General features: G+C 41.4%; 5 protein-coding genes across 6 annotated transcripts; 2 read left to right on the top strand and 3 right to left on the bottom strand.

Annotated features, from left to right (window-relative positions):
- Positions 1-24,762: 24,762 nt before the first annotated feature.
- rspo3 (R-spondin 3) lies at positions 24,763-40,522 on the top strand (the record flags this gene model as incomplete). The annotated part of the gene is made up of 6 exons (XM_083897514.1): positions 24,763-24,862; positions 29,218-29,412; positions 29,849-29,992; positions 30,216-30,362; positions 30,533-30,718; positions 40,299-40,522. The coding sequence occupies 6 exons, from the start codon at positions 24,763-24,765 to the stop codon at positions 40,520-40,522; spliced, it is 996 nt and encodes a 331-aa protein (XP_083753640.1).
- A 1,304-nt stretch (positions 40,523-41,826) lies between these two features.
- Positions 41,827-43,329, bottom strand: mdh2 (malate dehydrogenase 2, NAD (mitochondrial)). Its single transcript, XM_083886882.1, has one exon. The coding sequence runs from the start codon at positions 43,207-43,209 to the stop codon at positions 42,196-42,198; it is 1,014 nt and encodes a 337-aa protein (XP_083743008.1). The 5' UTR covers positions 43,210-43,329; the 3' UTR covers positions 41,827-42,195.
- Positions 43,330-45,011: 1,682 nt separating this feature from the next.
- Positions 45,012-49,230, top strand: LOC310928106 (E3 ubiquitin-protein ligase rnf146-like). Its single transcript, XM_083890591.1, has 3 exons — positions 45,012-45,127; positions 45,766-45,824; positions 46,354-49,230. Exon 3 carries the CDS (start codon positions 46,366-46,368, stop codon positions 47,530-47,532), a length of 1,167 nt encoding a protein of 388 aa, XP_083746717.1. The 5' UTR covers positions 45,012-45,127; positions 45,766-45,824; positions 46,354-46,365; the 3' UTR covers positions 47,533-49,230.
- Positions 49,231-50,285: 1,055 nt separating this feature from the next.
- Positions 50,286-52,795, bottom strand: echdc1 (enoyl CoA hydratase domain containing 1). The gene is made up of 6 exons (XM_083900585.1): positions 52,716-52,795; positions 52,200-52,375; positions 51,934-52,076; positions 51,237-51,289; positions 50,827-50,907; positions 50,286-50,723 (listed from the first exon to the last, which is right to left on the bottom strand). Exons 1-6 carry the CDS (start codon positions 52,778-52,780, stop codon positions 50,306-50,308), a joined length of 936 nt encoding a protein of 311 aa, XP_083756711.1. The 5' UTR covers positions 52,781-52,795; the 3' UTR covers positions 50,286-50,305.
- A 5,019-nt stretch (positions 52,796-57,814) lies between these two features.
- Positions 57,815-69,882, bottom strand: mtcl3a (MTCL family member 3a). Of its 2 annotated transcripts, XM_083890315.1 has the most exons (8): positions 69,045-69,882; positions 68,528-68,695; positions 63,927-64,229; positions 62,303-62,845; positions 62,034-62,113; positions 60,122-61,862; positions 59,265-59,300; positions 59,042-59,182 (listed from the first exon to the last, which is right to left on the bottom strand). In XM_083890315.1, the coding sequence occupies exons 1-7, from the start codon at positions 69,465-69,467 to the stop codon at positions 59,271-59,273; spliced, it is 3,288 nt and encodes a 1,095-aa protein (XP_083746441.1). In that variant the 5' UTR covers positions 69,468-69,882; the 3' UTR covers positions 59,042-59,182; positions 59,265-59,270. The 2 variants fall into 2 exon arrangements, with proteins under 2 accessions (XP_083746440.1, XP_083746441.1); XM_083890314.1 differs by lacking the exon at positions 59,265-59,300 and having other exon boundaries at positions 57,815-59,182.
- Positions 69,883-72,089: the final 2,207 nt, after the last annotated feature.

Below are 72,089 nucleotides of genomic sequence, written 5' to 3'. Positions count from 1 at the left end.
TTCATAATTATTTTTACATTTATTTTTTTTGTTTTCTTGTGTTTTTGTTTCAGCTTTAGAATAAAAAAAAATCCATCACTTTAACAGATACAGATAAAGATCACAATATATAGGATATATATGTACAACTATTTATTATCATAGGCTGATAACTGCTCTTTGTGATGAGTAACGTTCCCCTTTATGAACAGTTTCAATCTAAAAAACCTATTATAGCAGCCAGAGATTTAGAATGCACAGTGGGTTACACAGAATGTGTTGTATCCCCACACTTCAGATTAGAACTAAAACTCACACACTTCATTTTGTTGCATCAAGATCTGCCTGAGTTACAGTACATTCAGTAGCTTTATGATTGTATGTCACACGGAGCAGCTATATAGCACTATAATGTTAGTTTTCAGGATACTTACTTGTGGTTTTATACAGTTTATACAGGTTTTATACGACTGTGTCAGTACGGTGCTGGCTAGAAGATCAATGGCCCATTAAAACCAAATTCACATTTTTGGAGACATGGGGTAATACTTCAGGAAGACAATTTAACTCAAAGGAAATGAGCTGGACAGAGCTGCACATTACTTGTCTCTTAGGCTCAACGTGCTCAGCAATTCATCAAAGATTTGCGCCACTCAGTTCATCCCAACATCAGTTTTTCAACAAAAGATGACATTTGGGCCTGATGCTAAGACACACAAGCCTCCCAATGGCCTTGCCTGTGAAACGCAGTTTTAGTCAGAACAACATTTAATGGAAGAGATGAATGAGAAGCCCTAACCTCTTAAATACCATTTAATCACTTGACGCAGCAGCAGTAACCATGCAATCCAGCACTTAGTTTCCCCCAGCCCCTGTTGTTTATCTCATCATAATAATTGAGGAGAAGACTGATAGATACGTTTAATAGCTGGAGAGAAGACGACCACTTACACGGACCATCAATCTCTAATCTGCTATGGGTGAAAAAGAAGAGAGCCTTCTCCATATCCAAGGGATTTGGCTGCACCTTTTAGGGAGCTTTGCTCTGCTGCATCAAGACAAATTGAGTCTTTTTGTTTGAGACAAAAAGGACAAAGAATAAGAGTGACTAGAAGAAAGAGGACAGAGGTTGGATGAATGAGGGACAATAAGATGAATATGGAGAAATGTGAATTTAAAAAGGCAAGGCTTCGCTGAATTTCTCCAGAGCAGGACCACTTTTGTTTTGAAAGGAAGCATAACACACATTTCTTGACTACAAGTTCAGGGGTATAGTTGCGGGGGAAAAGGGGGGAATGGGAGGCAGACATGAAGAAAGGGGATCAAGGTGGAAGAAAGAAGACTCATGTTTCCTAAAAATCTCAGTCTTGTTCCAGTTCAGTAAGACTGAACTGGAACTGGTGTAACACCATAGACACAAAACAAGAAGGAAGCCAGAGCCCTGGCACATGCTGCCTACCTTTTATTTTGTTTACAGCACAAAGCATTTCCAATCAGGCTCAGTAAAGTGATATGTTTTTCTTCTGTCATGGTTTAACACTCACACATGTCAAATTAATCTATTTCTGGCTCGATATATAGGGAGTCATGAATTTAATTGTTAAAAGATTTATATGGAAAAAAAAACCAATAGGTGAAACAGTGGAAAATGTGAAAGTCTTAGGTTTATTCCAAGGTTTACACAGGCAGGTAGAGTAGTGGAAATAATAAATTGTGAAACCCAAACACAGTAGCTTTTTTGTTTTGCTTTTAGTCATTCAAGACTAATTACTGTATATGCATTTTAAAATATACAAATATCAATGTTGTTTCCTTACAGTTTAAAAGTAGAAATAAGTGATAATAAAACAAGTTCAAGTGAATTTACTGTTTGGTTTTGCAGCTACAGTATTTTTGGTTTTGGTTAACCTGGGGGATTAGCTATTTATTTAACAAACTTAAAATTGCAACAACAAAAAAGTATGATTATTTTTTTCTTGTGTTCATCTGCCATCTGGTTTCTCTTTTTAAACAAAACATAGTCCATAAACAGTGTGGATTTACTTGCCTTTTACAATCCGTTGACAAAATATGTTCATGTGTTTACTAATAATGTTGTCATTATGAAGGAATATTTCCAACCACGTACTTGAGGACACATAGAACATCTTTATCCGAGTTCAAATTTTAAAATAAACACTGAAATGCTTTCCTCACTTGCAACAGAAATGAGCTGTATCCTTGTCTGGCTGGCCATCAATTTGTTCTGTCCATAGCTTCCCTCCCCTGCTTCGCTTAGTTAGGAAAAAAATATGATTGTAATGACATTGTGGTGAAGTGTCAGATATGGAAATGGTGATCATAATGTAATTTCCCACCTGTGCATGCTCAGGTCAACATATTGATGGTAACTTTGGTTGTCAAAATGCATTTAAACCGTTGAGGTTATCGCACATTGTGAACTAATGTTACTCTTCTACACGCATGAAGGGGGAGGCCTGTGGAGGGAGGTTATAAGGGTAGCAGGAAGAGAGAAAAGCCAGGGTGAACACCTGCTTGCAATTTTATTGAAGAGAGGAAAAAAAAATATTCAATCTGGGCTTGGATGGCTGACTGGCTGGCATAAGAACACGGCCTCGTTTTTCAGATCAATCCGATATTAAGCCTACTATTAACGCCAACTTCTCTAGACAACAAGCCAAGTACTGACATTTTTGACACATGGCCAGAAGCACATGAAGGTAGGGTGACTATTAAGCAGGAGAATTTTGATAAATGTATTGTACCACTTTAGCACTTCTGGAAATCCAGCTTGTCTATATATACACAATACATTCCAGGATAAGCTTGGTGTCCTAAAATATCAAAAGAAGATGAGCTTTCTGTGTGACTGTTCTGTTCTTCAACAGTGTAATGGGATTCAAAATTGGTCAGGGTGACTTTTTGGAGGACCTCTATGTAACCCAGGTCTCGTGTAATTAGATATAACTAGAGTGGTAAATACGATGAGACTGGGCTCTAATTGATCTGTACTTCTAATAGTCTTAATAATGACCACCACAACAGTACTTTAAATGCAATAATCCTCACAAGTAATTATTTGCATAAAATAAATTTAATTCAAAAGGAAGTAATTTCCAAAGTATAAAAAATTGCTCAAAGTTGTTGGAAAATTGAATAAAGACATTTCAAAATAAAATTCACTGTGTCAAGGAAAAAAACAATAAACAAATAATAATAATAATGAAAAACACCTTTTGTTTAGACACCTTACAATGCGATATTATCAGTACTCTCTTAACGCCTTTGTTACTGGCACACAATTTTATGGTACTCAAAACGGTGGGCCCTAAAACTGAAATGGCCACTTCACCCAGAATTGAGCCATAAATAAAACAAAAAGCATGTGCACCAGTGTTAGTACTCACGAATCCCAGAGTTGATTAGTGGGGGTAAGTGGAAAAACGATAGTAGTCTCGAGGGCATTGGCAATGGCAGTCACTCAAACACACAGGGGCGCACACAGCAGCGAAGTCCAATGAAGAAAAAAACAGAAAGACCGTCAGTTGGAAACCCACCTCTCTCCTTCTCCAACGTCCATCTAGTTAAAGAATATTATCCCAATTGAGCCAAAAGAGTACACACTATTTCTTGTTGAATTAGCATTAGCTCCATTTGCTACCGCTAGCTAGCATGTCACTAACCACACATCCAGTCTCTTAACACTATAACAGATAGATATAGCACAAAAATGCATATCATATTTACCACTTGCAGGTCACAGAAGTGATCTGCCAGTCATGTTACACATTATTATTATTATTATTATTATTATGATTATTATTATTAATGATGATAATAATAATAATAATAACGATAATCTTTGTATTTGTATTTACCCAGTCATCCTGAATGTAATTCGGCAAATTTCTTCACCTAATGTTTTTTTAGCAACTCAACTAAAACCAAATCGGCAGCATATTTCTTTTACATTCCCACATTTATTTACCAACTGTCTCCTTCATCAAAATCTGAAAACTTTACTCAAGCATTTCTTCAGCTGCCTATGGTTGAGAGCTTGTTTATATATATATGTGGATATTATGATGCTTGTGGGTACATTCATGTGTCCATGTATGTATTGTGTTGTATGTGTGCATGTATCTGTTTATTTGGACATTCAGAGCCTTTGGATTTGAAGACTTGAAGCATCACAAACCACAGCGATGTGAACTTCACTCTGCACTGCCTCTAGTTCTCAGACTGCATATCCGACTTTCTGGCAATGTCAAGAGAGAAGATATCAAAGGACAACCATCTGGTTCTCTTAAGTCTTCCTCCCTCTGTGACTAAGTCTTTGTGTTTTTCACTTCTTCTGTCTCTATTTCCCCACGTGTAGTAAAAAGTAATACAATTCAATGATTCTTTAAGGCTTGTGGGGAGCAATAATTTTTTGATGTGTCAAACAAATGTTCCCAAGTAAGTCCCAGGCAAGACAGAAATAAATGTCACATACCATGTGAGACACACTAATGTAAAGAACTTAATCTTAAAAAAAGAATGGCATTTTACTTACGTTCCATTTCAAAACAAGAACTTTCACATTGAAATTCTGTGAAATATAATCATGAATATCTTTATTGCGACATCATGATGGAATATCGTGATATAATTTTTAGCTCATATTTCCCACCCGCTTCCGAACAGTTGTGTTTTCCCACTTTTTTCTCCAGACTGGCCCACTCAGATTAGATGCTCATTGGGCCCCCAGGTCATTTGAGTTTGACACCCCTGCTGTAAACAATTCATAGACCATTACATACAAAACTCATAATATTGAGCATCATGAGAAAACATGAATATCTTGATGTAGGTGTTGTACCTAAATGCTGACATCTGTGTTAATCCAGCCCTTCTCTTTATCCTATACACTACTGGTACACAAACATATGATGCGCATGTGCATGCACACACATACACAAACACTAATACAGCAGACAGACAAAAATACACACAGAGATTTCATCTCCACCTGGAAGCAGATCATCCAGCATTCACGTAGTGAACTTTGCGCAAAACTTTCACAGTGACTGCACTTAGTGTACATTTTTCTGGAGCTGGACCGCGACCTGCAGCAGGGCTGCTGTCTGCCGCAGCTCTGCAGTTTAGCCCATCCTCAACTGATAAGAGGAATCTTCCAAAACAATGCACCCAACTGTGTGCAAAAGGGACTGAGGGGTGAGTGAGGAGCCATACAGATAGGCACACATCCAGTCTTATGGAACTATGAAAACAAACTCTTTTTGGGTTTTTTGGTTTATTTATATAGTACTTTTGATGGAGTAATTTGACAATGTAAGAGTCTCCCTTATACCGTATAACTCTGAGGTTCTATGGTATAAGAGAGAACCACGTGGTCTTTAATTCAGGCTAATACACCTCGAGAGGTAAAGTAATATTTCAATATGAACCTACATGCATTATGGTTGCAGGATACCATTTGTGACAAGGAAAAACAATACTGTATCATTCATGACAATGAAAAAAACGTATTGTGTCATGACAAATGTTGATATCTTGTTTTCTTTAGGTATTGATGCAGGTATAGACAGTATACCCTATTAGCACACAATTCAGCACCTTGGACAGCGAAAATGTAATTACACAAAAAGTTTATTTAGTATACAGTATGATACAGTGTGCAATATGTTTTTGCCACTCCATAACATTCAAACACATATTTATGTTTTTTTTTTTGACTGGGTCACATGAATTACAACATGTCCTTGTTGACCCTCTCTGGAAGTGTGATTCAACTGTTTATTCAGTGTCTGTTAAGTCTGATAACTGATAACTAGAGTCCATCATTCTGACACACAAACAGTGATTTCAGGAAACTACACTGGCTGTGCTGACAATTATTTAAAAAAGAAAAAAAAAAGACTAACACAACTTTGAGTGTTATCTGCACAGTGTGTCTGACATGCAGTGCCGTACACAGGCTTCCACACAACTCTGCAGACGGAGATCTCTGAAGGTGTTATCAGTCAGACCACTTTAACAGTCTGTCCCCTCTATAAATCTCAAGCAAGATGAAGCTTTGCTAGTTTCTCCTTGTGCGACGACAGACGGCAGTATACGATTTTAGAGATGAAAGGGGAGTCTTTCAACACTGAACGGAAACAGGCTGAACGGCCCGAGCATACCTCCAGCACCCCCCCTCCTCTACTACGTGCGCTCTTTCCATCAGTCATAGGGGAGTCCTCCAAATCATCAGTGAAGCATGTACAGGGCCAATGCAGGGATGTTAGCTGTTACTCAGAGGGTGCTCAGGGCATTGTATCAATCATCTTAAGGTACCTGGATTTACAAGATTTCTTAAATTTGCTGAGCACTAAGTTCCTATTAAATCTGTTTTGATCATGGTCCCCATTATGGATTATGAGAACAATCAATGGCATATATGTTGCATATATGGAAAACCCAAGCTATGTATTTCTACACCGTTTTAAGATAGGTACCTTATTGTGTCTTATATGATATGCTGGTAGGAAGAGAAGGGCAAGTTTATGTTTTTTTTTTCCATCAAGCCACTATAAAGTGTCTGAGCATGTGATTTGATGTGATCCTTGAGTATGTTAATAATAATTCATAGTGACAGTGGGGAAACAGCAGGATATTTTAAAAACAAAAAGTATAAAAACATTTCCTTGGAATTTCTTGGTATGCGATTGCAGCATAGATGCACGTAGTATCACCATTCTCCTGAAATTTTGGCTGCCATCAGAAGCTGAAACAGACGAGCTGCCAATAACACATTCTCCTGTTCTTAGTCACTGCAATTACTCATCAAGATGGAAACGATGGCAACTTGATTCTGTTTTTTTTACATATATATATATACTGTATATATATATTTCCTGTTTGTTATGAATCTGTCATGTCAACTTGCTGCAGTATTTGTCAATGTTTAGTTCTCATTGGGATCGAGCGGGTGTCGACAGTTGGTGTTACTCATCAACTTCAACACGAGCAGAGGTTCACCGCACCCCATCTTTGCATCAGTGCCAGTAGGATTCACTAGTGTATCAATTCATCTGTTGGTGCAACTGCTGATCCCACACATATGATAGAGGACACGTGTTCTGTTTGTTGTGCTGTTGATTCTAATGTTTGCTGTTGCTGGGTAATGAGTGGACCGCGCCTTCATAATCAGTGCATAAATGACACAAGTGCATAGAATCTGAGTTTGAATGAAAATGGCATTATATTTGCCTGTTAATTCCCAGTGGCTCTTGACATGTTTCTCTTAAGCATTTTCTGTCACTCTGCTATGTTTTTTGGCTCAGATTGGTTGAAACTCTTGTCTCTTGGTAATTGAAAATGAATTGTGATGTTCACAAATTGATTATTTTACTGTTGATTTCTGCCTCATGACTCCCCCTCACCTACATAGTTATGAGCTGAATGGAAAGGTTAAATAAAATACGCAATAGCTTTCTCTAGAATTTTGTATCGCTGGTTCTCTGTTTACACAAAACAAATCCTGTATTGAAGCAAACTGTCTTCTTGCCTTGTCTACCTCTCATTGTTCTCTGTGATATCAAAGAGATTTGCACAGCACTCACGCTGACTTCATGCAGTGACTCAGGCCGTCTCAAGTCCTCCCGTCATGAGGAACCTATGTATGAATGATAGGCAGCAGGCAAAAGATGAAAGCAGGATACGTCACTCCAGAGAGTGTCTCTTCTCTTTGCTCCGCAGTGCACTCTGCTCATCAGTGACGGACTTTAACTTCAAACAGCCAGAGAAAGACATAGGAAAACAAAACATCATTCACCAACTTTTGATCCTATTCACTTCATCCAACAGCAGCTGGGGAAAAGTGTCACTTTTAACAACTGACGTTTTATAAGATTTGTGTGAGCAGGAAGTTACTTTCAAACAAATCACAAGAAAACGTTTTGACCCGGCACAGGAGAAATAACACAGAGTTTTGCTTTTGTTAAAATCCAGTGTGAATAAATGGAGATATTGTTTGATTTTATTCCTATGCAATTATCCTATTGGCAAGGAAATTGTTGCTTTTAATCATGGAGAAACAATTCAGACTAGATTACTGACCCTCAGACAAACCTCCCTTCAGACAAGAACATTTAGACTGTCTACTTGTTCAGCTAAGTCTACTTAATATCCTTCTGATTCTTACCATTCCCTGGCTGCCCTGCTTATCTGTACTCATATTTTCCGCCATCCCACTTCAATTTCAACTAATCACCAAAGCAAACCCACAGCACTGGAAAACAAGGCGAAGGAACAGTTTTAGGTTGCACCCAAACAGACAGTTCAGGTGAGCATTCCCCGTCTTATCTCCTTCAGTGTGATTGTCATTTCTCTATAAGGCGAGGATCAGCCAGCATGGAGGACGCTGCACTTAGCATCAGTGTGGAACTGACTCAGGAAGTGGAGCGACATGGTGGTTGTTTGGCAAGCTTCAAATTTGTGATAGAACCCACTGCTCTCATGTCTGCCAACAGTGATCAAAAATGGTTATAAATGCTGATGATGATGATGATGATTATTATTATTATTATTATTATTAGTAGTAGTAGTAGTAGTAGAAAAAATGTTTACTCTGTAAATCTCACACTTAAACTTCTCTCCCTTTTTTATGGATTTAGTCTTGTTACCAGTGTATTACAATATTTTAAATACACTGAGGAAGCTTTAAATCAGATGTTCATCATGTATAATTTTTTAATCAGATCAATATTCATTTATAATTTTTATAATCATGCATGTTCTCCCCGTGTGTTTGTGGGTTTTCTCTGGGTTCTCTGGCTCCAAAAACATGCAATATTGGGATTAGGTAAGGACACTCTAAATTGACCATAGGTGTGAGAGTGAGAGTGGATGGTTGTTTGTCTATGTACGTGTCCCTGTAATGGACTGGTGAACTGTCCAGGCTGTGCCCCGTCTATCACCCTATGTGAACTGAGATAGGCACAGCAACCCCGCGACCCTCCGGAGGAGGATAAAGTGGTAGATAATGGATGGATGGATGGATGGAAGATGGATGGATGGATTTTATAATCATACCATATCAAAAGCTTTGAGTTCGATGTCGCAGTAATTGACTTGACACAGAGAAACAACTACAGATTTGGGTTCATCTGGTTTTCAAATAAATATTTATAATAATATAGCCACACTTAAATAATATTTTTGTCTTTCTCTGCTGCTGCACTTAGTTTACGTATAAATAACTACATCCTCGTTATTCGCGCAAGCTGTATCCATATCAGAATTTTAGGAGTTTTTTTTCTGTCTTTTGTTCTTTCCCTGACTAATGTGCATAATTCATTACATTAATCCTTTGGCAACATGTTGTATAATCCAAAACTAATTTAGAGACCAGAGGAAAAAGTGCTTGCCACACCCAGGTGCCCTGAATCAGTGATTCCCAAGCTCAGCATGGGGCCATACTGCTGATTCCATGCATGCCTTCTCTCCAGGACAACTCCTCTTCACATTGTGTGTCGCTGTCTCTCTTTCTCCCTCTCCTGCTAATTTAATGTTGTGCTGTTGTTTCTCCCCCCTACCTTCTAACAGCTTGTCCAAATGGCTGACGTTGATGAATGCATGTAAAGGATACGCTGCAGGTAGGATATGGTTACAAGCAAAGCTGTGAGGGAGGGGGGGTGAGAAAGGGATAACAGGGAGGAATAGAGGGAGGGACAGTTTATAGATGGGCCTGGAGGAGTTGTGGTGGTGGTGGTGGTGGTGGTGGTGTGCGGAGGGTCAGGATGTTTGTCTTCCAATGAGCCGTGACTCTGAGAGAAAGAGGAGGGGAGAGTGGGATGAGAGAGGAGAGGAGGGTGAGAAGGCATGAAGGCAGCGAGGCTGCCACAGCATCGTGATTGACAAGCCATGAGGAGGTGAAATGGTTTCAACTATCCCACCCGGACTGAACAAACTATTGTTCAGCCATAATTTACAGTAAATACAGTTTTTCTTATTCACCAAACATGTTTGTGTGTAGTTGTGTTATCAAGTGATTGAAAAACAGATGAATTAGCAACAGGTCTGTGTTTTGGAATGTGTCTGCCTTTGCTTGTTGGGATCAAGATGTGTAGGTGTGCAACAAAACACAACATGGTGAAATACACATGCCTGGACAGAGGTTTTTTATAAGTTCTGAGTGTACAAATTTACTTTGCACCCTGTTATCGCACAGTCCTTTCAACAGAAAGCTGAAGAAGAGTGCAATACTGCAGGTTGAGGATAATGTCCACTTGTTTCCATAGTGGTGAGAAGCATTTTTAGGGTGAGATATATTAGTCTGTCTGGTTCTGGTTGATCTCTGTGGATTCAAAGTGTACAGTAAATTATGACAGCTTGAAACTGGCACTGGGGCTGTTTCTATTTGCAGAAACTGGACTGTTCATATTTGCAGAAGCTTTTCCAGCCCCCATGCCTGTGTAAACAAATTGAGTCATGTGACATCAGGGGCTCCATTCATTTAATTCCCATTAAAACAAATACACACGCATAAAGAGACAGTGATTTTTTTTTTTAAGGCATGTGCAGATATAGGCTTCCTACACATAATTACATGTGACATGTAGAAGCAGCATTTGTACGTAAGTCTGTCTAAGACGAAAATCATAGATAATAAAACAAGAATGAATAATTGAATAACATCGAAGAAATATTCAGAATTTGCAAAATATCCAATAGGTGTTTACTCAAACTCTAAAAAGGTTAAACAAAGCCTTTTAAACAAAAATAAATCTGTACAGTTCAACTGAAGATAAAATACTAAGGAAATCACACATTTTAAGACGATTGTAGATGATTGTGAGGCATCATGGGAAAAGTGAAAGTATCCCTAATGAGTGTGTCCTATAATCCGTTGTATTGTCTTTCAAAAGATTGTTTTAATAAAATATAATTATGACACAATATTTGCCCCCTGGTAAAGTAATGCACAGTCTTATGATTGTCAAATTAGTAAATTATTCAGTGTTACAAAAGAAAAAGCATTACGATAAACTGTCTGTGTGGAGGCTTCAGTGAGTTACATCACATCAAGCAGAAGCACATGAGAAGTATTTATAAATGATAATTATTATAATTACATTATAATAATGGCTACGCTTTTGACATTTGAAAATGTTCATGTCTCTGGCTATTAAATTAAAAATGGAAATGTCTTGCATATGCCGCCTCATCACCGCAGCAGCGTTCAACATATTTGTTTACTCAGTTGCTGATGAAAACACTTCAGGATCTGTTGCTGCATTACCACTGGAGACATATTTACTGCTAAGGGTATTCCTCCAACAGTGTGTGCGTTCTCTGTGTGGGTTTTCATGTAAACACAAACCTGTCTGCATAGCCTTAAGGTGTTGAGGATCAAATTTATGGGATACTATTTCTGTTCAGTGTTGTTATGATACAGCTGTATGTGACAGGACGGATGATAAATGGACCCAGAAATAGATGCAGGATGGAAGGAACAGCTTGATGGAGAGAATGGCACGGTGAGAAAAGTGTTAAGCGTGACCTAAACCTGTCTGTCTCAGCTGCACTGCTCTGTTTTACGCTGGGTTCAACAAGTCTATGTTTTTCCGTTCTCATGCAACACCTCTCTACACACTCATAAATCTCCACGGCTTAACTACCAGCAATAAAAAAAAACATCTCTGATTAAATAGCTGGAAGACAACTCCTTATACTGCAGACTGAGTGAGAGTATCTGTCTTTATGACTTGTTGCCTCTCAGATTTTTATCCAATAGGGTTGGGCTTTGTGGAATCTGGTCTGCCGTTGCATATCTGTCAGATATGTCTGCTCTGTAATAAGTCAACTTAAGTCAGTTGCTGTGTGACCTGTGCCGTCGTTGCACAAGTTGGCACACATGTTGTGGGTGTTTGATTTATTCACAAACACATGCCGTTTTATCTTTCCTCAAACCTCTCTCTCTTTTTGCATTCCTCTTCTCTTTCTCATCTTTCTGTTCCATCTCCGACACTTACTCGCTTCGTCTGCCTGTGTCTTTGATTAAATATTGTTAAGTTGTGGTTGAAGGATTCAGAATGATTCACAATTTGGGAAGTAACGTAAACAGCATGGATAATGACTCAAGGAAACTATTTCTTTATGACATAAAAGTATGAAATGGTTTATTGTATAAAAATTCCAATCGTGCAAATATTTCCAAACTAAAATAACAAATAGCGGCCACCTTTTCTCAGCAGTCTAGTGGTTTGCTTTGCCATAGTGGCACTTCAACACACTTAAAAGCTGCTCATAGAACCGGAGATGAGGTCCACGATCACCAAAAATGTCCGGTCCATGCAGAGCCACTGGTCCTACATGTCTTCAGGGAAAACACTATTTTCTGGCAAGCATTGAACTCTGTGTGGATATGTAACTTCAACTGTGGCTTCACGCCAGTGCACAGATGAAGTGGCGCTGCGCCTGGTTCTAGTCATGAGCGTGACACATGCTCCAACTGCCCACCAGATGACAAACAGGAGTTCAGCGACTGTGTTGGAGAGTAATGAAGGTGTAAGCACGGATTATTAAACATTTATTCAATGTCATATACAGGATTTTGTTGGTTGCTATTTGTAAAACAAGTTGGCACCACTTCTCCACCTCAACGAGGACAGAGAGGGAGCAGCACGACGAGCAAACACCGAATCAAAGACAGCAGGATAAATATAATTCTGCCATTGTTTCATTTTACAGTGGTTACTAAAGCACAAAAGTACACTTCTGGAAGTGAATCCAGACACGAAATAAGACAAGTGCATCTCTACATCTGTGAGTGACAGACAAGCATCCATGCCTGCAGCTCCACACGCACAGGTACATTTGTTAATCAAGTCCGATTATCCAACATTAACTCGGCATGTATCAACAAAATTATTTCAGGAACTGGTACTTATCGTACTTACAGCTGAAACATGACTTTCTTTACTTTTAGCTTCAGATATCTTCAGTTTAATTCCGACTAGTCATCATGCAAGTCATCATATCTACCGCCATTGTGATTAGTTCAAACTTTATTTATTATTATTTATTAGAGGCCTACCTTGAATTGTGGCTCAGCATCCTTGACATAATTTAGCCCTTAAGGGAAAACTACTTAATGGCCCCTGATATAGACCATGAATTCTCCTTGTTGCAGAACAGATGGAGAAAATATTTTTATCTCCCTGAACAAACACAGACAACATGTCGTCGGTAAATAATTGAGTTGTAGTCTCATCTTGTAAAAAACAGTTATAGCCTATTAACTTTGATTTAACACGTTATAACGAACACATCAACCAACGAGTTGTTTGGCTCAAAATATTACTGGACGGTGTAAATGGCAGACTAAGCAGTAGAAAAGGTGAGGCAATGTTATCATTACATGGTTATCATATCATTCGAGCATTTTGACACTTTTTTTATAACCCATGAGGCTTAGTCCGATGATTTATGGCTGTGTTTGATTTCATATTTAGTTCAGGAGGATGTGTTCTGTTTGCCACCTGGTGCTGATTTAAATTTTAGAAAAATTAAACCATGAGTCATGATATGCTGTCACTCAAAGTCACCGACTGAACACGTGTATTGTTCACACACTAAGGCTACAGCATTGAATCAGATACCTTCCATTTGACCTATGGCTAGGCCACGGCCTCTTAGCTCACGGCCTCTTAGCTCACTTGACAAACAGTTTGTTCTGGCATCACTGTACAAGATGGAAACAGCTGAGAATTATGTGAGGTACGGAGACAACCAACAAGAAAGGTAAGACAGTGTTGAACCCTGCGCTTCTGAGTGGTTAATATGGTCTTTGTGTCCAGTTTCTTTATGATGTGCTGATTTAGTTGTCGGTTACAGATACATTTGTTGTCCTGTCATGAGTTTCAACCAATGCATGGATACAACGCACATGCATTGAAGGTAAATTAAGTGGTCTTTCCTGGTTTGAACCATCAGAGCAAACTAATTTCAGTCATAATCAAGAATCAAGAGTATCTACTGCCAAACAACTTATCCAAGTACAACAAACCTGCTCATATCGCTCGCATCCAAACGCAGTCCCTGAGCGCCCGCAAATCTGTGCTGCATTAGCCCTTCCCAACAGCCAATCCTTCGTCGCATGTCTATGTCCATAGAAGTTTGGCCTTTTAACCTAGATGAGAGTTCCTCTGAGAACAGGGCTTGTAATTTTGAAAAATGTCCGCTGATTGAAAGCGCACCGTATGCCAAGGATTCATAAACACTTAACTCGGGATTTCAGTCAAAGTAAATCTATCCTCATGCTGAACAGTACATCGGGCTCGTTAAAAACACATTAGTACGCTTGTCATTTGAGGACTGTGTAGGTCCAGGACAAGCGGGTTGAGGGCACAGTTGTATAAAACGACCTGGTCATAGTAAAGGACTGTTGAACCTCAACAGATGATTGTAATAGCAATCAGCAGGGTAATGATTCACCTTTGGGAGTATACCGTATATTGTTTTTCATGAAACAAAATAAAAGCCTCTCTCTGTGCCATTTGGACCAGAGTGTGATGGGATCCTCATAGCGTGACTCTTCTCTCTCCTCTGACATGTGACTACAGAGGAAGATGAGTCTGTGTTTTGAGCGGTGAAGTTCTTTCAGCACTTGGAAAGAGTTTAACGGACAGATTCTTGACCAATTAAAAAAAAAGTGTCTGTGCCAGGTCAGTCACGGTAACATGGAATTGTACTTTGATATATAAGGTTTTCAGATATTAGTAGCACTTTTGAGTTTACAAGGGCACAAATCAGTGCTTTCACATGTTTCCACAGCTTTGATTTGAAGCCTATCACTGAAAATAGGAGCATTGGGAGTATACATGGTTTATAAATATGGATTTAGCTCCGTTAGCTCTGGGGCTTCTCTGTTGTTGCGGAAAACATTTGCCGTGGAGTTGCTGGTCTCATTCTCGAGTGTCAGTTCTTCTGCTATGATGTCAGTTTTGTAAATTATGTTCTCAATTACTTTCTGCATGGGTTTGCATGTTCTCCCTGTGTTTGTGTGTGTGTGGGGGGGGGGGTTCTCCAGGTTCTCTGGCTTCCTCCCACAGTCCAAAAACATGCAAAATGGTAAATTGGACACTCTAAATTGACCATAGGTGTGAGTGCGAGAGTGGATGGTTGTTTGTCTCTTTGTCAGCTGAGATTGGCACATTTCCCCCCAAAACCCTCATGTGGAGGATAAAGCAGTAGAAGATGGATGGATGGATGCTCTCAGTTAGAAGATAACAGATGATCATATTATGCGTGGACACCAGTGTCACTGACAGCTGGTATCCTCCATTAGGTGCCTGGTTGCAGGTGACATGGAGCTGGTCAAATCTCAGTGCTTTAAAACAGGGGTTCATTTTACAACTGAAAAACTGTGACCATTTTTATATGCAGTCTATAACTGGGAGGAGATTTTGGGATTCCTGCATCGAGCTGTTCCTCTCATTCACTCTTATAAACTGAAAATATTGGTAATGCTAAAATGTTGCAAATCATTGCAATATTTAACCATGACAACAACAATGTCTGGAACTGTATATGTGGCGTTGCTTTCATATATAAAAACCTTTGCTTTAGTTTCAAGTGGAAGTTTAAGGGTAAAAAATATGTTCTAAGTAGCAGAAGTGTTTTTTCTAGAATCTCATGTGGTGGTAAATTGTGCTCTTAGCTGCCCTTTGCATCTTGCACCTTGTTTTTATGAAATAACCTCTTGATGTCACAAATGCACCAGCACAATTAGCCCACTGTTGCTTTTATATGGAGGCAATTATCACTGGCTATAAACAGCCACTGCAGTCAGTCGCCCCTCTCTTTTGGCCGAATCCAGGATCAGTGATATTTTACTGGACTCATGTGCTTCACATACGTTGAGCACGTGTGCTGTCCAGAAACTCCCAAGCGCTGTGTGGGTGAACATTTCACATTTGGACTCAAAGGCTGAAACAGAATTTGGGAAACATCACTGTTAACATCACCGTTTTACTTCTCCGTAATTATGTGTGTACTATTTGACATTTTTCCATGATGGAAAAGTGGTGCTGTACCAATATGAATATTCCAAGATGACAATCTGTATACTACTGAGAAATACTACTATCATTATAGCATATTGTGCCACTGGAACTGAATCACACAGCAGCATCACTTCTATATTTGCTTGGACCTTATAAACCTTGCTTCAGCTGCTTGGTGAGCACAGCACTTAGAGGCTTGACTAAACAACTTGTACATCCAGAAACATGTTTCCTCCCTCATGTTCATATTTTAGCCTCCCATTTGTTGTTTTTATTATATTATCTCACTTTATTTTATTTGCTACAGCTGCTTCAGATCATTTGGTTTTACCCTGTATGCTGCACACATGTAGTGTCCCCACTCTGGTCATTAGTAGGAATGAGCTTTGGCTTTAATTATGAAAACACTGGCTCTTGAATTCGGCTGTTTTATGGGTTGAGACTATTTTTTATATGACTGGTTTTCAAACATGTAATGGATTTCTGATGTGAAATTAATCAACACCTCCGGCATTTTGAACAGAACATTATTCTTTATCAAATATTTGGTCAATACAACAATGTTTTATCTTCATATTCAGTTACATAATTAATCGTTGTTAGACATTCATGGGTTTTTGATTTTGACAAATATTGTTGTCATTTCTCCAACAGGATATGGCAAGATGGCAAGCATTCATCCATCTTTTCATTTATTCAACATATCAAATGTGTAATAAAATACTTTCAGCTGTATTTAAATCATGCCATTGTTTTTGTCTGGACAATGTTGGTGACAGTGGTTGGATGAATTGCCACAACTGTTTGTACTAGGATTCATGGTTCCGAGCAAATGGATCCATGACGTTTCCTGTCATCCCACAATGAGGTTGATATTAGTTTTGTGCTAAGTTAAATGTCTTAACACACACAACCGCCGCATGTAAGGCCTCATAATTTGGTCTACGCTTCCATGTTCCACTCAGGGTGAATTAAAATCACTTTGTTGAACTCCTACGTTTGGTTCTGATGTCATTATCAAGTCAAGTTTGATTTCTCAACATGACCAGACACCTAATGCCAAGTACAAGCTTAGTGTAATCATCCAAATTATTGGCATGATACTTTACTACATTCAAATTGTCACAAATTCTAATTTATTACAGATCATATTTGAAGGTTCACATTCAGAACTACAAGTGTCTAGTTTCATATGCATACAACTGTCCTCGGAAACTGCACACATGTGCAAACTCGCCTCCGTTGTTGTTTTGCTGCGCTACAGGCGCAGGTTGATGACAACAACACTCAGTGAACGGGCATAAGCAAAAAGTTGCATGGATATCTATCCTGACCCAAGTGACACAAGATTGATTTGAAATTCCAATGACAGTGGGATTTCTGTGTCCACAAAAGCCCTGAAAATCAGTTCAGATGAAAAAATAAAAAAAAGTCACTGCAGTCTGGTAATGTGAACATAGTATTTCACAATTTTTTAAGGGATAATCTTTCAGGTAATATGAGCCTACATGACACAAAACGTGTTCTAACTCTACAGTTTGTTCACACACTTTTACATCCGGATGAATATGCCTTTATAATGACAATCTGATATGGAATGGGTGACTAAATACAACCTTGTGCTTGGCGCAGTAGCTGCTGTTAAACTAGCAAAAGTGAATCTGGACATCATGAAGTATATGACAGTTTGAATAAAGCCCTCGGCCATGTTCAAAAGTCTGAATATGTTTTTATTAACTAGTAGTTGTGTATACCTGTGGTTGGATCAAAGTGAGTTTCTGTGTATCGTATGAAAAATACATTGTTTATTTTACTTCCTTTGCAACAAGATCCTTGAAAACACCTCAAAACAATCTGGAAATATAGGCAACACTGCGAAGGACTTAATTGTCAGACGTGTTCCAAGTGCTCCAGTGAAAAATAATGTGGTGCAATAGAGAAAAGCGAGGCATCACTCCAATGTCTCAATGTTTGGAACATCTGAGAAGCTATTTGTTGACTGTTAAAACCGCCCTGTCTCAACAGTTCCTGAAATCAATAACCCAACATTAGCCACTGGTAACTCCAGCAGAACAGATGTGGCCGACACTGAGCCTCGCTGGAAGAGGGAACGAGTCCTAATTTTTTTCACTGGATGGAAAAAATGTCCGCATTAATTTTCTTCATCAAAAGACAAATTCTCTTTTCAGTGCGGTTTGCCAGGGTTGTTCTGCCTGGGTGAGAAACCGAGCGCTGAATTGTACATTCGCACATGTTTTAATTCAGAGTCTTTCCATTAGGACCCCTTAGAGTGAGAGGAAATTGTTCACTAGAAAAATAAAGCTCAGGCCATCTGCCTTCTTTCAACTTTCTTATAGCGAGTAATCTTGAAGTTTCTTACAGCACCATATGTGTTCTGTAAAAAGTCAACAAAAATGATTTGCAGTGTTTGCATGATACGATACATTTGTATTAATTATTACAGTGTTCTCTGTTCTCAGTGTATCTCTAATACATACCCTCACACAGGTTCTCTTTGAAGGGGGATGCCTGACACGGGTCCCTGCAGAGCTGAACAATCACAGGACAAAAGTCAAGGGAAGAGAGGCCACCTTCTATAAAGCCAGGGCGGAAAGGGTTTTATCAGAGAGAGAAAAAGACTCCCCATGCAGATTAATAAAATAACCCTGAGGTTCTTCTTTATGCACCCTGATCTGCACTCCCACATATACACACACAGAATACCTGGGGTTAGCCTCACCTGTTGCCCAGCAACAACTGATGGAAATAAAAGGTGGTGTTTCTTTTCTTTTTTTTTTCCTGCAATGATTAAAATTTCCCGGGTAGCGGCGTTTGATCCCCGGTATGTTGTCATTTTCTCACCACAGCTTCATAAGAAAGAAGCAAGAAACTTTCTCACTCTTGTCAAAAGGTGGCTGGCTTTGCTCAATGACTTTTCCTCTAATCTAAAAATCAGGGCTTTCTTTTCTTTTTCCCCTTCTCGGCACTTTGACGATCCACTGGGCAGTAACATTTCTCAAGGAGAGGCAAAAAAAAAAAAAAAGAAGAAGCGGAAATACATCAGTCGAGGTTGTACCTAGGGTCAAACTCCAAGAGCGGTGGCCTTTCTTAACAGTTCTGTGCTCGGTTTATTTAAAGTGTTGCTGTCAAAGGGGGGAGAGGGAAGTGGAGACGCCACTTCGGAAGGAATGTGTAGTTAATGCCACGCTCATGGCCAAATTAGTCAGGCCTGTTTAGGGATTCCTCTTTAGGTCACTTCCATGGTAAAAGACACACACAGACTGCAGCACATTCTGTCTGTGTGTGTGTGTGTGTGCGTGCGTGCGTGCGTGCGTGCGTGCGTGCGTGCGTGCGTGCGTGCGTGCGTGTACAGCTGACATCTCGCACTCAGCAGTCATTCGTCCTCGTCTTTCTCCACAATTACTCTTACTATGAAACAATGCCCTTCGTTCACACCAGCATACAGCCATTTGCCTACACACACATTAAAAAACTTTGTTTTGCATTAAAATATCTAAAAACTGCAAGACTACATTCGCCAAAACATTTCCAATGCTCTTTAAATCCATATTTTTATTTTCTATATTTTTGTGTCACAGGGGAAATAAATGAAACAACAAAGGCATCAATTCCCATGATCCAACGCTGCTTCACTGTCATCAAACTCTTTTTTTTTATTGCTTTGACTGAGAGACTCCTAGTGGTAGAAATGACATACTGTGTTACTGTTTAAGATGAGGTTGTCCCACCTTCTGACACATGCATCCGTCCTGCCTGTCTGAATGTATTACAGAATGTCAAGAATCAGAACGTATTCGTCAGAGCGTAAAAGGGCTGTATTGTGTGTGCGTCTATTTTCACAACACTGCGCACCCCTCTGCTGCACGTCGTGAGCTTTCTCTGGTTGCTTCATGCTGAGGGAATCCACACGATTGCCACGGGGATATTTGCAGCTTTAATGGATGCAATGTCAGAAAAAACTTCTTATAAGGCCATAGATTAAGCCACTATATTTTCACAGACCGCAGTGAGGCATGCACTATCAATTGCTGTCCACACAGAGCCCAGTCCAATTCATGAGCCGATGACAGGACGGTGGCTCAACATTGTCACTGTCATCTGGGAATTTTATGAGTCATAGGCTGCGGAATGAATGTTTGGGGTTCATAGGCGTAAGCCATGTGTGGCAGTGATATGTTTGCTTCAGGGATGTACTTGAGGATTAAGAGCGTGGTTTTTCATGATGAGGTCGAGATCAATGGATTTGTTCAATGTCATATCGGTATAACGGGCATCTGCATAACTGCTATTCCTTCTCTGTGCTGGGATGATAAATGTAATTAGCGTCTGATCAGCTTTGAATTGAAACAACATTTTGGATTTTACACACAATATTTTTGGCTTCAACTTGTCTCTGTGGTGTTAAAACTGACTGCACGTTGCTATAGTGATAGAAAAACAACGCCGTCCGTGTTTGTATTGATCCCCTAAGTTGATCCCCTGGTTACACGTGTTGTTCTCTTGGAGATCGGGATGGGGCTTTGACTGAAAATTGTCTGGTTTAATAAATGTTTATTTTCTGTCTCAAAAGATCATCTTTACTCAGGAACACCAACAACAATCTCCTAGTTAATATACAATAATCTTCAAATGGTGACATAAAAGGGAAATTGCTATATGATGTGAGTAAAACATTTTCTTTCGTTAAATAAAAAACACACATTTAAAGGACCGTTATCTGGACTTCAGATGTAGATGAAATTTAGTTACTCATTAAACAATATCCGTCACTGACAGCAATATGAGACATGTTTAACGTATGAATGTTTAAAGGTGCATTATGTAATAAATCTAAAGCAACTGGTCATAAAATCCTCCTAATATGTCACAGAGACTCAGGAATAATGTTCATATAACATACTGAACACAGTGCAGCCAAAATATTTGCATTAAAAAAAATATTTTGCAGACTGCAAATCATGTTTATGTTTTGAAATCATGTTTTGGCGTGTGGCGCCACCTACCGCCGTCTACCAATCATTGCGGTCAGTAGAGTCTCAGCTGCCGACGGGTTGCAAGATACGTCAAAAAATTAAACCTAAAAGACGTTTTTGGCCACATTCTTACATATGGCACCTTTAAAATTAGCTTTTACTACAGGGAAAAGACCAAAACAACTTGTGAATTACTACATAACGAGATTTCCATCATGCAGGATGCAGATTCTTGGTATTCGGAGGGAAAGAGAAACAGAATGTCAGATTTTGGATAAATGTCGAAAGATGACCAAGGTGGGATTATCTGATGTTAATAGGTTAATGTGCAAACTTCATTTAGATATTTCTGCAACAGATGGACATAATGTATATAAAATTGTGACTCATTCACACATGCTTAATATTCTCAGTCAAATTTTGAATGTTTAAAAAAATACATATATTCTCCACATGAGAGTTGCAGGGCGCTGGAGCCAGCTGACAAATAAAGGTACACCCTGGAGAGGCTTCCAGTCCATTTATTTTTTCTTACTGCTGAAGCATGGAATATACTTCATCAATGTGTCATAATTTGGGCACTGCATACCTATAAAACATGCATTTTTAATGATGGAACCACTGGTAGTAAGATTGATTAAGGTAGCTTTTGCATTTCAATTGCACGAGAAGGAAAGAAATTAAAAACTCATGAGGTCACTTTTTTACGGTTACATTTTGCAGTTGATTAAAACTCAAATAAGTTTTTCATTCTTTCCTTGTTTCGTCACCGATTCTTCCATGAGATGAATTGTAGTCGTCGTCAATGAAGCGTATTCCCTTTAGTCAACAAAAACATGAATAATTTACTATCAAGAAGCAAAATATGGAGTGGTGACAAACTTTGTGTCTGTGTCAGCAAGAATTACGACATAATATACGCTCTCACGGCCCATGAGAGCAAAGCCGAAAATAGATTAAGGCTAAAATAGGACTTGATGTGGTATTAGCGAAGAAATTGTGTCGTGTTCATCCACCCTTAGTTGGGAGGGTTTATGCACCTGCCCGACTTCATTTACAGGTGTCGACTGATTCTCTCACTGGACGGTCACAGGGACTGACCAAGTGACCTTAACCTTCCACGCACACACACCAATGCTCCAATGGGATGGTAGAACCAGTTCAGACTGGACACAAAGACGAGCATTATTCCTCTATATCCCTTACACCAACGCGCTGGGACATAGGAGAGGGAGGAGGGAAATTTTGTAATTTTTCATTAATTTTTCATCATGGTACTTTGCCATTTTTTTTCCCTTTGGAAAAAAAAGGTTAATTCAACATACTATATCAGTTTTGCTACAGTCTGGCGTACGATTACAAGTTTGTTCATTCTAGAATCTTTTAAATCTTTTGACATTTTAAATGTGCATATTGGAAGCCCGTGTGTAGCACTAATCATTTGTGTTTTTGGAATCACTGGTCTGTGTCAGTGAAGGTGAAAGGGTTTTAAAACAATTGGACAGTCTCTGTGAGTTGTCGCTGACTTGGTCCTGAGTCAGTACAGGACAAACAGGGAGAGTTCTCAAGAAAAGAGCCCACACTCTGTTTGTATTGCTTTCGCCAGCACAATGACTGATGGCAGACCAGAAGCCACAGTGAGGAGAAGCACAGAGTTTGTGCATACTGTTCCCCCTAAACATCAACACACAAGTTAGACAAATGAGTCTAAGACTTTGCTTTACTCGACCCTGCTCTGATCTAAGAGGCTGCAATTCACTAAACCTGGTGGTATTACTGTAAGTTTCAGTATTAGAATATTTACCGGAAAACATTTGAACCCACAGGCCAAGGCTCTGTTGGTGAGGCAAATTGTGCAACAATAGCACAATGTGATTTTCTTTTTTTTTTTTAAAGGAAAAAAGTAAAATCAGACAATTTCACAGTTTTTTTATCTGCTAAAATTCTCTTCATCTTTCCTCTGCATTAATAACTACCCACATCATCATCATCACACTTGAACAGAATAATGTCAAGTCCTGCAGTTTACCATAACCCACATGCATCTCTGTCATGTCAATGTGATTCAAGCTTTTATGGAGTGAACTCCCTCTAGAGGTTATGAGATAAAATGCTGCAGAAAAGGTTCAGCTGATGGCAACTTCTCTCCACCAAAATTAATTTATCTCTGCCTTCATCTTCATTACCAGTTGCCCAATATCTGTAAATGTTCATTAAGCCCGACAATTTTGCACAAGAATCTGATGGCTAAAAATAAATATGCAGCTTTACTATAAGGTAACATTGTCCAAAACGAATCATTTATTGATAAAGTAATTTTTTTTTTGGGGGGGGGGGGTATTTTGTGACATAAACACACTAGGGAGGAGTAGAGTCATTATGACATTACTTTTTACATTTACATTTTTGTTTGAATTTCTGTGTAGCTATAGAAGATGATGATAAACTTCCATCTTATTCAGAATCTGAGATGGCTTTCTCACTCGGTAAAACGAGTCAGAAGAGAAATAATCGATCAGGGCAACACACAACACATCTGGAATGTGCATTAGATCAAATTAATGTTGAAATACATTTGATTCTGTAGATCTTTATGGGAAAGTCTTAGTAGTTTTATCATTTAAAACGTGCAACAAAACAACAACGCATCAACATGTGAATGGTGTTGGGGTGACAGTCACACAGACAGAGGCTCACAATTTCACATTCTGTTTATGGTGCGCGTTTAAAATAACACATGGAAACACGCGAGGATCTAAGATGCGCTACAGCACAAGACATTTCCATAACTCTCACTCTGCTCTGAGATAAAGTATATACCTTTCCCTCTTTATTTTTCTCTCTCTCCCTCTCTTCTCTGAAGGGGGGTGGGCTTGCCCTCTAAAGTTTATTTAGAGGGCAAGCCCACTAAATGGGGAGAGAGGGAGAGAGGGAGAGAGGGAGAGAGAGAGAGAGTGTGTGTGTGTTGAAGTCATCAGCGGGCCGTCAGGAGGGGAGTGCATGGCAAAGCAGAAAAGCGCTGGAACTGCGAACGTCTACTTTGGTTCAGTTGCCGGTCTATGCGAGCCAGACAGGAGGTGTTAGTTTGACAGGCAAAGGGACTGTGTCACGTTTATTTTAGAAATTGAATTTGTGGTGATTCGTTTTGGTTTCCTTGGTGGCTTTTACGCATCTTTGCTCCAGTTGATGCTGGGATGACGGAGAGAGCCTGAGTGCGTCTGGCACATTGAGGCATCCACACACCGGGGACGCACGGCGCATCTCCACGGGGAAACACGGAGATAGGTCAATTTGGAGTTCTACAAATGGATGTATATGACAAACTTCCTGAGAGTAATGTCAGTTGTAACCTGTTCAATACATATTTTTGATTTTCTGGTCATTACTAATGTTTGATTCCACCGTCCTATTGCGCACAACGGATGAAAATCGGCATTTTTCTGTGTTTGTTGTTTTTTCTGATTTTTTTGGAGGGAATGCTCTTTATCACAGCACGGATAACAGATAATTGGCTTTCTCGGCACATGTGAAGAACCTCTCCACGATGTTACAGTTTCAACGGCCCAGGAACTATTGGGCCATCCCAATCCACTGCCATAGCTGGGGGTCCTCCTGTGTTCAGGAATAATCTGCCCTGCACCTTCTGCGACCGTCTGGCGGAAGAAAACGGAATCTTATCCATAAAGTGTCTTGAACATTGACATTGGCTTTACGAGTCTCACCTCTGGGCTACTATGCAATTACAACTGATCTCCTTTGTCTTGATCATCTTGCACTGCATGGATTACACTGGTTGTCAGCAGCACAGCAGCTCCAGGCACCGGCAACATAAACGTGAGTATAAAAGTGATGCTGCAGGTGTTTGGTGCATGTTTTCTTATTTTCTTTATATTGTTTCACTTTATTGTTGTATCCCATGAAACAGCAGTTGTTTGGCCCTTTTTGACTATATAGTTAAAAATGCGACATGCCACAAAGGTCACAAGCCATTCAGTATAATTTGGTATTACCAAAATATATAGTCTCCTTGCTCCGCACGGCCATTATTAGCTGTCGCCAAGAACGCGTGGCACAATGTTGCATTACTATGTACTCATTTTTATTGACTTTAATCTGTTTTGTTGTTGTTGTTCTTAAGTACAAACATATTTCTTTAAAATACACGTATATTTTATCACATTATGATATTCACTGAATAAATATAGGCTGAGATAACGTCTACTTTCCACGCTGTACCTATGAGGTTCCTGCACTCTCTCTCATTACGCTGCGTAATTTCTTCACTTCTTCAATTTCTTGCTCTCATTTGAACGCGCTCCAGCTTGACAACTCTGTGACCGTATGGCACATATTCAATACTTTAAATAATTTCACTATTATGAGTCCACAATGTGTTTCATTTGAACCTTAAGTGGATTAATTGATTGTTCTCCCTTTCACCCAAAGCCGCTCCTCTTTGCGCTCACAGTCTCCTGGTTCCCGTCGCTCTCTAGCGGCCAGAGCCGCAGACGCAAGGAGTCTCGTGTCAGGGCAGATCAGATAGTGCTCAAATGGACATTCACAGCTTCAGTTCCCATATTTGGTGATGCACTTTCAATGCTTACTCATTTCCTTCATCTGCAGCGTTGTCTAATTGCGTTTATGTTGCTCTTAAATCACACAGCGCGAGGTTCAGGTGACACGATGAACTCTTGAAATCATACCCTGTCTTGTTCCTTTACTCTTCACAATGAGTGAATGTAAATTTGACAGTAGCCTCAATATGAACAGTATAGTTTTTCTATGCCAGAAACACTCACTTGTATCTCCCTGTGGTCCAGAATGATGTGTCATCTCTTGAACCATGAACAGCCTTTTTTCCCCACTTAAGACCATAAAATAAGTGTCAATAAAGTATACTTTTCTCTTCTTCCTGTCCACACTTTATCACTGAGGATCTCCAGATGTGCACCATGACTAAGTCTATTAGAGAAGAGCAGTGATTGCTGGAATATTCAAGGTATTACTTGCCAGCGTGGCTGAAAACTGTCTGTGATCTACAATAACAGACCTTCAGAGTGATGTTTTTATCTGTGCCACCTGGGGCTGAAACATCTCTTTATACCACTTTGTCTTTACTTGTGTTTGCAGACACTTTGGTTGTCCTTTTTTTCCCCCTCTCATGACCACCAAAGTAGACATTTTTTTTCCTCAAAAAAAGTAGGGAGCTGTAGCATCTGGGGTTAACGGAGTGTTTATTACGTAGTTTTGAAGGGGCAACTTTGCTCTTACCGACACTGTTGAGTGTAGTTTATTTCAATCAAGAGTGTGTTTTTGTTTTGCAAGAAAACAGCAAGAACACATAACGGGGCAAAGAAAAAATAATAAGTTGATAATCGATAAGATTGATTATTATCCCTTGAATGTGTTTGTGCTACTCCAAAGAACAATAAATACATACAGTGGAATACGCTTTATACTCTATGCCGCATTAAGGCCAAAATATAAAATAACGTTAACTTTTACTTACTATTTACTTACTTAAAATAAATGTTTACTTTCTTCTAAACAAAATGAAAGAGTCTCTCAAGACTGTGACTTGAAACAGCACAGATATTGTGCTTTTTGAGGTGTTCTTTTCTCTGTACTCAATATACTGTGGCGTTCTCCTGTTCTACAGCTTTATTCACTGCCCAGTAAGGAAGCTGTAACTTCTTTACACTTCCGTTTAGCGTTTTTTAGGATGGAGTAATCTGTAGCCTATAGACTCAGTGCCCTTTAATTGAGAAGTGCTTCTAAGAATCCAAACTTCCTCCAAGGAGGCAGATATCTAACACTTCCTGAGATGTCAGGGAGGTTGGGGAGATTAGTTGGTGAAGGGGTAAATGAGTACAGACTTCAGAGAGAAAGAGGGGGTTAAGAGTGAGTTGGGAGTCAATGACCATTCGGTGAAAAGGCCAAAACGACGATGCAGAGACAAAACCCAAGTTCCGGGCTTCCTGTCTTTGATGATGCATCCAGAAATGATGGCCTGGTTGCTAATGGTGGCAATTATATACATATTCTAGTATAAGGATACAGCTCATCGTCATGGAATGGATTTAGTCCTTTCTTATATATGGCTATATGTGTATATCATAACAGGAGGGAAATCAAAGGTGATGGGGTTTTAAAAAGGCAAACAGTAGTTTGAGCATTTTTTTTTTTTGGTTACTTTTGTTTTGTTGTGTTTCTAGTTTCTCCAACTGTGTGTTTGTGTGTGTACTGGCATGTGATCGTGTTTACTCATATGCGACTTTGTTGGTATGTTATGCAAGATACCGCTCTCCAACTGAGGTTTTGTTGGCGCAAGTGCAAGGGCAAGGCCAAATTCCTGCGTCTTAAGACTTCAGTGAATCAGGGGATCTTGGCAGAAACACATGTGGGCAAATGGACAACAGTTGTAAAGATTGTTGAGATATTTTAAACAAAGAATCCATGATCTATTGTAAACTGACAGCTAAACTTTAAACTTGGAGAAAAAGAATGAAGGCCCGCTTAAGCCATTGGCATCCAGTGCCAAGGCTGGAGAGGAAAACCAATTCCTTGATTGCTTAGAGGGGGGCTGCTCTTGATTTGTCTGACATGATGTAGCTACTGAAACAATTTACAAACAATGTCTCAGTATCAATAGACACATTCTGGGTTTAACTAAATGTTGGCTTTTCTAACAGAGAGTTAGTTAAACACATCCCCTGATAAAGACTCAGATAGAGTAATTGTAACATCAGCATCATCAAGGGCTCAAAAGATCTTCTCTGAACTACACAACAGCCTGGAAACTGCCATTTCTGGTGGTTTTCAGTACATATATACACATCTAACCACCCAACCCTCTGTGATGATGTATTTGTCCACAAAGTGCAATCGGATACTAGATATACAAGCATTTCCATCAGGCGGGCGGTATGAAATTACACAGAATTCACTTCTTCCTCTTTGATTCAGTTTTACAAACTTTTTTTTTTTATTTGTCTACAATATTTCAACACCACATATGTTTTCAACTGAAGCTAAACTCACATCGTCATGTTGACATGCTAGATGTGTTAGTGAGGAGATATTAAAAAATGTGTCTGTATGAACCTAAACCTTTAATCTAGTGCATCATCATCTTCATCCAAACTTGTAAACATGAAAAAATACTGTCATTAATTCTAACAATCACTTAAATGTAAGTTGATATAACTTCATATCATAGCTGGTTGTTTTTTTCCTCTTAGCCCTGATTACAGAATTATAGAAACGTGGAAAAATATGAATTAACATAATAGCACAGGCTTTTGTGTTTTTACTGAAACCTAATGATTATGCAATGTTAATCCACAGAATAAATTACCAGCTCTTGAATATTGATTCGTTCATGATTACAAACATGAAACCACAAACTTATATTGGTCAGGTACTGGGAAGCATTTTCAAAAATCCAGCAGTTCAACAACAATAAAGTACAACTATTGAAGTAACTTTTTTTGTCAGAAATGTAAAAACCTGGGTCAAACTTTCGAGATTTTCAGCCGAGACCTGCGAACTAAAATATCCCATGATCTGCACATGTGACATTCACACCACATGGCACTGAAGTCCAGCGTCAGCCAAAGATATTAACCAACATTCTCGAACCTTGCATCACACTCATACCAACCTAATTGAGCTGCTAAGACTGTCATCTTGCTGCATAAAACAACCAAGAGATGGGGGGGAAAGTATTGTCACATGGACTTGTAGCTGCTTGGGAGGAAAAAGTGGCTATGATATTACAAAACAAAGTTCCTTCTGTTTTTAATAACATAAGCCGCACATAAAACCCGATATAAACCCAAAAATTACCACATGATGTCTTATTGTGAAGGATGATAAATGGTTCTCTTTGAGTTTACATCTCGTTGGTGGCTGACAAAGAATGTTAAGACACCAGATGTATATATATTCTTATTTTAATGTTTTAGTGCTAAATGAGTATTAAAGTTTTAATGAAAAGCTGCCCGATGAGTAATGGGGTCATCCCTGACACTGACAGTTTTAAACATGGTTGGCATTAGGACAATGCGGTTTGGCAAATGATCCATTAAGACCATTTATTATTCTATTGTTCAAATGCAATGATTAGTTGTGATATTGTACAAAATGGGCTAATTAATTTGTGTACATCTCCCTGTGCACACCAACAGAGATCTCTGGTGTGAGGTCAGGGTGCCAGCAGGGTGGCTGTCTGACCTGCTCCGACTACAATGGCTGTTTGTCCTGCAAGCCACGCTTCTTCATGCACTTGGAGAGGATTGGGATGAAGCAGATCGGGGTGTGCATGACTTCCTGCCCTCCAGGCTTTTATGACACACGCTCCCCAGAAAGAAACACCTGCACAAGTAAGCATGAACAGGAGTGTGTTGGGTTGATCATAGGCTCCAGACTCGTGTTTCGTCACATGTCAAACCTCTGTCATTGGACACAGAAAAGTATTTCAAACTTGAGTTAAATGTGCCCTCATAACTACATGTTTTGATTTCAGATTGGCCTCAAAACATTGTCATTATAAATATGAATATAACATTATGTATACATATGAATGTCCTTACAGTGGTTAACCTATTAAGTAGCCTTTGTCTATTGAATCAAATCTCATTAAATCAAGTGAAGTATCACCAGCTACATAGGTCTTCCTGCAGTGACCTATATTCCTGACTGTATTCCCAGTCAAACATGCACACACACTGTGACACCCTGTATATTTAACATGCAGGACACACATGATGACTTGTACCGGGTTTAAATAAACCCTGGCGGTGGGTGTTTCTCTGTCAGAGTGCAGGTCGGAGTGCGACTCCTGCTTCAACAGGAACTTCTGCACACGCTGCCGACCAGGATTCTACCTTCACCTGGGAAAGTGCCTGGAGAGCTGCCCTGATGGGCTGGTCCGCAGTGACACACAGAGGGAGTGTGTTCAAAGTGAGTGCCCACAGTTCATATTTATGAGGGGGGGGCCCAGGATAAATCAAGGGGTTTGGCTTTTAACCCTGCTCGCATTGTCCAGTGTATCCCACACTATCTTTACACAATTTGCCAAACAAATCTCACTTTGCTCGAGAGCTCAAGTGGTGCATGAAATATCCGTGCTGCTAAATTTGACCACTACGGTAACAGATACATAACTGCGCTTTTGTTTTCGCAGGGTGCCCTGCAGAGTGTGAGTCATGTGTGAACAGTGAGACATGCACAAAGTGCCGGCCAGGCCTGTACCAGCTCAGTGGGAGGTGCCACCATGTCTGTCCAGAGGACTACGCGCCCAATGACCAACTCATGGAGTGCACACCACAAGGTCAGTCAAATATGTGCAACCACGAAAGATGCCTATCCAGTTAGTCGCTCATGCAATATTATTTGGCTCTTACTGTAAACGGCTACAGTTGGCAAAGACAGCGACCCATTTCAAACATTGAATTACTTAAATAATGTTTCCCACCCTCATTTCTTTTTCTCCATTTTCAGTACACTGCGAAGTTGGGGAGTGGAGTGATTGGAGCCCCTGTTCTCGGTCGGGTAGAACCTGTGGCTTCAAGCGGGGCCAGGAGACCCGCACGAGGCAGGTCCTGCAGGACCCGTCACCCCTCGGTCAACCGTGCCCTGAGATTTCAGAGATCAAAGAGTGTCTGGTCAAGAGGAGGAAGTGTCCAGGTAAAGAAAACACAGATTCTGTCAGACTCGGCATCAAAGTCTTAATTGTCCAAAAATAAAACAAACAGAAAAACTGAATTTTAAAACTTAACAGACACTGTCTGTTTCTGACACAAGTTGCTGCTGACCTATTGCACGTATCACTGCCATCTTTGTATTTGTGACACATGGTACAGTCTACTCTCTATGAATTCCAGACCTTGCTGCTTCAGCTTGTACAATCAGAGCTAGTCGTTCTTCCGCTCCGGACTATGGCTGTTTACTTAGAGGATTGTCATTGTGGTCAGAGTGAGGACAGTGGGGGGAACACATGTTGCAATGGGTATGTTATGCGTTTTCCCATGAGAGCTCTTCAAATTTTAAACAGTAAAACCGCTTTCTCTGCTCCTAGTAAACAGGGAATAGCGTGATCATTCCTAATGAATAGAGTGGAAACTGCTTTCAGACGTCTCTTTATAAAACCCAGTCCTGTGGAGCATTTATGATCACTTTGTGTTATGTGTGTACTGCATGTGTGTGGTTACTGAGGTGGTTGGTGGCTACGGCTGGTTGTTTTTTAGCCTGGGCTCTGTAGTGTTAAATGATAGATCGCAGACAGGGTAGGAGGCTGAGATCCAGCCCCCTGGGGCCTCACACTTACAGAACAAACACTGTGTATGTGTGTGCATGTGTGTATTTCCTTTCGTGCGCGTGTGTGTCCCTGTGTGTGTGTGTGTGTGTGTGTGTGTGTGTGTGTGTGTGTGTGTGTGTGTGTGTGTGTGTGTGTGTGTGTGTGTGTGTGTGTGTGTGTGTGTGTGTGTGTGTGTGTGTGTGTGTGTGTGTGTGTGTGTGTGTGTGTGATGCAGCAGAAACAGCCAGCTCAACATCAACATCCTCCCCCTGGGAGGCATGCGGCGACCAGGGGATCAGTATTGGTTTATCCCCACAGCTGCCAACACACTCACTAACTCAAACACGCACGCAAATCAACACATGTGCACACACACACACACATCCAGATACAGATACACCCTCTCCATTTCAAACGGGGCAAATAAATGCACAATGTTTCATACACGCAGCAAAGTTTAATGCAGTCGTTGGTTTTGGTGGTAACTTGTGAAAACGGTCAACCGGATTGGCAGACTGAAATGTGCTGGTACACTGGCTACCCTCGACTTTCTATCTGTGTATCTGTACACTGATCCAATCCATTCTCTTTGTCTCCCTCTCTCTCACTCACACACTCACTCTACCACAAAAAAGAAAACACTGACCCCAATATAAGATTTCTGTTGTTGATCCCAGTGAGTTGGGCCAAGACGTACATGTGGAGCTGCTGATCTAAAAAAAAAAAAAACAGAAAAAAAAGATTCAGAAAAAGAAACAAACAAACTACAGATTCCCATTTATCGACCTTGCCCCCAACATTGGGTTAGGGTTACCAAGATTACCCAGTTGCCCCAACTCCGACAGCATCCGCAGTGAATGAGAGCTAATTATCTGCCTTGTGGCGTCCTCTCCTCGCTGTTTATGTTCTGCACACGCTAGGAGGTCAGTGGTCCGACCTCAGAGAGTCCCCAGTAATCCTGCAGCAGCCCTCAGACACCGATACATCCTCCTACTCCTCTTCCTTTCCTCCTTCTTCACACTTTCTCCCCTCCCCTGTTCTGCACTCTCGCTCCTTTCTCCATCCTCCCTTTCACGAGTGCCACTCCTATGTTTTTGCTCTTCCTCTTTCACCTCCTGTTTCTCATTTGGCTTTCAACGGGTTTGAAATTCCCACATCCTCACCTACAACTCACTCCAAATATTTTTAAGATCCTTTGTATTTGTTCTCTCCCTCCTGTTGTCTCCACCCTTAACAATCCCATCCTCATCTATGACTCAACACTGAAAACCTTTCAGACTTCAAACTATAGACAACTTTTAGTAAATCATCAAATGTATCTCACTTGTTTGCATTTAATATTTATTATATCAACCTGATGTGCTTTTGGTTCAAAGCTTGTGCTAACCCACAGACATATTTTCTTGAAGGAGACATTTAAGTATAGGTTTCTTGTCAAGAGTTACTGTATGATACAGTACAATTACATTTGTGTTACATTCTGTTTATTTAAGCTTTCGCTTTACGACGAGGTGAGGTGTGCCTCAGATCACCCACAATGATATTTGATAATAATTGGGATAATGACAGTTTGACGAGTGATTTGATACCACTCTCATGAATGATCCAAGTACACCACTAAGTGTCACCCTTTGGCTTTGTGAACTGCTGAATTGAAACCTCAGGATTTGTCAATGCTATCTTGGTTTTTTCGAAAAATGCTTAAAGGGATATTTCACCGTTGAGAAGATGGATGTCTATTAAAACTAGGTCATCTATGTAGTATAAATGTGAAATAATATTTGAAGCAAGTGCCTTCTTGGCTGAGAAAAGCAGAAAAATGTATTTATCGCTCATGTCCACGAAAGACACCAACTCCCAGAATGCACAGCGCTCATTTCCAGCGAGAGTTCACACGCCGCCATTGTTGCTCCCGAGAGACACAGACGCGTCCATTAGCAGACAGCGTGATACACGGACACAAATCCCCGAGGGGAAAAGCTACATATACATTCCGGATACATAACGGACCTGCACGTTACACAGGATTGTTCTCTACTGTGCTAAATTATACCGGGACGTGCAGTAAAAACAAGGAAAGGACAAGCAGTAAGTTCCCATTATTTGCCGGTCAGAGATTCAGAGCGGTGCTGAAGCTTGAAAGCTAAGCTATGCTAAGCTTGTTTGGAGTGAAGAAATCGAAAGAAAAAAACCTGGAAGCTAGCGGGGTTCACAGTCTACAGTTCCAGCAGGAAGACGTAACTGAGAGGTAAGACTGGCGATAATATGCCATTCTATTTCTGATCATAGTATTCGATGTGATATAGTTGTCGGCAGTGAAGCAACAACTTTGTAAACGTAACGTTTGATAGACAATTACACACACGTTATATACACGTATTCTGTTAGCAAAGTAAAGTCACCTTGCTTTCGCTGGAGAATAATGTCAGTGTTATTCAAATGTTTTATTGTTGTTCATGTTTGTTCAAGACGCCTATATAGACAACAGTATAATGCTCACAGCTCACCCAGTTGGTATATTTAGCTGAAATGTTTGTTTTCCTGAAAAGAAGTAACATCTTCGTTCATATTTTATGTGTAATTATATTCCTTGTCCTTTACAGCTGAAGCCTGGTTTAATCAAGTCTTGGAGAAACTCTTCACAGCATCCAGCTCTGCTCCTCTTCACCACTGTGACTCCTCCATCTGTCCCACATCAGATTCTGACACCGCTCTACATGTTTCATTATTTATTTTTTGTTTGCATATTGTGTTAGACATGATTTTAGATATGGCTCCTTGATTATTTTTAATGTGTACTCTTGAATATGATGGTAAAACATTTTCCTTTGTGAATAATAAAGTTATTTTTTTTCACCTTCACACCCTGCATGCATTTGTACATTTTTGTAAAGTAAAGACTTGAGGAAGGAGGCTGAATAGTTACTGATTTTATTAATTCTGAAATGTTTATCAACCCTTTTCTCCAAATTAAATCACTTTTCATCTAATAATACTAAACCACAACATATATGAATTTAGATTTTTAATATTAATAGTCATAAAAAGAAAAATCAGACTTATTATCAACAGTCTTCATAGACAGTACTGTTTTCAGGAGCTGCGTATGTTCTTCTCAACAACACAGTCAGGTAAAACAAGACGATCGTCTTTCCCCAGTCTGTGGATCCACTCCAGTGATGGTAAGGTGTTAGGTGATATGACTGTCTGTAAAACAATGATTATAGCGTTAGCGAATCGAAGTATCTGTTCTTACATGTAAATGAACTGTAAATATGCTAACGTTAGTTCAGCTGGCGTCACATATAAACATGGATAAATGCGGTGGTAAAAAAAAAAATACTCACTTTATATTGAGGCGGCCGTTTATCCCGTTTCCTTCATCCACCGGACCAGCGCCCGCTACCCCCGTTGCCCGCCCGGCCGAGTTGGAGCGAGCTGCTCCAGGTCCGGCCAGTGCCAGGCCGAAGTGTGTGCAGCTTCGCTCCGCTGCGGCAGCCAGAGCCCGCGGCGGCACATTCAAGTGCCCACAAAAAGTTCTCCAGGTACCCGGTTCCGGCCGCGGGTAACGCCAAAAAGCAGGTCCTTTCCCTCGCAGCCATATCAGTTTGAAAACTACATTCTGTCATTGTCTTCTGAGTTTACAAGGCCAAATTAAAGAGAGCGAGAGCCGGTGGTAGCTTTTAGCAAAGATGGCGGACACTGTGTTTTCATTCTGGGAATGAAGTCTCGTCTATTCTGGGAAGTCTCGTCCCCCTGTGGGTGAGTCAAAAAAGTGCAGAACCTAATATTGTAGTTCTAATCTCGACGTTGCGCAATCCTCCTCTGACGCGATATGACGCGTTACGCGTCATAACGCGTCAGAGGAGGATTACACAAACGCTTTTATTGTAAAATGAGGGGAAAAATGAGGGAGGACAGCAAAACTTCTAAAAAATAATAATGCTTTTCTAGCAATACAAAGCCACATGCTAATCAGTGAAGTATCCCTTTAAGACTTGGATAGGAGGAATAAACCTGGTTGTGGCTCCACAGAGTCAGAGTATGTTGGTAGCCAGAGGCAATTCTAGAGTCTGCAGGGGCCCTAGGCAAAAATTCCCAGGGGGCCCTTCCAACCAGTGTTCATCACCATTATGTTACCAATAATCTGACACCAAGGAAAAATGTATGACTTCAAAAAAAAAAAAAAAAAATGAAATAACATGGAAAAACCTTGTAATTAAAAAGTATGTGAAACTATAAATGTAAAGAACAATAACATGCTGTAAATGGGTTTTAAAAAACTATATAAACTTAGTAAAACAAATACACTACACTGTAAAGAACCCACATTACAAACAATATACATATATAGAACAATAAAATACTGTAAATTACTGAAAAAAACATATATAAACTGAGTAAAAAAGATGCATTACACTGAAAATAATCCTCTTCATTTTCCAACTTGCAGAACGATAACTTCACAGAGGTTAAAGTGATGTGAGGCCCCTTTAGGGAGGTTTCCTACTGAGATGTCATTGCAAATTGCCCATTGTATTTTAAGGGGGACGGGGAGGCGGCTGGTCACTGCACATTTCAGTAAAAACTGCCCTCAGGCTCCGAGTGTCGGGGGCCCCCTATCGGCTCGGGGCCCCAAGCAGTTGCCTGCCTTGCCTGTTCACAAGCTGCGCCTCTGTTGGTAGCATATATGGGTTTTTTCAACGGGGTTCAGACAGAGTCAGGCCAGCTTCCAGTATTCCCTACTTCTGTTCCTCAAGCCAAGTCAGGCTAATCTTTTCCTGGCCTACAAAGGTAGAAGGTAGTCGGCTGTATATGACTAGGTGAAGGAGTATCCTGCAGATTCTTGTCTACAGCGTCTGTAGCGTGAGGCAACCATGAGTATTTCTCTCTGAAGGGATGCTTGTCTATCGCAGAGTATGGTACATCCCCTACACCCCACTTTACGATGGGCACAATTTTTCTTTTCTTTCTCGACTTCACAAAACTTTTTAACTGTTGGACATAATGCTCTCAAAAACTTGGATCTGTTCTTCCATGCACATCCCCATCCGCTATCATCCCTCTTAAGTTAACGCCGTCCTTCGACCGACCTGCTGTTCACCTCTCTGTCTCTGCATGTGCCCTCTGTAAACCTTAGCAAAAACACACACACACACACACACACACAGAGAGAGAGAGAGAGAGAGACAGACACACAACCCCTCTCATCACATCCTGGCGGCCATCCTGCAGGCATTCCACTTGTGGGACAGCCCATAGCCTTTAATCCCAGCCTGGCTCCCGCCAAAAGCTCCCCGGACGACAGAACGCCTGCCACGGAGGATGTGCTACCATAAAACACACAGTTACCCTCTAACCACATGCACACACATAGCCTACACAGTGCACACACCTCCTGTTACCCTCAATGCCCCCAATGCTCCCTCATTTGATCATCCATCCTCACTCACTCTCCCCTCGATCATTGGTTCATTTTATATTCTCCGTAAATTTGCCGTCAATCCCTCTGCTGCTCTTTGTCTCTCATTAATATGGTCACTCACTCATACAGTGTGCAGTGTCCAATTCAGTAAAGCTTCCTCTCTGTGTACTTTAAAGCGTTGTAGCAGATTTCCACACAGCAGCCACAGAATATTCAACAGGTCCATACGAGTGGCTGAGTTTACAGGGCAGGCCAGGCTTTAATGGGGAATAAGACAGAATGAAAAAGACAACAGCTTTTATACATACATTCCTACACACATGTGGAGCTAATTGATTGTTGACTTTGAGAGCGCTTGTTGTCTTTGTTTTGATGGGACACAGACTTATATTATAGGGGTATAATTTGACGCAAATGTATCATTTAGTCATCATAAATCTTTTTTTGCAGTGTACAGTCTGCAGCTGCAAAACGATAGTTGCACATGATGTAATCGAAGTGAAGTCGAAATAAATGTGACCTCAGAGAATTACATGTGCTCTCTGACACTATATCATTATTAATGTCTTTGTGCTACATTTTTAAACTTATATTTATGAGCTATTGCTATCCAACAAAATAAAAAGGGGTGAGCATTGTGCTAATTAAATGCCTCAATTTAATCCTGATAAAGTGAGACAGGGAATTGGTGGTGCACGGATACCACTTTGTTCTGACTGAGTGCAAGTACAGTTACTCGCTGACTACTTTATAACACATTTTATTTCCCTGACTTCAGCTGTGAGCTTTTGCCACTGTTTAAACATGGAAAAGTGAAGCCAATTCCGTTATTTTTGCTGTAAAACATTTAGGTTTAATAAGACAAGAGTTCAGCTTTTATTTCCAGGTATTTACGTTGAGATATGTTTAACACCGTCGACCAGGGGTGTCAAACTCATTTTCACTGAGGGCCACATCAGTGTAATGATTGCACTCAAAGGAGCAGACGTAACTGTAAGACAGAATAAATGTAACTAAATGTAAACGCACCCTCAGAAAAAAAACTTTGAAGCACGAGCGATTTCTTCAGCCACAATAAAGCTCGCTTTCACCGCCGCATTGTTTTTGGTTGTGGCTTTTGTGAACACATTCTGCTGCGATCGCAGTTCGCCTTTTAATTCATTGACAATTTGTTGTTTTTCTTGAAGGCTAACTTTGGCATACTTGGCTCCTTGTTTGGTGTCAAAATGCCAACGTAGTCTTTGACGACTGACACCGCCTCATAACACAAAAAACGTACCGTTTTTTCTCCTCGAGGCACAAACATGTATTCGCCTTCCCATCTTTCTTGAAACTGTCTTCCATCTGCATCAATCTTTCTCTTATTTCTGTTATTTTGGGATCATTTGAGGATATTTCAATCTCAATTTCATCTGTCGCATGAAGCATACAATGATACACTGATACAATTATACCACAATCTCCATGCATTGCGGGAAATGTAGTTTATGGTCAACACACACATTAAAGCAGCTTAGACCTCGCGGGCCACATAAAATGAAGTGGCGGGCCACATTTGGCCTCGAGTTTGACACGTGCCATAGAGGATAGCCACGTTTGTAATGGAACACTACGTTTTTTGTTGAGCAAAAGCATATGAACGAATAGATTTGAGTTAGATTTAAATGAATAATACGTTATATTTAGTGCCGTCTGTTGGTTCTTTCTATGTTTTGTTAAATCACTGGTTAAAGGAGCTACTTTTCACCTCCTCCTCTCGACAGTCCATCAGAGCACTGATTGCTTTCTGCTCTACTTCTGTCATCATTTCTTATCTTAAAGTATTCCCAAACTGCTTTGTGACATTGTGACACAACCACTTAACCACCAACACACCTGCTCAGCTCACTAGATGTACAGTGGTATTGGGTGAAGCAGTAATGGAGTAGTTTTATGAATACAAATACAAGTACACAGGGGCCGGATCTGTTACTAGTATTGGTATGGAATGTATTTCCCAAAATTTCATAACATCAATGGATTAGCTTGAACACGATCATTCCTCTTAAAAACGGCTTACATTTTGTCTTACAAATGTAAAGTCCTGAAATGCACACTTTTTTTCAGCACCTGACGTTAGTGACAGTGAGTTGTAGACAACTAGATAAACAAACAGTCTGAAACTCCAACTTTGTTAAAAAAAAAAAAAAAGTGCATTCAGTGGATGCTTATAATCAAACCATACATATTTTGGAACAATAGTAAAGCTTTTCTTCATCAAATCAATCCTTTTCACCATGAACACAAGCTCCAATTCATAATGTCACTGGAAGGTTTCCATGTGTTGTCCCGAAAGCAAGCTACTCCTTCACTGCCGCTCATAGTCCTGATGACATTATTCAACACACAGTTTAAAAGAAGTCCATCAGAAACTGTTCCAAAAAACCAATTGCAGGCTGGTTTGATAAACACTCTCCTAATCATCTCAACACTGGCATGGATTAGGTTTCTCCTCTGGCTCAACAAAAGCACGGGGGCTACAGTATGACTAATCCACTGAACTTGTAAATAGTTATGGTGTCAGTGTAGTGAAAACAATGAGAGCAAAGGGGACTTCCTGTGTTTATAGAGGACGTGGGGCAGACCCCGCATGAGTCAGTGCACCAGATTACTCCTTCCATCCATTCATCCATCCATGTGCCCAGCAGTTTCCATTATCTTTTAGGTTCATTTTGGCAATGTAACCGAACTCTGCGATATGTAAATTGTGTTTTTGCACTTAGTTGCACTTAAGTGTACCTCTTGTCTACATACCCTGCTAGATTTAACAGAGTGGACAGGTAGAAGTTAGTATCACTAAAGTGTGGGTCAGACACAGTCCCTGTCAGAGCCCAGCTTTGATTAATATACAGAGGGAGACAATTTGAGTAGGGGGGGCGAAATATGAAGCTGATAGTGGAGGGATGCACAGAGAGACACAGATCTCTTTCTCTCTCCCCCTGTGTCTGTGCCTACTGCCGACTTCAGCAGTTTCACAATCCCCAGCTGGCCAGCCAAGCAGGCCGTGCTGCTCCACTCACACATGAACAGCAGTAGTGCAACAACAGGAAAGGGCCTCCTCTGCTTTCACTTGCAGGTCCCGTCTCCAGCCTCCCTAGGGGTGGATCTTGTTATTATCATTAATAGCTGTGGCTCGAGTAAAGATAAAACTTCAGCATTCCAAAACTCTTGGTTTTGTTTATGAGATGGTGTCGCAAGAACAGATAAACTGGGGGGTTTATTTAAAGGTTTTCTATTTTGGACAGAGGTCTGCTCATCACATGGAAGAGGGCTGCAGTGTGGCCACCGTCTGTGAGTGAATGCTGCCACCTAGTGGTACACCCAGAGCATTACTAGTGATTTATTTGCAAGGTCTCTATGCTGAGGTAGTAAACTACTAAAACAGATACAAGATGAAGTGTGTGCTAAAGCTAACCAACCCGTACAGCTGAAATGTTAAGAACATGCAAAAAGAAGCTCTTAATCTTCTCTGCAAATATTGATTACGCCGTTTTCTTACCATGCAGGTGGACGGAGCAAGAAGGAGCGAAGAGAAAGGAGAAATCGCAACAACCGCAAAGATAAGGAGAACCAAGAGGGGCGGCGAGAGAAGAAGAGGGAAAGGGAACGTGAGAGGGAGAGACACTCAGGTGAACGTGAGGACTCTGACAACAGGAACAAAACAGAGCACAGGCATCGCAGAGGCCATGACACAGAGCCAGTGTCCCCCGAAGACGGCCTTGTACAGTAGTGCTCTGTAGCACCTCCCAAACTTCCTCCTGTGACCTCCCTGTTCTTCACCCTCCAAAAAATCCCCACCTTCACCCACTGTTTGCCCACCACCTCACCTCCTCACTGCAGGGGAGTTGCTGCTACGTGTATGATTTGAACATACTGTTTGTGCACAACTGGGCCGGAGCGCATTCACCCACAAGGCTTGGGCCACTATGGACTTCAAAAAAAAAAAAAATGTTCTTTTTCTACCCTGTAGCCTTCTACTCTTTCACATTCACCACCTAGAGAGTGTCTCTGTTTTTAAGTCCAGGAGACACAGCTGGGACTGCTGTTGGGACTGAAGAACAAAAGGAGAAGTGTCTGTGACTGTGTGGAGGACTGACAGATGAACAGAGAGACAATGACATTTCACTATGTGCTTGTTAATATGGTTATTTAATGGGGCCCTGGTACAACGTTGTGCATCTTGGTTTTTGAATGTAGATTTTGCAACATTATGTAGAACAATTGTTTATTATTGTTCCCGTTCTTTAGATCTATTATTTTATTTGGTGCATAATTTGTAAAGAAAAAAAAAAAAAAGTAAAAGTGATTTTGCTCTTGCCATCTTGTGACATCTTCATAATCACTGCAAACGGCAGCTGTGGGTGAACCGGCATGCCGTGAATCAAAGGAGCAAGGTATACAAAGTTAAGCTAAAAACCATTAACATACGATTTGTATGTGTTGGCAGAAAAGCTAGTTTAAGTAAATCTAATCTACCACCGGTTTTTCTTTGTAGAAGTCGAGTCTGTGCTCTCATTAAAGCTCCTTGACAAGGAACCAAAAGCACCTGTATGTCAATAAAACTATAATGGTTTGTACCCGTGTCTGTTATCCATTTTCTCACCCGACAGCCATATCATAAAATCTACCTGTAATGTTGTAACACTTGTCAGTATCAATACGATATACTAAGCTCATTAAGAAGCAAATAATTGTCATTTAGAAGTATACCATAGGATCATTTTGGACATCATATTCTGGATTATACATATAAAGTACACAAAAAGAAAGAATTGCAGTGATAAAATAAAGTCCTAATAAACAACTGTGACCTTTTTATTTTTGCAGGGTCAAAACCATATAACACAACCAGTCACTTAATTTTTCTGTTAAAAAGATAAACAAACAAAAAAACAAATATGATGAAATAAAACAAATACGACTTATCTGGATTAGTTTCATGAAAAGAATTTTAACATCTGATGGCTCAGTTTATGGGTTAATGCGGTTGAGCCCAAAATATTTAGGTAAATAATAAAAACAAGAAACACAGGATTAATTTTTTAAGCAAACCGTTTTATTGTTGGAGTGAATAATTTGCTCATCAGTAACATTCAGTTGGCATGATGACAGTATTTCCGACTTATTTCATTCAGGGGAGAAATCCACATAAATACAGACTGTCCATGATAAAGATTTTGTTTAAAGTTGACGTTTTGTATAATATAGATAAATCACCGTATAGTATGTACACAAATAAAGTTGTGAAATAAAGAGGATCTTGATGCTAAAACCAAAACAAAAAAAGAGGAAACACTGTGACAGACCATGAGCTTTAACAGATGCCTTTTAAATTAAGACGGATCAACGACAGCTAACATATACAGCTGATGTTGGATTTTCAACTATCTAAGTGCCTCCTGTTCACTTCATTTTGGCTGCAAAATCCTCGCCCTTCTTGATTGAAGCCTTCAGCTCATCCATGGCTTCGCCCACCAGCTTCTCCTCGAAGGCGGACAGCTTTCCCAGACCAAGATTCTTCTCAATGCCGTTCTTTCCCAGGAGAAGTGGTGTGGAGAAGTACTTGCTTTCCGTCTCCTCGGATCTGACAAAAGCACACTCCACAACGCCCTCCTTTCCATTCATGGCATCCAGGACGGAGAAGGTGAAGCGGGCACCAGCATAAGCCATGGAGAGGGTTGCAGATCCAGCTCCAGCCTTGGCCTTCACCACCTCTGTGCCTGCCTCCTGGATTCTGCCAGTCAGTGTGGCCAGCTGGTCAGCAGGGAACTCGACCTTGGGTGTGCACTGGGAGATCAGGGGGATGATGGTCTTCCCAGCGTGACCTCCAATGACCGGTACATTGACACGAGCTGGGTCAAGGCCTTTGAGCTCTGCCACAAACGTGTTTGCTCTGACAATGTCCAAGGTTGTGACACCGAACACTTTATTCGGGTTGTACACGCCATGCTTCTTGAAGATCTCTGACAGAATGGGGATGGTGGAGTTGACAGGGTTGGCGATAACGCAGATCATAGCTTCGGGGCAGAAGCGGGCGCAGGCATCGGCCAAGGTGGCTACGATGGTGGCGTTGGTGTTGAAAAGGTCATCACGGGTCATGCCAGGTTTCCTAGGCACACCGGCGGGAATGACCACGACATCACAACCACGAAGGGCAGCGTCCAACTGGTCGGCACCGATATGGCCGCTTAACTGGGCCTTTGTCTCGATGTGGCTGAGATCTGCAGCCACCCCGGGTGTGTGAGCGATATCATAGAGAGAGAGGTGACTCACCAGGGGGCTATTCTTGAGTAGCAGGGAGAGCGGCTGGCCTATGCCGCCCGACGCTCCCAGCACCGCAACCTTCGCGTTGTTCTGGGCCGAGGTGGACAAGCTCCGGGCGAGGTTGACGGTGGGTCTGACGGCGCGGGAAAACATGTTCTTTGTTGCTTATTTTCTTGATTTACAGGAAACCGACAGTACCACAAGAGCCGCTCTCCTGAGTGACACCAACGTCCTCTAGCCACGAGTGAACAGGAAGACCCGTAAGTTGCCTTGCGTGAGAATAAAGGTCGTATGACGTGTACGTCAAAGTACGTCAGCGCGTACATTTACGTCGGCGTCTTCGTCCCGGGTTGCCAGGTCCGCTGTTTTCCCGCTATGAGTCTATTTTATGACGTCCGACAGACTGTACACTTAGAGGTGTAGTGCTGCCCTCTACAGTTAGAAGATGTGAATCACAGCTCAAAGTTCCAACACCCTTCTTCTTTTCCTTCTAATAAGAATAATTATTATTATTAAATTATTCAACACAGCAGATATACATAGCCTTCCATCGCAGATCAAAGCAATTCTTCTTTTTTTCCCAAAAGGTTCTGTGATTTTATATTCTTGTATACAGACCAGTTGGATGAAGCAATGTCAAACTTGCTGCCTCAATGGCATGGTGAATATTGTTCTCAGTATTAAAAATGTATTTTAAAGGAAACGTGAAAGCCTAAGATATTTTACAGCCCATGTTCTCAACCTTGTATAGGCAACATAATTCACAAACTCAGTAGGGCAGGCCCTTGATTTCCTGTCCTACAACATATGTTTTTAGGAGCCAGAAAAATTATCTCGATCAAAGTTCTTTTATCTTTTATCTTTTTTGTTTGCATCCATGGTGTTGCATCAATTACATCTTATGCAATAGAACACTCTCACAACACCCACCAACACATTCAGAGTGCAAAGGTCTGCTGTTTGCAGCTGTAATTTAAGATTATAACCAGGGGCAATAGTTACAGATTACGTGCGCCTGCAGACTGTCTGAACCAGACAAACCAGTCTGGGAGTTTCACCCAGAGATGAATCATTTACCCATGTTTTAATTGTTCCATATAATTCAGAATACAGTTACATTCGTGTCTTTATAATGTAAAAGCTTTTAATTTAATCATCATTATACATGTGCTAAACAAATTAAGCATAAACAAAGTCTGCAGTCAGAGAAAACAAGAGGAAAATAAATGTGGAGGTTGTGGTGAGGTCCATACATATATATATATATATCTAATATCCACATATATTTCAACAGATTCCAGGAACAACATCTGAGATCTCTGTCCAGTCCTAGGAACAGCTAAGAAACCCTCAGGCTTGCAGGCCTCTGGTAGAGGAGCCAATGTTGGAGTTTTTAACAGAGCACACAAGCACCAGTTTGTTTTGTTTTTAAAAACACTTCACTGCAAAGATGTCGTGGCTCATCTTTGTATATGACATAAACAGTCATTTCTGGTGATGGCCTGATACCTTTTTCAGTGTCTGATACATATACTGCTATCACAGCCTTGAATATCCGATACCATTATCAGTCCAGTGTGCTTTGCTAAATATTGTTTCAGCTCACCCTAATATCTTTATGTCATGCAGGCAAGGTGGAGAAGGAAAAGGGAGAAGAGCAAGCACAACAATTAGTGAACATTTATGGACCTTGGTTAAGTTACTCTAACAGGCAAACTGCTTTTAATGCAAGTAAACAGTATAAAAGTATTAATGCATTTTGTGCTGTTTTTGTAGGAGGGTGGTGTTAATTGAATGACATTATATACATATATGATCTAATTTTCTTCACAATCAACATAAAATGTGAAAATATGTATTCCTATAACACATAATTGCGCTGAATGTTTTACCTCAAATACCTGTGTTTGCCACACAAACCTGGCAACCCTGTCTTTATCTCAGCTTCTTCTTTGCGGAGGAAAACAAAGCCAGTCAACATTGAAAGTCGGACAAATTAGCATCGGGAATTGTCGCCGTCACACTAACTACAACTGTGGAACAGACGAGCAGAGTTGAATTTAACCGTACGGTAAGTTTACACAGTCTGTGTGGTGAGGTGGACATTTCTGTCCGTTGTTTATGTCCGCCCTGCTGGAAAAATACGCTAGCAGCGTCAGAAGAACTCCGTCTATTTGCTGGAGAGAGAACGCTGCCCTCAACGCAGGCTACAACAGGTCTCATCGATCGTTGGTGGCTTTTGTGTCAGTGGAGAAAACCCCTCTCTGCTCATTCGAGCTGTGATTGTCACGACGACAGCGAACGTCTGTTTTTTGAGTAGCTTGAGTGAAGCTAACGTTAGCTTAACAAGTGCTACTGCTGGTCCGTTCCTGTGGATCGTTAGCTTTTGACTTAGCTGTGTCCATCATTAGCCCTGTTATGAGGCCAAACGGGTTAACACAAACCTGTGGTCAGCTGTTACTGCAGCGTGTAGTTAGTTAACAGAGTATTCCTTTGTTCCGCAGACTTAAATACTCGTACATATTAGTAGCTTATCTGTTTTAACAACAGGCTAAAAGAGCCAATTGTTTGACACATGACAGTTGAATGATTCGCTTGTCCACTGATGTATGATGTATTTATGTAAGGGTTAAGGCTTGATGTTGTCCATTTCTTGTTGTGAGACTAAAAATAATCATATTCTGAACTTATGCTCTATTCTTTTGGCAGTGACACGTTTGATGGTCCATCAACTCCACTAATGATTCATTAGCATTAAGCTACTTCCAGTAAGTATCAAAATACATGTCATTGAGGCAAGACAATGTAGGATGTAGGACATTGTCTTGCCTCGCCTTGTGTTTGATCATGATGTCAATTTGTAAACAGTTGAAATACTTAAATTACAACCACAACAATTGATACTGATAATATATTTGGGTATGTCTCTGGTATTCACTTATGGCAAACCCAGCCTAGACATTATCTGGGTGAATGTTCACAACAGCAGGAGACCCTAGAGGTTTCAGGCAAGGGGGCAGGTGGGCTTGAACATACAGGATGTAGGTCACTTGTCCATTTATAGGATCCACTGTTTCTCTTGCGGCATTCCCACATGAGCTCACTCCTCACACATTATCTGGAGATTAGACAATTTAGCTGGCAGAATCTCTTGAGAAGAGTGACAGTTGCATTCAAACATACAGACTCTGCACAATCACAGGAGAATCTCAGGTCCGAAAGCCCCAGAAGTTTGTTTGTATATGTGTGCTTGTGTGTTACACATGCATAATAATCTTAATTTTGCTCAATCCTCAGTACTTCCTAAGGATGGCTAGTTGTGGGGAGGTCGACCACTCCGTTAGCTCGCTTCCATCCAGCAAGAAAGGCAGCAGTAGTGGTGGTGGAAGTGGGAACAGTGCTGATGCATCATGCTCGGGCTCCAGCGCTTCATCTCCAGCTCTGTCTGTACCGGAGTGTGCCATCTGTCTCCAGAGCTGCGTTCACCCAGTCCAACTGCCATGCCATCATGTCTTCTGTTTCCTGTGTGTGAAAGGAGCATCCTGGCAGAGCAAACGCTGCGCTCTCTGCAGACAGGAAGTACCCGATGATTTCCTAGAAAGGCCCACACTTCTCTCTCCAGAGGAGCTGAAAGCATCGGCGGGAGGTCGCGGCGGCGCTGCCAGTGATCATGCTTGGTATTATGAGGGTCGTAATGGTTGGTGGCAGTATGATGAGCGAACCAGCCGCGAGCTGGAGGACGCTTTCTCCAAGGGCAAAAAAACAGCTGAAATGTTGATTGCTGGTTTTTTGTATGTAGCTGATTTGGAGAACATGGTGCAGTACCGGCGCAACGAGCATGGTCGTAGACGTAAGATGAAGAGGGACATTTTAGATATCCCAAAGAAAGGAGTCGCAGGACTGCGTTTGGACACTGAGGGTGTAACTGGAGCCATCGGGGCAGTGGGCCGTGAAAACTCTGCTGATGGGGCTGACACCACATTAGCAGGTGTACAGCAGCAGGTCACAGGTATTCCATCTGTGGTTACAGCCCCTTTAGCTACTGCCAGACCTCCAACCTCTCTTGGTGGTCAGCCTGGTACCAGCGCCAGCCCCTCTCTAGAGGATGCTCTCTCACAGCTTCAAATCAGCCCCAGGCCCACTCCCTCTCATGAGCGGCCAGAGGCTGGGGAAGGAGAGGAAGAAGAGGAGGAGGAAGAGGAGGAGGCTTCACCCTCCAGGTCCTCTGATCCTCACACATCTGTGGACGAGTCTGGCTCTGGAGACTGGAGCGATGATGAGGAAGAGGGGAATGATGATGAGGAGGGGGGAGATGAAGAGCACGTGGAGCTGTGGGAGGATAGGCCAAGAAGGCAAAGACTGAATCCAGAGGACAGAGCCCCCCCTGGTGCAGAGTCTGCCTCTCCCCCTTCCTCATCCAGTAGCAGTGGAAGGTCCAGAATGCCTGATGGCCAGTGTACAGTGACTGAAGTGTAAAGTCGTTCCATTCCACTAATTTATTCCTGACTTTATGTTGTCTTTTACTCAGTCACAGATCGGATGTGGGCAGATGGCTTGGTACAGGGGAAAATTACACGATTAAAACAAACCAAACTAACCATGTTTTTATGTAATGTACTAAATTTTAGCAATCAAGTCGTATGGCTCACAACGATCTGTGCGTATCTGTATGACTTGTTTATACCCAGCCACTCGAGTAGATTTACTGTTGGGTTTTATGTTCAAGCACTGAGCATTATAGTAGTAAAACACGAGGTGCAGCTTTGCAAACATGCAGACGAACATGCACCTTGTTGCTTTTAACCATTTCATCTCGGTTACACAATTCTCCACAGAGCAAATCATGGGAGGTTGGTGTAAAAGACTTATCATGGTGTTCGCACGCCATGAGTCTGCTCACATTCAGTCACTCAGTTGTAGACGTATCAAGTCTGAACTTTTTACATCCCAGACAAGTGCAGCTTTAAAGAGTAAAGGGATCTGCTAATCTGCTTCTGCAAAACCTTGTGGTTTCTCAATTTATGATCTAATGCTCGGAGGGCTTGCGAGTGTCCCAGACAGATTTGTGATGTGCAGGGAAAGAAGACGGAAATGGAACTATGTCATTTTACATTATTGTGAACGGCAGCATTCCAATCATCTACAGTTTAACTCTCTCAGCTAACATAGTACACAGAGGGGCTTGTTGGAGCTCAAGTCACCTGACCAGTCTCAGAAAGAATTTAATCGTTGAACATGCATAAATAGTTTCTCTACTTCAGATTTATCGAATTGTGTCGTTTTTCCTTTGAATTTCTCAAACAACTCTTAACAAAATGTGTCATTTCAGAGCCGATTGTGATTTGAAGGTTCATTATGCAGGTTAAAGAAGGAAATTCAAGAACACGTTGATACTCTCAAGCTGCCTGGGTAATTTCATTTTACTCCTTGTGTTTTACCACATAGTCCTGTAACTCAGGAGCCCACGAGCAGATTACACCTGCACCTGTGTGTCTTTAAATTCAGATAATCTGCCTCAGCTTTCTGAAATTTTGAGTCAATGTAAAGATTATGAAACCAGTTTGAAGTGAATGTGCATAATAGATGTACATATCAAATTTATTTGATCTTTTCCCATCTTATAATAATTGGCATTTCAATGTGAAGTATCAGTGCTTTTCTTTGAAAACTGTTGAAGGCTCCGGATCTTATTAGTATTCTTATGGTCACTAAAGTGTTCTCAATTGGTGTGTGTGAGTTTTGTGGTTTGTGCGTGTTTGAAGAGAGAGTTATTTAGACACTACTGGATGGAAAGATGTTGGAAGTGGATAATTTTTTCAGTTCAGTTTAAGTAAATGTTTTTAATTTGTTGGGTTTTTCTCATTTCTTATGGTTGTGAATTCTTTTACTTTCGATGTCAAAGGCAGTAGGAGAAGAATAACATGCCTGCTATAAGGCCACCCTGCAGAAAAGTTCAACTTGTGTCATTTTTATTTTTCCTTACATGCTTACATCATCCACTTTTAGACTTCTCACTCTGAAAATTAAAGTTTGTGTATGTTTTTGCTTGGCAAGTTTTTTTTTTTTGTTACATGGTTTGTAATTTAAGAATAAATTGTGACATTCTTCATCCTAAAAGGATATTGTTGTGCTCCTGTCTCATTGGTTGAGGGACTAAACATTTATATCATCACACTAACAACTGATTCATACATTAGGAAGTTAAAAAAGGATGCCTTCAATGAGTCTTGCATCACAGCATCTTCTTTGTTCTTTAGAAACAAGTATATGAACTGATATAATTGATATAGTCTGTGTTCTGACCACACCATCCATTCAGACTATGACTGAATGTCTGAAACATGACCTCTAGAAGAGGAACAGGAGATAAAGGCCTGGTATTTTTCAGAGACTTGCTCCGTTCTTGTCATTTGTACACATTTGTGTTTCTGATGCTTAATTTGCTTGATGTGGCCCTATGTTTCAGTAAGTTTCTCATTAATAGATTAGAACCACTGTGTATGGCTAGAAAATCAGGAGAATAGTTCTGTAAAAATGTCCCAGTACAACAGTGGAGGTGGTTGAGTCAAACATGACACATCACGAGTACAGAGGTAGAGTATGTGAAGGAAAATCTGTATTAACCTACAAAACTGAGCTAAAAACAGAAGGACTGCGGCAGTATTGACTCTCATAGGTCATCCTGCAGACAGACGCTACTGCTTCATGATTGTTATACCTCAGTATCGACAGCATCTGTATGCCGCTATCTGTCTGCTTCAGGAAGGCTCAGCCAGCTCTGACCTAATCATTGACATAATCACATTTCCAGAGGACCTGGAGTTAAAATAAAAAAGTTTTAGGAGACAAGGAATATCTTTGCTATAGATCCGTGTTGTCATTCATACCAGAAAAATAGACAAAACACTAAAGGAAATTATAGCCACGGGATGATGCAGCATATTCACAGCTTTTTCTCATTAATATATACTATTACTGAGGGGAAAATGTTAACAAAAAAGTCCTTGTGCACCATCAGTCAACACAGTAATGACGAAAAACTGTCACCTCATGTCAAGTTCAGTATTTTTTGTGATTAACATAACTGCAGAATCCAGTTTGTGAAACACCCAAAGGCAGAGGGGGCCTGTGCATTGTCAGTCTCTCCAGTGATAATATAACAGTTCTTTGAGTGGCAATGTAGAACGTATGTTGGCCTGGACCAGGCTTTTCAAACTGTTTTCTGTTAATCTGAGGTGTTACCACCAGGTCATTTATGTTTGGACTTACTTGCCAGGGCCTGCAGGTTAGCCGGAGCCCCCCACACTGTCCCAAATACTCCCATCTCAGTCCTGAGAGCCTCAGACAGAGGGAGCTCTCTCCCTGACAACACCACCTTCTTCACGGCCCGAATCACAGGCGCGGGTCCTTTTGTATAAGTGCTGAGCCACTTCTCAGCCTGTTGCAAATGAGTCCCTGGAGCCTCCACTGTCTGGGCATCCTGCACGACTCCATCTGCCAGTCCAATCTGTAGTCCAAGTTTGAGATCCACTTTCAGAGCACCACCAAGGAGCTTTAATGCGTTCTGGCTTCCGACAATGCGGACGAGTCGGGCACCACCTCCCCAGCCTGGGACCAGTCCCATGTGCTTATGGACAAACTGGATCACACTGTCAGATGCCATTAACCTACAAGTGAGCATTCATTTAATTACTTGCATACAGAAGGTAAATAGATGAATAAATTGTCACTGAAGTGCTTTCTTTTGTTCCCTTTAATAAAAATCATTACCTGAAATCACAGGCAGTGGTGAGTTCTGCACCTCCTCCGAGCGCCATCCCCTCCACCATAGCAACAGAGATCAGAGGCAGCCTGCACCGAGAAACTTATTCTGTTACCATACCATTACATACAATCTTTTTCACCGAGCAAAGTTTCAGAAGCAGGACCATACATCAACTGCACATCGGATCATCTGGCATTGCTATAAATAACCTCCAGACTGATTCCTCCTCTTTTCATTCTCATTTTCTGAAACCACATACCAATGCCCCTCCGTATGTTCGTGAGGGTGTCGGCGTTCTCCCCCAGCACAACTCATACTTTCACACATCTTTATTCTTTACATGTCCATCCTTGCTAATAAAAATCCAGACTGGTTTCTGCTGCTTTCACAATTCTGTGTAGATTATTAGGATTACCTGAGTAGCCTCGTAAGCGTGTTCTGCATGAACATACTCATCTTCATCCCATCCTAAGAGGCAAAAGAAACATTATTGGCATCCAAATCAACACATTTGAGTTCACAGATTTTTTTCTGAAATAAGATCTTTTCAGGCAAATTGTTCACACTGTTTTTTTTTTGCATCTAATTCAGTCTGATTTGTGACAAGAAGACACAACAAACCTATCTAAACAGGTTGCTTTGTTCATGATGTAGTACCCACGTACCCATGTTTGTGCCACCACTTTCAAACACAACGCAGGAAAAATGGCGGTGTATCATCTCTCTCGATCATCAAACTTGCAAATCGCAGAAGAAAAACTTGCAGTGGAGGAGACTCATTTACATGTGTGTTCTACTTCATAGTACAGCAGCAAATACTTCCAGTACTTCAGTCACTCTTGCTGTCGGGTGTTGTGTTAAGAGTGACAAAAAGACTATTTCAATTCAGATTTGAGACACCAGAGCATTCAGAATGAGATGCATCTGAATCAACTCAAAATGTGGTTTTGAATCAGATTTCATTTAGTTTTTTTGCTGTCCAGGATAACATCTGGATTTGCACAAAATCAGATTTTTCTGTAATCTCAACAAGACCCAAGAGTATTAAAATCACCCAATCAGACATTCTCTGATATGAATACAAGAGGAGAGATATCATTTTACTACACTACCTGTGGGTTTGATATGGCCCTGACAGCATTGAGGTCTGACCCAGAGCAGAAAGTGTCAGCAGCACCACAGAGAATGAGGCCTTTGCCGTCAGTCCAGTTCTCCAGCTGGCTCACTCGTTCCTCCAGATCCACCATCATACTGCCTGCAAGGATGGCAGAGCTCTGTTTAAGCAAAGCAACAAACCAGGATGCAAAGTGAAGTGTGTCACTGCCTGAATTTTAAATCCACACGAAAATCACATGTCTGATTTGAAGAGTCTCCTAACCTGAGAGGGCGTTCATGCGTGACGGGTTGTTGACGGTCAGCACAGCTATGCCAGAGTCCTGTTTGAGCAGATCGATGGAGCCGCCAGGAAAAGCCTGGAGCTTCTCCCTGATCTCCGCCTCATTAAAGGCATGAACCCTGGAGTAAACCCCACTGCTACTCTGTCTCTGCAGCAACCTTAAAGGAACGGTCAAGGAAAGGTCATTTATACATCAAACAAATGTTGTCTGCCTTCAGAGTTGATGTTTACATGACCAGATGTGTACTTTATGAAGAGACAATATGCATTATTTACAAAAACATCTAACACAACACTGGGCTCTCAGTGAATAATCATAACTATAAACCAGAATTATGCTAGCAAGTTCATTTTGTTGATGTGTTGGACGTGTTTACATTTCAGTTTGTGAACAAATGCTGGGTTCCACTCTGTACACTTGACTTGATGTTCCATTATTTATGACTTTATTTACTACAACCAGAGAGGTGATAAACAATGTTGACAGGACTCATTTACCTGGCCCCGGCTCCACAGACACTTCTGCTTTTGAGAATTTGCAGCCTCACTGCACAAAAAGCCATTCTCCTCCTGCTGCTGATGCTGCAGAGACACAAATAAGTTTGAAGAAAAGAAGCATAGCTACCGTTTTAGTCTTGTAAAGCAAGTGTTGTGCTTCTTATCAAGCTCACTGTTTCCCGAGCACGTAATGAAAATGTAACGTAGATAAACATAAAGTACTGAGTGTAACAGAGGAGATAAATTCCTGCTTTACTGCAGAGTCTCCAGAGTTTATTTAATTCCGCATAAGCGTGTAACTTAACCTTAAAAATGACGTGGTTTTATCGTGTCTTTATCACGCTTTACATCTTTATTACACAGCCTTGAGTCAACGGAAGAAACTCATTTTATAAACAAAATGCCGACACTAACCTTTGGTGGCAGTCGTATGGTGTTACTCTCAAATACGTCCCCCTGGAAACAGAAACTCTCCGGAAGATAGGGAACATCCACACCCACATGACTGTTCTTGAAGGTCTCCACAGGAGGGCGCTACATGATTTTACTTCATTCATAGAGACAACATAGGTTTTTTGTTTTTGTTTTGTTTTTGTCATTATTGTTTTTATTTTTATTACGTTAACAATATTTAAATATACGAACAATACGGAAATAAGACAATGTAGAACAAAAAATAGCATGATATAAAAAGCTAAATAAGACAACAATAAAATTAAGTATTGTGAGACATTTAAAAAAAAAATTAAGAGAGCTTGGCTAATTTTAATGTATGTATTTATAAGATATACTCTTCAAATATGCATTTGGACAGCAGTACCCGTGGTTGTAACTTTAATCCTTGTAATTTATTCCTATATACACAACATTCATCAAGCAATAATTCTACAGTTTGATAATAACTGTGATTCATTTCCTTTTGGTCAATGCACTGCTCAGCGAGAGCTGCTCTTTGTCACACCTCTGTAAACACAGACAACTCAGAGACTGGCTCCACGCACATGTCCTTATTCAGTAGTATTGACAAGAGACTTTATATAACACATAGTGTGCAATTATATTAGTATTGGGCCCCCCAAAAAAGGTTTTTCTTCTTCCTTTTGTTGATGTGCAATGCTGTGATAGATGATTTGATTCATGTGTGATTCACCAGTGAAGTAGCTGAATCTAAAAGCCAAGACATGTCCAAGTATTTCTTATGTTTTATTGTATAAGCAAAATACAATCAGATTTGCTGTTGAAGACAACCTTAGAAAATGTGGCCCTTGCTTGCGGATTGGTGCTGCTCAAGTCCGTCCAAAAATGTGTAATATTGTACCAAGAAAGGTTGATAAAAGATGGGCAGGAAACAGAGGGAGAGAGGGAGGTGCAGACTTTTCATGTCCTGTCCTCTGATCTACAGCTACTGGGTGAAATTAATCCTTCACTTCTCTCCACGTATATTTTACTGCTATTTGCAGCCTTGACCAAAAAAAGTCTATGAAAACAAACTAAGGAACCAAACTACATTTATGTGTCACTTGGTCCAGTGAGGATTCCTGAGCTATGCTAAATCAAATTGTAAGTGCACAGAATTATAATCATATATCAATCATCAACTCTCTATTCTACTTTAGACGCATCTCTTGACAAAGGAAAGGCTACCCTTTAAGTGCAACCATTAAGATCACTTAAAGATTATTTATTTATGACACTTTAGTGCTATTATTGACACCAGTGTCAAGTGTTTTTTCCTTAAATGGGTGTTTTTTTCTCTCAGTGGGACTAAACTCTGAATGACAGTCCTGCAAACATTAAAAGGTCAACAGCAAGAGTACAGTGCACTGCATCCAAGACTGGAGAGGGAGACATCTCTGCTTTAAGGCCCACACCTCTCTGGTCTATTTAAAAGTGGGGAAGGAATTTGAAAAGGTCGGTGGGACTCTTCCCAAACAAGCATTCCAGACACGCTGACTCCTCTTCTTGTTCTGTACAGTAGATTTAGCTATGTCCGCTTGGCCACAACCTGTCTTTACATATCATTGTTTGAAGTGAAGCACCTGGAGGATGTGATGGTTCAGAGGAATGCACTTGTTAGTCGCAGAGTTATTTTTTTTGCATGTGCAAGTGATGATCACGCTGGTTTCAATGTGTGATGGACTGGCAGTAGATCAAAAATGTTTCTCCTCCTTCAGGAACTTTGGTTTTCAAGCATTTTAACTGCTCCTGTCTTCATTCATTCATCCTCTGCTCAGGCCTTGAAGTGGATTTTTTGATTAAAGTCAGGCAGTCTGCTTTATGATCCGGCCGGATATCAATGATGCAGCTGCAGACTCTGTCTGATAATGGAGGAGTGGCTGAGATAACACTCTGGATAAAGGCAAAGAGAGCGAGAGAGCGGAAGACAGAGAGGGGTATGAACACATGGAGTGCATGCAAATCTGTCACTGTGTGTGTGTGTGTGTGTGTGTGTGTGTGTGTGTGTGTGTGTGTGTGTGTGTGTGTGTGTGTGTGTGTGTGTGTGTGTGTGTGTGTGTGTGTGTGTGTGTGTGTGTGTGTGTGTGTGTGTGTGTGTACAAGGTATTCCCTATGTTGTGGGGACACATTACGGGGGACTTAAATCAAGTCATAACGTAAATTACAACATTTAAAAGTGAAGCTATATTTTAAAGTTAGGCTGAGGTTAGGGTTAGGTTGAGGTCAGGGGTTCAGGGTTAGGATTAGGCCAGTAGTAATTATGGTTGAGTTTAGAGTAAGTCTCCAGGAAATTAATGCAAGTTAATGTCCTCTCAAGTCATGTAAACCTGTTTGTGTGTGTGTGTGTGTGTGTGTGTGTGTGTGTGTGTGTGTGTGTGTGTGTGTGTGTGTGTGCGGTCTCTAAAGCAATGCATCATTGTACAGATCGATGTGTAGCTGTGTGGTGCTCCACAGGAAGTCAGGAAATTCACTGCAGTCAGCATGGCTCTGTGCCAATTCACAAAGATAAGAAAACACACACACACACACACACGATTTCTAGAATTATGAGGACAGATATCAATCAAAGATTCCCTAGTCCCTTATCCGATGTTTCACCGTTTTAACTAAACGCCTGAACCTAAATTTTAACCCCTGAAAAACCAAGTCTCAACCCTTTTGAAGTTCTAAACACACACAGAGAAACGCACACAGAGAGAGCGAGATCAGATCAGCCAGTAAAAATCTATTTCAGGGGAGGAAGAATGGCAGGTGCCAGAAACTCTTGGACGTGGACGTTTCCTTTGAGGAGTGTTGTGAAGACAGCGGAGCTGAAAGACACAAAGCCAGGAAATGCAATTATAGAGGTCAATGAACACTTTTCCACAACAACAGCATCACGGATGTTACTGTAGACCACTAAAATGCCATAATTAATTTTTTAGTGTGCATTGTTTCTCTGAAACCACATCTGAACCAGTATCACATTCACACAACACAATTAATAACAACAGAAAAGTATTCTAAAAACCATAAACTAATGAATAAACACGACTAAAGGGCAAACTTTACAGTTTGTTCCACCATATCAAAAACAAAAAAACCTGTCTATCATATTTGAAAACATGTAGCTGTGACACAGGGTTGTAATTTCCTTTTAGCGTCAAAGGGAATAAAGTGTATACAGCAGTGTGGTTTGTGACGTCCAGCAATAAAAGGCAAAGTGTACAGTAAAGCTGTTATACTTATATTAACTAATGATTTATTAAGTACAAAGTGCTTTTCTTTCACCCCAATGATCACTATAATCATCACAAGTAAAGGAAGGCCTAGTGACTTGATTAGTCTGCCTGTAAGTATTGGGCATGAGTCAAAAAGCACTTTGAATAGCTTCAGTGTTTACACTTGATGACAATCTTTTGTTATGTCACTGCAGCAACTATGCGCTTGAAGGATAAAATGCAGATTGTTCCCGGCAAAATACTTTCCAGTGTGTTTTAAGTAGCGCTGGATTTAAATCAGTTAGTGATGGTTATATAACGGCTTCAGCATCTGGAAACCTCCAGACCTGAGCAACCGGCCAGTATCGAGGAATCTACGTTCTTGTCCAACCTTAACACAGGGGGGAACACAGACGGCCAATACGGCACTAGGCTGGGCACCGGGAGAAGATGACAATATTTATATTTATATCAGCTCCGGGGTAGGATTTCTGGCACCATAACATTGTCGCACCTGTTATTTCAGTCAGCGCACGGTGCCAGGTTTCAGGGTGAGAGGTTAGGAGAGGTTAGGTGTCTGTGCCCCTCAGGGCCAAGGGTGTGTATGGCTTTGTGTGTATTTCTTTGTACATTTATATAGAAGTGAATGGGCATATGGTATATCCATCTACAAGCAGAGATACAAAACTAATTTGCATGTTTTCTATGACAGGAAAACAGATGCTAATTATGTAAGATATTAGACAAATACACATTCAGATTAATGATTTAGCAGGTTTCCACTCTATTCTTTACAATATCATACCATATTTTGCATTATATTGTATATGTTGGTGTGACTATTACAGTAAACTGTATACAATATGTATACTGTACAGGAGCACATTGTTACATCACATTACTATACAAAATTATACAGTATCTGCATTTATGGTCAATATAGACAGTAATTTAAAAAGTCGCCATTAATTTACTGTGAGGCCGTTCTCAAATATAACAAAGCCCACTCACACTATCATGGCTGATGAGATGGATGGTTCCACGTCTGCTGTCACTCTGCAGTCACCACTTACAGGAGAGAGCTCTCAGTGTCACTCAGGACACGAGCCAACAAAACTCAAGGAGCCAGATAGTCGCTCTCTTCTGGTGCTTCATGTCAGTGAGCTGGGTGTTTGCCAAGGACTTCTCTCCAAGCAGCCGGATGGATGTGGAATGAGATAAAACAACAAAAAAAACATTCAGTTTTAAAAACACGTGTCTCCTAACCTTAAAAATACTAGAATAATGTTCCCATTATGTTATACACATTACAAGACTAAGCTGATAAGAAACAACTTCAAAAAGTGCAAGTTAAAACCACACACCGTGACAAACCCTCAGTCCTGAAAATATACAGTACTGAGAATGTAAAAATTGTTATTGGAAAATCGGGAAATTTTAGGTTCTTAAGTTTATTACACAAAAAGAACAGCAAAGGCATCACCTTCATCATGATATGATTCACCACCTTAACCAAAAATCTATACTACTCGGCTGAGTGTCCTGATATGTGACCATTCAGAATTAGTAAAAGTAGAAAAAAAGGCTTTTCAGTATGTTTTATATACGCGACGTCACTTATACACAAAAGCAAGCTCTCATGAATGGCCTTGAACACACATTTTGAGTGGAAATGGGTTGACAGCAGACACAATGCCATTACAAACACTGACTTTCACTTTCAAAACGGGAAAATGCATAAAAAGAAACCAGCCTTTGGTACAGAGTTATATATACATATATATATATGTATATATATATACATATATATATATATATATATATATATAAGAAAAGGAACTCACATCTGTTGATATCAAGTGAATGTTTTTGAGTAAGCATGAAAAAAAGAATTGAAACCAGTCATGAGCATAAAGAAACATTTTCGTCTCAGGCAAGGTACAGTCCATACATGTACTGTGGGTAATATTCAAGAAGGCATAAGAAACAACTTTGCTTCGTTGATCACACTGAGAGTGTGATGTCAGGGGGAAATCGCCTCGGCTGCGTTCGTCTCTGAAAATCACATTTTGTGCAAAAAGCACACGTTGCGCATGAAATACAAAATACTTTACAATTTAAATACATCTTTCTGAATTTCATTTGGCTGAAAGTCATTGCAGGTCATTTGAATATGAGCTAGCATCACTTTTAAAAGGCATAAATACTTTATATAGAACAGGAGTACTTGACAGGTCTGTTGTTGTAAAATCTTGAAGGCTACACTAGTCAAGGCTATAATTCTGACCTGAGCATAGGATATCCAGAGACAGTTGGCATGAATGACTGAGGCATCGGATGTGACTGATCCTTTGGAAGGCGATGTTTTGACCTTTGACCGTCTGCTGAGGCTGTGCTTAACTCAAGCTCCGTCCTTGGTCAGTTACTGTGGCGTCCACAGGAAGCCATGTATACATTCGACAGATGAGTTACTGAACTCACAGCTGGAGCAATTTTAGACTCTTTAGGTATTTGGAGAAGCAGTATGTGTTTGGCATGTACAGCAGAACACTGTCATTGAAAGCTTCTGGCCTCTGGTTCATACACACAGTGAGGTGGAGTCTCTATGTGAAAGGCGTGTGCGTAGGTAAAAGAGGAAGTGGGTTTCTGAAGACGACATAATGGAGGACAGGATGGAGGTAAGATGGACGAGGAGGAAGAAGTGGGGGAGCGGCTGGCCCATCGCGAGGGGAGGCGTCGGTTGGCAGGACGAGTCGGCCTGGAGAAACACTTTGGGACGGAGGAAGAGGAGACAGAAGACTCTTCATTTGCCTGTGGAGAGACAAATGAATTAACATTTAGGATTATCACACCATCCTGCTGCCAATCGAACTCACACAGAGAGATACTTTACATTTTGTCACATGTTCCATCTGTAGTCTTCTTGACCCTAGGGAAAACAACAGGTATATTTCAGGACCACTGATGAATGCACATGACATCTCACAGAAAAGGGAGGGCTCCCCGTTCCCTTTTCTGCTGCCACTTCACTGCACTATAGAATCACAGTTCATTTTGAACACTGCTCCCTGGTCAAGGCTGAACTGAAGTGGTGCCACGCATCACATTCTTTGCACGAGTTCAAATAAAATTGGCCTGATAATTGTGCCAAGAACTTCTTCGACATGTGCATGACTTTGAAGCAGAGTAATCACTTTAGCGTTCTTATTTACGTGGTTTGCCATGGGCATTTAGTCAGCTGGCGGGTTCTTGCAGATACCTCTGTAATTACAGCAAAAAAGCGAAGAAATCACATGGGAAAATTTTTTAAAATAAAAGTCAAGTTTTTCAGGGTGACAGACCTCCTGCCAAGTTTTGTATGCCAAATCAACACTTCCATTTGTTAGTAGCAAAAAATGCATAACCTACATGCCCAGAATATAATGGTGTCTTGGCCTGCTTCTGTCTCTGAGAGCATACCAGAAATAAACAACGTTCCCTCTGGAGCTGTCCTCTGTTAGCAGCAATTGCTAGAGGATTCAGATTGGAACAGACTGAATTGCTAAATTCATTCCAGATTACTGATGTAATTAACTTAAGAATTACAAAGTGCAGTTTGACAAAATAACATTTCAGTCTAAACGATATGCAAACTGACATTTTATGTGAGGAGAATCCCACTAAATGTTTCACCTAATTTATGCCAAGACAGGTGCTTCTTTATGTCGTGCTTGCATGTTTAAGTGTGAATGCATCTCAGTCTCTACCCACCTGCACTATAAGCTGCATCTCTTTCACACCCATGGCAGTGTGGCTGCTGAGCTGTGCATGAGTAATGTGTGTCTGTGCGGCGTTTGAAGTCTGTACATGTCTGAGAGCAGGAGGTGAAGGCAGAGGGTCCATGTCCAGCATGTCTAGTTCACTGACATTCTCCTGCTTCCTAACACCGAGGTTAGGATGTGATGTCATCTCGTTCAGTGGACTCTGGCTTTGTTGAGCCCGAGCTGCACTCTCGTAATTCTTCAGAATTCTTTCAACTGCCCCATAGTTGGACCTGGATCCCTCAGGCCGTGGGTACGCAGCCAGAGTGAGGGGCTTCCAGGGATGGTCGATCATTATTCGAGGTCCATGCCTGGTGGTGTCAGACTGGGAAGGAGGTGAAGACGCATGCCTTGGCTGCGCCTGGTGCTCTGGCTGAGTCATCGGTCTTTGTTTGTTCTCCACAGGAAACTGCTGGATTGGGGCACCCACTCTGGCTGCAGGCTCAAGCTTTGCTCCATGTGGATTCTCCACGTTCTGTCCTGGCTGGTTATTTACAGACCCAGTGGCTGCTCTTCGCTGTATTTTCCTGGAAGGACTGCTTGCTGTTTGAACTTTGTGCTTGACCTCAGTCTGGTGAACAGGAGTCTGGGAGATTTTTGTGATGGTGTCCCTGAGTCCAACCTGTGGCTGTTCAAATGAAAGATCACATAGGGTTTCTTGCTTTATTCTGACCCCCTGGCTTTCAAGACCACATCTCAGTCCTCTTGGTAGGACCTCAGTATTCTGAAATGTGGAATCTGATACGACCTCAGGATTCACACCCATAACAGCGGTGCTGAAATCAGTACAATGTGGCTGAAATCCTGTCTCCGTCTGTAAAACGTCTGATGCTGCTTGGCAACCCAGAGAGGAGGCATCTGTAATAGTAAAACTGTCTTGTTGCTTTATCTTGCGGCCTATCTCAGCCTGAAACAAAGTTCGGTTGAACTCAGCTGTTTTTTGTTCCAGCATTATGTTTCTTGTGAAGCCCTGGATGTTGGGGCTGGCAGGTGTTTTTTCCAGGGAGGACAACAATAAATCTACAGGTAATTCTTTGACCCCTGTAGGCGTTTGCTGATCAGGATTTTTTAGGTTACCGACACCAGGGTTGTCTTTCGCAGCAGTCAGTATGCTCACCTCAGAGAAGCTCTTCTGCACTGTCCCACAAGGAGATACCTTGCTGCTGCTGAGCTTGCTAGCATCACAGGACCAGCGGTTGTGGCAGCAGGCCATATTACAGTTAGAGTGAGCAGGAACAGAGCAGGATGATACTGCACCATCAATGAAAACCTTTCCTTCATTTTCTTGCAGCATCACCTCAAACTTCCTGACGATGGAGGGACTACTGCACTTTCTGTCCATGAGAACACAGGGGCTGTGGCACCTTTTCACTGAAGTTGTGGGGGATTCTGGGATGTGGAGTTCTGTGTCTGTTAGGGCAGAGGTGCTCAGGTTCCAGGAGGAGGAGCGTGGTGGGATGGGCGGAGCTGCTGTGTCTATTTCAGAGAGTATCGTCTGCGTGTCTCTGCAGCTGTTGGGATCAGCAGAGCTTGTTCTCCAGGAGTCACTCATACTGTTCCTCTGCCAGGTGTTATCTGGTGACAAAGTGATCCAGTTTTCCCTCTCCAAGGCCCGGAAGTCATCGTAGATTTGACTGAGGTCGCAGAGAGGTTCATCCTCCTCAGTTACACCCAGGAATTCAGACGGATTCCTGGAGGAAATTAAACAGAAGAAGGCATTTAGTTCTCTCACTTAAATTACTCAGTGCCATGTCTCAACACACATGGCACTGAGATTCTGATCTGTACAAGCACATAAAGACTAGCGAGCAGCACAGTTTCATGTTGATACCGGAAAGTTAAAATTATTTTTTTTTATTTACCTCTTATCTCCACTCTTGTTTCTGATCTCATCATGGTAGCTGCAGAGCTCCTCGCTTACACGTGCTATCTCCTTCAGAGCCTGAGACGCAGATATACAAGGAGACAAGCTGGATATTGTGTGTGATGCTTAAGAAATGTACACAAATGGGAGATTGAGATTGAAAATCTGGAGAAACCAAGGAATGATGAAGGAGAAACTACAGAATCACTGGTGAGCAGACTTCACCCATTTGTCTCTCACAAACAGGAAATGGTTCGAAACACTTACAGCATTAAGAGTTGTAGTGTTCCTCTTCTTTTCACTGCCACACAGGTCTGCCCAAACAGGACTTCCGTGTGGACCAACAGGGACGTCGTTCTCATTCCCGTACAAAGCATTTTTCTGTGGCGTTTGACATTCAGGAGCTCCATTAAAAATAGCACCCATCTCTGCCGTATCAACAGAACCTCTTTTATTATCAACAAAGTCTTGCTGCCAAGTGCCCCTGGATCTCAAGTCGTCCACCAGCAGGGGTTGCAACGTTTCATTCTGAGAAAACGGACCACCGATGTTGAAGTCACAGAGGCTGTCTACTTGGAAACAGGTGTGTTGATGACTCTCTCTGTCACTGATGTTTCTGTTGAGACCAAAGCCAGGAAACGATGCTTGTCTGTTTTGCTCCGAATGACTGCTGCTGCTGAGCAGCTCGGAGCGCGAGTTGTCGCTAAGCAAACTGGAGCCTGTGCTGGTGGAAGGTATGCTCAGTCTGTGCACAACATCCTCGCTGTCCAGTCGGGTCCCCTCGGGCTTGAATCTCACTTCACAGTAGAGCTATAAAACAGGAAGGAGAAACAGACGTCAGTGTATTTTTCAAACCTTTGAAAAATCATTTGAAAGTTAAATTTTGGATTAAAGTACTAACTGAATAAATCACAAATGCCGTCAGTTATATACACAAGTTTGTCCAGTAATGTGTTCAAAGCAGAATTATAAACTGTGTTACGTCTGAAATGACTCTACTCTACTGGTGCTCATAATGGGAGGAAAAATCAGTCAAGTATAAAAATATGATGAATGTAAATGATAAAATTATTAAATTAAATGTACTATACAGCATCTACTACTCCAATATACTACAAATCCAACTACTACAATATAGGATGATAATAAGTCAGGAAAGGAAACTCTTGCGCACATATTTAGACCACATCTAAAAAAGAAAAAAGAAAAAAGACATTCCACAAATTCTTTCACATAAATGGATGACCTCTAGCCTCGTACCATGAAATCTCAAAATAGTAACTATTTCATGTTGACTGGGCTCGTTTCCCATCATGCAATGTCTCGATGGGACTTTAGTCTGCTTTATTCCTCTGCAGTTTTCCTCTCTCATTTTCTGGTCCCAGGGGCAAATGAGAGCCACATGTTCTTTTCATAGCAGGCCCTTTTCTGTGCAACTACTTGTGCATAGCCTCTTTCATTAAAAACTGTAAATCTGCTCTTTTAACCATGTCATATTTTAATCTGCTGTTGGCCTTGAGCTCCATCACAGCACATGATTAACCGTCAGTGACTGAACTTTTCTGTTTTGTTTCTTTGACTCGGCCTCTGTTGACTATGCCATCTTCCCTTTCTACAACACCTCAGGTCACAGACTGTCTTCATCACTGTATTTGTCTCAGTGCCCAGAGGTCAGAGCTACAGCAGAGCCCACACCCTCCCCTTCCACTCCTTCCTTTTCTCACATTCTGCAGCTGCAATGATCTGGGATATTGTTTTGACAGCGTTGGTGTTTAACAGGATGTGTAGGAGGGAGATGTAACACTTAAGGAAAAAAAAAAAGATATATATAAATCACTGAATCTTGACAAATGCAGTATTTCCATTCGACAATGCAGTCACTCCATCATACCTTCTCTATTTTCTTCTGCATATCTTTCAGCTGGGTCTCCCATTCCTTCCTCTCTATGTCAAACCTCTCCAAAAGCTCCGCTTTTTCTCGTAACCAGTCCCTCTCATTGTGCTCCAGACGATAGCGCAGGTCCATGGCCGCCGAGCGCGTGTCTGCCAGGAGCCTCCGCTGCTCCTCCCTCTCTCGGTGGACAGATGGGGTCTCACCGCACTGCGCTTGAGTGCCCCGTGGCGCCACAGAACCAAGACCTGCTGCTGACTGGACCCCTCTACTTGCCAATCCGGTACCTTCTCTAACCTCCAACTGAAGGAAAAGAAAGATAACGTGAACAGAGAGCACAGATGAGAAGTACAAAGAGAGCAGGGGAAGGAAAGAGTATGAGAGACACACACAGTCAGTGTTGATGAGAGATAGAGAAAAGAGGACGAGATCCAGACGAAGAGCAAGACAGGAGTGAGAAACATAGTTTAGAGTGGAATTAAGGGAATGAAGGAGTGGCAGGAAGAGGTGGAGGAAGTGGGGGAATAACACACCATGGGGATGAGTGTGAGTGGGTTCAGTAAAAGGAAGAGAAAAGAATAAAACTGACAATATTCTTTAAAAAAAATCACACATTGGTTCAAAGGTCAAGTCTCTTGTCTATGGTACGTCACAAACACAGGATACACTGCAGGATACGGCAACATCTGTCTGCAGAGGATGCATATGGCCTCAGGCAAGTGATACTCTGGTGTATCACCTTGTCGAGAAAAACACTCAAAAGAGGGGACATTGATACAGATATTGGTCATAAGACTTCAATAAATAAGTCTCTAATTGATTACAACAGTGAACATACACAAATGCCAACTTCATTAGGTTCAACTGGACATTTTTGATGTTTCCAAGTGTCCTTATAAAATGCCCAATTCACTGGAATACCATGGGCATTTCCCCCTGGGAAGTTCACTGTGTAACGGCCAAAACCACAAACCAAAAGAATGTTATCGCTTCAATTATAATGAAAAGATATTTTACAAAACTCAGCTCAAATTTACTTTGTACAGACTTTTAAGTATGAAGTTTTTTTGGGGTTTTCTGGCACCTCAGCGAGACTATTGACTTAGACTAGTGTGTGTGTGTGTGTGTGTGTGTGTGTGTGTACCACATATTTTCTCTGATCTCGAGAATGTCTGCTTTTGAAATACTAAAGAATGAGGGTGTGTTTTAGTACATGGGTCTGTACGTTCTGTGGTGCATATGTACATTTCTGCCTGATGCTAATAAAAGCGGGGGAACATTCTTAGCTTTTGAGCTGGAAAGAGCCAATGCATGTGCATATGCCTGAAGTGTGTGTGTGTACGTGTGTGTAAATATACATGGCTGCTGTAAGGTAGACTGTTTGGTTCGGATAACAGTTTGTTTCGGCTGTCAAACTGAATGCAGTGTCCCAAGTAAAATAGCTGTGCAGTTCTGTATGTTTGTGTGTTTAGAAAAGGGGAGATAATGCACATAAGTGTGCCTGAGTGTGTTGTTCCCGTTTTTACTCACAGACATTGTTGCAGCCTCGGTCATGGTGCTATTTCTGCCTATGGCCTAGGGTCAAGAAATTATGGTGTAGGAAAACAAGTCAACCCTTTCTGTGTGTGCCTGTGACTCTTTCTTAAAGTTCTCCACAATTACAGACGGGCGATGATGGGTGCTGTCCTCGGTGTATTTAAACGCCCCTATGTAAACAAGCACTGAAAGTGCAAAAACAAGATGGTAGGAATCAAAATAAATGGACTGTGGTACATTTGTCAGTGATTAGGACAGTGGAGGCAGAGGACGTTGTGCAGCAAGCAAACAGCTGGATCCAGAAAAACACACTCAAGCACACAGATACAAATTCAATATGGCACAGTCCCAGTGTGCCATATCCGGCTAGTCCTGACCACCCTGTCATCGGCTGGCACAGGGTATATAAAGGTAACTGTGTCACCACGGTGACCCACTATAAATAGTGGACACACAGCCTACAATGTCACATTCCTGTGGGAGGTGGAGAGACACGGTGAAGGGGGGGACTTGGCTGCAGAGGCAGAGTGCGATATCGCCTATAGGTGCCAGTAGCTTTCATAAATCAGAGGCATGCGGAGAAATATGCGTGTAAATATCCAGACAAAGACCTTTGCTTGGGACCTTGGATGCTTGCTTGGTATTTGGAAGTATATGTTCCCAAAAACAGCATGAAGACAAAATACAATAGTTTGCACGCACAGCCACTGACTGCTGAGGAGAAAGTGTGTCATTAAAATCTCATTCAGAATAATCTCTGGTACAGCAAGTGTACCGTACGTATGTGTGATACACACTATCAACTGAGGCCAATTCAGTAATTTACTGTTGTGGCTACACGGCATCAGTATGTCTGAAGAGGATGTAAACCAACCACAGCAACAAAATATGTCAGACAGGAAAATTGTACACATGAAACTTGAGTGTGTGGACATACGATGACTCTCCTGGTTAATAATAGATAACGACAACTTCAGCAGGAAAATAAGCAAATGCCATTTCACTTCCAGTGCCACTTTAAACTATACCTCAAAAAATTATCCGACATTGTAATTAACAAGAACTTCAGGTCTGTGTTTCAGGTAAGTGTTTTGTCACTGTGAGTGTGTGCTGCTGCATTCTCTCTTCTCTCTTCTATCTGACAGGGTTCTTCTCACACATAAATGCTCATTCCAAAAATGATTTTTCACTCTGCACTGACTCATTAGTTAATCATCCAAACTTTCACCCTCACAATTACCCTCTACCTCCTTCACTGACGTGTGTAAACTGAGAGAGGAGTTTCACACATGAAGTAACATTTCACCCACTTTACACTGATCCACATGCATTCTTGACTATTTACCTGATTCCGAGAACTCTGAATAGCCTAATTTATGATTTATGAATATTTAATTTATTCTCATTATTAAATGAGATGAAGTGGCATAAATACCAAAAGTATGATTTCAGCAAATTAATGGAAAACCCTCTTGCACTTCAACAGCAAGAGTTCACATTTAACCGCACATAACACTATATTCTGAGCTTCATGAGTAGCCTTTGATAAGCATTTGGTAAACAAATATCATCAAATATAACCTGTAGCAGGATGTAGCATCAGGACAAAACAACCGTTAACAATGGAGCTTACCCCGCCCAGCAAGGCTTCACTCCAAGTCATTTCCTTTGGTCTGTTTGTGCAATTAATATTGAAAACTGTTACTGTAGGTACGTGTATGGGTCCACATACATGGAAAACAAAAGACTAAACATTATCGTAAATGAAAAAGAAAGACATCCCAAATGAATCACCCAGATCTCCTCTAGTCTCCTCTCAGAGGAGATAGATTACTCAAGTACCTCACATGTCCGTCCATCAGCATATTATTGGTAAAAACAAAAAGCATCTGTGTATGTATGGGGCATACTGGCATGACTGTATAACCTCCTGCAGTAGATCAAGCCTCCTCTCTTGCTGCCTCACTGGGCTTTTCAAACACAAAACAGAACAGTAAATGTCTGTTTTTGTAAGGTTCTCTGTCAACCACACTGTGAGAAGGCACGGAGCCAGCAGGACAAAGAAAAGAGCCCAAGAAGAACACTGTCATCCACTTACAGAGAGAGCGCCATCGCACAGCAGTTAAACCATATAGAGTACAGTATGTGTTGTCCATTATTTGGAAAAGCCATGTTACTGTGTTGCATTACTGGATCATCTGTGATCTTATTACTTTCACCGCATTACAGAATGCTGAGCTTCATTGCTTTAGTCAGAGACTTATTTGATTATTGCAGTAGCTCCAAAAGGACAAAAACAAAAGGGGGAGCTGTATTTAAAAAGGTGAATGCATGACAAATCAGATTGAAGTCTGTGATACGATCCATATGGATTCAGTCAGCATAGAAGCATAGACACTGTCACAAAGACAAGTAAGCACACAGAGAAATCTGAGAAATCTAAATCAATTTCACATCCGAGCAAACAAATCCATAATCTGATGTGCTCAATGCTTGAAAGCCACTGCTCTGAAGAATGGTCCTTTAAGTGTTGTGTGTAATGCCTGATACAGGATGGCACTGGTATGCAAACACAACTGTGTACTTTTCTCCCCCTTTTTGAGAACCACTTAACGGTAGCTGGCCCCGTGGTAACCACAGGTTAACGTTTCGTCTGCTGAGAGAAAGCTGTTAAAAGCTGAGCCTGCTGTTTATGTCTGGCTGAGCGGGGATCACTGAGTTTGTCTCCCCAGTGAAAATCTTTTGTCTAAGCTGAGGCTTGAGTTGGAGGGATGCCAGGGTGACTTATCACCATGTCATGTGGGTGGCAAACGTGGCAAGCCCAGCTTATTCAAAACTAAAGGCCACGACATTAGAAAATAAACAAATCTATACTCATGTTCAGAATCTATAGTCAGTAAGTCTGACTCACATTTCCCTTATTTTGATGAATGAGCATCTTTCCTGCACACAAACAATTAGAACAGTTTTGCACTCACACAACCACATATTTGAACTACAACAGGTCCCTTTGAATACTGCCCACAAAACTCCACCCCCACACCATCATCCTCATCCTCCTTCACCTGTGCAATCCTGCATTTGAGCTCTGCCTTCTCCAGCTCCCAGGCACATCTGTCTCTGGTGTACTGCAGCTGGAGATCGCTCCTCTTCTCTTCCTCTCTCTTCACCTCCACCTGCACTTCCTCCAAAACCATCTTCAGGTCCAGCAGAATCCTCCTGTTCTCCCCTCCCTGCACAGAAACACAGTTGGAAGCAGTCTTGTCAGCCAAACATGCCAGACAAGTAGTGTCTGTCTTACCCAAACAGAAGTTAAAGCATTCCACTACTGGCCTTGTAAACCAAAGTGTTGTGCACACTGGGGAGTGTGGAACTATCAAGTGTTTAGCCTGAAAGAATATTCTAAAATTGTTATTTAGCATCGACTCCCAACTTCTCCAATAATACATCCTTGTAATTTCCCACATACCAACATATTTAGAACAGGAAAAAGACAGCGGAGGACCACAGACACACCAAAGGCCCACACAGATATAAACACAGTGCTGACTTTTAACTCAAGTGGTAATTAGTTCCAATTACTTGTAAGTCAGCCACTTCTCTCAACAACGATTCCTTCTCACGCGTCCACTCCTCCTTGTCCTGAACATGTCGCTTTTTCAATTCGTCAAATTTCTTTTTAAGTCGTATGTGTTGTGTTTGCTGCTGCTGCTGCTGAGGTGATTCAGGTCTGGACCACATTTGTTCCCCGAGGATCTCGAGCTGGGCTCCAAGTGCACCTTCTCCTCCTCCGGACGAAGCACCGAACTGGGACTCGTGGACCTGACTGAAGACGGTGGGCGGAGAGGAGATCCTTCTCAGCGGATTGCGGGCTTTCCCCCTGCCTCTGTCTGTCCTGTCCATCCTGGAGCTCGGCACAAACTCCCATCCCTGAGAAGGGACGTATCCCCCGCCAGCACCGCCCCCTCCGTACAGCCCAGAGCCGTTCATGAACGCACTCCACATTTCTCGAGCGCATCAACACAAATCATTAAAACACAACGTAATTGGTTAAAGTATTTGAAGCTGATGGACAATCTGATATGCAAGGGTCCATTTCTGCATTCGGTCTGCGTCAAAGCGCACATTATCCGGCTGAATCCGCTGTGGGCTGCACATCAGCACCGAGGACGCGATCGCGCACACATGCGGCAGCGCTGGACGCTTCGGTCTCTTCCATGTCTTCACGGAGATAACGTCAGACCATACTTGGACCACAGTCGCCCCGCGGTGTCCACCTCACTGCTGCGTCCGTCAATGCGCTTTGGCTTTTTCACATGTTTGCGCTGAAACCAAGACGCGCTATGACCGTGTGTGCGCACAGTCTCTCTCTCTCTCTTCTGCACAGAGCCAGGAGTCAAAAACCCAGAGCTGCAGGAGTAGACGCGCAGGCTAACCACTCCGACGCGAATGGGAGAAGTTCCCAAAAATATCACAGCCTCGAAGTGCAAGAGCAGCGGGTATTTTTACCTCCTGTAACCATGAGTTACTTTTCCCAAAGCCGGAGGAGTCACAGCGCAGCAGCGTCTGCAGGAGGCAGCAGGAGCCACGTCCGTCCATCAATCCATCAACACCGCCATTCTCTAATTACAGCTCACAGGATGCGCCACTTTACACTGTATCCATGGCAATAAATTAACTCGCTCGACAAAACGTCTCGGGCTGAGTGTGATGGAGGCAACACGCGGGGACGCACAGGTGGGTCATGTATTATGGGGCGCAAAATATTTTCCAGGCGTTTCTTTATTAAATAAACATTGAATGACGTGGACAACATTAACTTGTGGTTAATTATAATATTAGGAGTTAATACATTGCAGAATTAGTTGTGAAATTATTCATAAAATATATGATGGTCCACATATATACATACAAGTTTTGGAGCAACTGAAAATCTGAAGGAAACATCTTCTTGACTGCTGTTGCAAAAGGTGTCGATAAACATGCATTGGCTCCTTGACTACCTTTCCTGTTTCCTCACCCCTTGAGTCCTCGCAGCCTTCCGGCAGTGATCATCCACAGTCTTAGTGAAACAGGAGCTGGCTATCACGAGGAAAGGACGAGGGCAGTGATTTTTTTTTTATAACCTCGTTTTGAAATAACGTAGCCTAACATCAGGCCTGAAAACAGCCAGCAGTCCACAGAACAGTCGTTACTTCGTAGCTGTTAGTCCCGAGTGCAAAAACAAGCCACGACGCACGTGTCGTTTGACAGAATGACGAACCCTTACCTCTCCCTCTTCCTTTAATGTGGTCCTAAAAGCTGTGATGAATTGTCAACCATTAGAGATGAAACCACGAGTCCACATGTCGAGGAGCTGAGCTGAAGTCTGGACTGGAATGCAGTGACTTAGTTAGAAACAACTGGAGAAAGAGAGACCGAGAGAGAGAGAAAGAGAGAAGAGAGAGAGCCTACAGTCAAAACGATGCTTTCATTAACTCTTCATGTCTCTCTCTCTCTCCCTCTCTCTCCACAGCTGGACTTAATCAGTGACGTCAGATATCCCACCAGTTCCCACCTCCGTCCTGGTGGTCAGGTCCTTGGTGAAACTGGCCTCTCATCATTCATCTTTCCTTGGTTCATTATTCAGAGCTGCACTGGAGCAACACGCTCATACACACTTCTTCTGACTGACTGTCCAATAACCACATTCCAAACAGCACATGATGAGTCACACATCTGCATCTGCCTCAGAGAAACCTGCCAGAGTCACTGTGTGAGTCAGTGTTTGTTTCAGATTCAGACAGTGTGTCAGTGTATAAGTGTCAGTGATATTATAGTGTGTGCGTGCGTGTGTGTGTGTGTGGGGGGGGGGGGGTGTGTGGGTGTGGGTGTGTGTGTGCCAGGTCAGGGCAGGGCAGTCATAACACCAGTGCTGTACTGCTCACAGACCCAACAGTTTAAAACCTCGTGGTTGGGTGGCTAAAGAAAATACCGTGACTTTTTTTTTTTGGCTTCACTGGATTAAAAGTTTAAAAAAATACTCTATGAAGCATGAGCAACAAATGAATGTTTGAACTGTTATCAACGGGATAGATTCTTAGCACTTCTCTCAGTCTCTCCACAACGTGTTTAGAATCCAATAAAGGGCCCTGCCCATCCACACATGCGTTTTCAATTATTGTGGCTCATTAAATTGACACTGGAGCGAGCAAATTGGGCAATGACATTACACATTGTCACCAGTCTTTGTTTACTATGGTGAAAATAATAACACAGCCACAGTAAGTCAGCGTCTAAGGGGAAACATGTGGGTGAATGTGGGCACATCAAACTGGACCTGGTAATAATATTTATCCTGAGAAATCCAATCACAAGTGGACAGCTTTAACTTATCACCCTCTGCATTAACATGCGTTGTGGTTGCATCTCCTTTGACCTTTCGTGATTTGCCGCCACGTTCCCGCACCATTTCAAAACACAAATGTACTTTATTTCTGTTTGAAAACAGTTAAGAGGAGCTGTCTATCAAAGCACTACTCACGTTGCTGTAACATGAAATAATATTTAAAACAAATAATCTTGCAAATGCAGCAGTGGCTACAATTAAATCAACATACGGGCACTGAGATGGGAAGTGGGGCGTCT

The sequence above is a fragment of the Microchirus variegatus genome (assembly GCF_963457635.1).
Source record: "Microchirus variegatus genome assembly, chromosome: 1".
Classification (NCBI taxonomy): domain Eukaryota; kingdom Metazoa; phylum Chordata; class Actinopteri; order Pleuronectiformes; family Soleidae; genus Microchirus; species Microchirus variegatus.
The sequence above is the reverse complement of the archived record's forward strand: the minus strand, read 5'-3'. Positions and strand labels throughout refer to the sequence as shown.

Bases quoted from the DNA above. Each gene is read 5' to 3' on its own strand.
- mdh2 (XM_083886882.1), bottom strand. From the start codon at position 43,209: ATGTTTTCCCGCGCCGTCAGACCCACCGTCAACCTCGCCCGGAGCTTG.
- LOC310928106 (XM_083890591.1), top strand. From the start codon at position 46,366: ATGGCTAGTTGTGGGGAGGTCGACCACTCCGTTAGCTCGCTTCCATCC.
- echdc1 (XM_083900585.1), bottom strand. From the start codon at position 52,780: ATGGCTTTTTGTGCAGTGAGGCTGCAAATTCTCAAAAGCAGAAGTGTC. The intron at 52,376-52,715 runs GTAAATGAGTCC...CGTTCCTTTAAG, and splicing joins GTCTGTGGAGCCGGGGCCAG to GTTGCTGCAGAGACAGAGTA. The intron at 50,908-51,236 runs GTAATCCTAATA...TTCTCGGTGCAG, and splicing joins ACGCTTACGAGGCTACTCAG to GCTGCCTCTGATCTCTGTTG.
- mtcl3a (XM_083890314.1), bottom strand. From the start codon at position 69,467: ATGTGGAGTGCGTTCATGAACGGCTCTGGGCTGTACGGAGGGGGCGGT. The intron at 61,863-62,033 runs GTAAATAAAAAA...AATTTCCTCCAG, and splicing joins AACAAGAGTGGAGATAAGAG to GAATCCGTCTGAATTCCTGG. The intron at 59,183-60,121 runs GTGGGTAGAGAC...GTCTCTCCACAG, and splicing joins AGATGCAGCTTATAGTGCAG to GCAAATGAAGAGTCTTCTGT.